The sequence below is a fragment of the Marmota monax genome, unplaced genomic scaffold (genome assembly GCF_021218885.2).
Source record: "Marmota monax isolate L192 unplaced genomic scaffold, Marmota_monax_Labrador192_F-V1.1 WCK01_AAM20220418_F8-fsc00005, whole genome shotgun sequence".
Taxonomy (NCBI): domain Eukaryota; kingdom Metazoa; phylum Chordata; class Mammalia; order Rodentia; family Sciuridae; genus Marmota; species Marmota monax.
Window position 1 is genome coordinate 8,584,531 of NW_026692254.1, and position 72,089 is coordinate 8,656,619.

The 72,089-nt window shown below is 42.1% G+C and overlaps 3 protein-coding genes across 3 annotated transcripts; 1 reads left to right on the plus strand and 2 right to left on the minus strand.

Moving 5' to 3' along the window:
- The first annotated feature begins 20,468 nt into the window (after positions 1–20,468).
- Positions 20,469–24,993, plus strand: Sstr4 (somatostatin receptor 4). Its single transcript, XM_046435197.2, has one exon. It carries the CDS (start codon positions 20,595–20,597, stop codon positions 21,756–21,758), a length of 1,164 nt encoding a protein of 387 aa, XP_046291153.1. The 5' UTR covers positions 20,469–20,594; the 3' UTR covers positions 21,759–24,993.
- A 5,326-nt stretch (positions 24,994–30,319) lies between these two features.
- Thbd (thrombomodulin) lies at positions 30,320–34,371 on the minus strand. The gene has a single exon (XM_046435207.2). The coding sequence runs from the start codon at positions 34,135–34,137 to the stop codon at positions 32,404–32,406; it is 1,734 nt and encodes a 577-aa protein (XP_046291163.1). The 5' UTR covers positions 34,138–34,371; the 3' UTR covers positions 30,320–32,403.
- A 30,242-nt stretch (positions 34,372–64,613) lies between these two features.
- Positions 64,614–71,861, minus strand: Cd93 (CD93 molecule). The gene is made up of 2 exons (XM_046435218.2): positions 69,586–71,861; positions 64,614–69,385 (listed from the first exon to the last, which is right to left on the minus strand). The coding sequence occupies exons 1-2, from the start codon at positions 71,502–71,504 to the stop codon at positions 69,361–69,363; spliced, it is 1,944 nt and encodes a 647-aa protein (XP_046291174.1). The 5' UTR covers positions 71,505–71,861; the 3' UTR covers positions 64,614–69,360.
- Between the last annotated feature and the right edge of the window lie 228 nt (positions 71,862–72,089).

The following is a 72,089-nucleotide window of genomic DNA, read 5'->3' on the forward strand; positions in this document are numbered from 1 at the left end:
TACCAAGACTTCAACACATGGACCTCTGTGGGACATTCAAGGTCTGAACTATTACATATCCCTTCCAGTTTATAAGCACTGGAGTGTTGTAAAATAAGTAGATTCTGGATCTCCACCTTCAGAGATTGTGGTTTCTCAAGAAAAATGGACCCCAAGAATGTGCACACTAGCAAGATAACCCAGGAGGCCCATTAGAGTTTACAAACCCCTGTTATAAGTGCTACGCATAGTCATCACATGGATTCACAATTGTTTTTAACAAGAGCCTCTTGCTTGTTTTCTAAGACAAATTTCTAAAATTTTGGTTTGTATAGGAATCAACTAGGGAGTATGTTCAAAGTGCAGACCACAGGCCATAACTCCCTGCCTCACCCCAGATATCTCAAGTCAACAGCAGGCCTTATATTTGACCAAGTACCCTAGGTGTTTCTGAACATTGTTGTTTCAAAGGAAAGTGATAGCTCTGATCTTGGGCCTTTGCAATATAAGTGTCAAATCAACCACTCAGCAAATATTTACTTTTAGCATTCATTTTGTTACTGAAACAAGAGTTGAAACCTGGTGGTATAATTGCTTTTAATTCTATGAAAACTCATCTCCCGAGGCTATTCCAGATGTTGTCTTTGAAAATGATCATCTTCTAGAGGGCTGCTGGAGAAGAAATCATATACATGCAAACCTTAAAATGACCTCTACTCCAAATGGGGCTCTGTGCACTCTTTTCCAATCATATTCAATTATTTAGATAGTGTGAACAAAGATTCCCCAGCCCAGGTCCCTTCCAGAATTTAACTCTTAATTGCCAAAATTAGAAGGAGAAATGTTTCCCTACAAGGCTCCACTGGGGACTAGAACAGGCGGAAAAAGGAGAGTGAAAGGATGGTGTGAGAAAGGACCCTGCTCTTCTAACTTTAAAGAGCTACTTGAATCTTTGGATTGCTTCCCTCCATTCACCCAATCATTCATGTAGTGCCATCTTGGTGCTCCTTTTCTGATCCTGGGAGAAGTCTAAGGAATTCTCCAAGTTCATCCCCATTGTGAAGTTTGCCCCAGTACACAAACTGAAGGAGAACCCTCTTCTTTCTTCCCTGATACCTGGAATCACTGATACAGGCTCTGATCTAGCTCTTGCTATATGGTAAGATCTTATTTACTTCTTTATCTGCCTGACCCATGCCCCCATAGTGGATTGTGAAGTCTCAGGAAAATAAGCCAGGTATATTGGTCAGCTTTCCATCACCATAATGAAATACCTAAGTCAACCAACATTATAAGGAGAAAAGGTTTATTTAGCTTATAGCCTTAGAGGATCTTAATCCAAAGTTGGAAAACCCCATATATTTGACCAGTGGCAATGGTGCAGAGCTCATGTTGGAGTAAGTGGTCACAACTTGAGCTGGGAAGGGGAGAAAGAGACTGAAAGAAAGAGAGACTGGGATTTCACAATCTCCTTCAAGGACACACTTCAAGCAACCTAAGGCCTCCCACCTTCTGAACATACACAATGTCTCCCAGTAACACCACTGTGGGGAACAAGCCTTTAACACAAGGATCTTTGGGGATACTACCCTTATCCAGACCACAGCTCTAGTATTTTGTTTTCATCCTTATTTCTTTCAAAATGCTTCATCCAATGTCTTGAGATTATAAAGCCCTAGAGGAAACAAAAATAAATGAATGAATATATGGATGAATGAACTGATAACAAAGAACCCAGCCCAAGAAAGATGATCAGAACAGAGGCAGAAAGCCACGATCAAGAGAGAGGGGAGGGCCTGAGGTTGTGGCTCAGTGGTAGAGCACTCGCCTAGCATGCACGATGCACTGGGTTCGATCCTCAGCACCACATAAATGTAAAAATAAAGATATAAAAAAAGAGAGAGAGAAAGGGGAAAGCTGAAGGCAGGGATATGGGATGGGGACTTGAGAGGAGGAAGAAGCCAAAAGTCACTCTGTAAGTGAAAGAGGAGGACCCCATTTCAGTGTGTGACATAATACTGTTTGAGGACAAGTAGTTTCAGGGCTAAGGAAGCAGATAACCTGGGCAGTGGTTACGAGATACATAACTCTCCAGGGACTGGCAGCAGACAAATGAGTCCAAATAACTCAAAGGGCAAAAAACACAGGACACTTTCCTTATATCCCCAAATATCCCCCATTAAATGCTGATTTTTTAATGGTTCTTTTTAAATATACATAACAGTAGAATATATTTTGACATATTACATATGCACGGAGTATAACTTTCCATTCTTGTGGTTGTACATGGAGTATAACTTTCCATTCTTGTGGTTGTACATGGTATGTAGTTTCACTGGTTGTGTTTTGATACATGAACATAGAAAAGTAATGACGGATTCATTCAACTGTCTTTCCTATTCCCAAATTCCCTCACTTCCTTTAATTCCCCTTTGTCTAATCCAATGTACTTCTATTTCTTCCCCACCCCATATTGTGTGTTAGCATCTACATATCAGAAAGAACTTTTGGCCTGTGGTTTTTGGGGGCATTGGTTTATATCACTAAGCATGATAGTTTCCAGTTTCATCCATTTACCCACAAATTCCATAATTTTATTTTTCTTTTAAGGCTGAGTAATATTCCATTGTGCACATATAATACTTTGTCTTTATCCATTCATCTGTTGAAGGGCATATAGGTTGCTTATATAGCTTAGCTATTGTGGAATGAGCTGCTATAAACATTGAGCCTCTAAGGCTATAAGCTAAATAAACCTTTTATCCTTATAATGTTGGTTGACTTGGGTATTTCATTATAGTGATCACTATAGAATGCTGATTTTAAGTCCTCTGGGTAAGTACTAAGGAATAGGATAACTGGGACAAATGATGGTTCTATTCCAAGTATTCTGAGGAATCTCCTTACTGCTATCCAGAGTGGTTGCTCCAACTTGCATTTCCACTCCCAACGTGTAAGTGTACCTTTTTCCCCACATCCTCGCCAACATTTATTATTACTTGTATTCTTGATAATTGCCATTCTGACTGGAGTGAGATGGAATCTCAGTGTATTTTTAATTTACATTTCTTTAATTGCTAGAGGTGTTAAACATTTTTTCACGTATTTGTTACCTGTTCATATTTCTTCTGTAAAATGCCTCTTCAGTTCTTTGCCCATTTATTTATTGAGATATTTGGGTTTTCGGTGTTTTTAAATTTTTTTATATATCCTCGAGATTAATGCTATATCTGAGGTACAGGTGGCAAAGATTTTCTCCCATTTGGTGGCTCTTTTCACTTTCTTGATTATTTCCTTTGCTGTGAAGAGCTTTTTAGTTTGATATCATCCCACCTACTGATTCTTAATTTTGCTTCTTGTGCTTTAGGAGTCTTGTTGAGGAATTCCGTTACTAAGTTGACATGATGGAGAGTGGAGCCTACATTTTTTTTCTAGTAGGTACAGGATCTCTGGTCTAATACCTAGATCTTAAACCACTGTGAGTTGATTTTTGTGCAGGGCAAGAGACAGGGGGGTTAATTTCATTTGCTACATATGGATTTCCAGTTTTCCTAGCACCATTTGCTGAAGAAGCTGTTTTTCTCTAATATATGTTCAAGGTTCCTTTGTTTAGCAGGAGATATCTGTACTTATGTGGGTTTGTCTCTGTGTCTCCTATTCTGTTCCATTGGTCTTCAGGTCTGTTTTGGGGGCCAATACCATGCCATTTTTGTTAGTATAGCTCTGTGGTATAATTTAATGTCTGGTATTGTGATGCCTCCTGCATCACTTTCCTTGCTAAGGATTGCTTTAGCTATTCTGGGCCTTTTATTTTTCCAAGTGGATTTCATGACACCTTTTTCTATTTCCATGAAGAATGTAATCAGAATTTTAATAGAATTGCATAAAGTCTATATAGTGCCTTTGGTCACATGGCCATTTTGACAATATTAATTCTGTCTAAGAACATGGGTGATCTTTCCATCTTCTAATGTCTTCTTCCATTTCTTTATTTTAGTGTTCTGTAATTTTTATTGTTGAAATTTTTCACTTTTTTGTTAGATTGATTCTCAAGTATTTTATTTTTTTGAGACTATTGTGCATGGAACAATTTTTCTAATTTTTCTTTCAGTTTATTCATCACTGCTGTATAGGAATACAATAGATTTATGGGTATTGATTTTGTATCTTGCTATATTTCTGAATTAATTATTAGTTCTACAAGTTTTCTGGTGGAGTTTTGGGGTCTTCTAAATATGTTGTCAGCAAATAGGGATAGTTAGAGTTCTTTCTTCTATTTGTATCCCTTTAATTTCCTTCTTTTGCCTAATTGCTCTGTCTGGAGTTTCTAAGCTGATGTTGAATAGAAATGGTGAAAGAAGGCATCCTTGTCTTGTTCCAGTTGTTAAAGGGAATGCTTTCAGTTTTTCTTCATTTAGAATGATGCTGAGTTGGCCTTGGGTTTAGCATATATAGTTTTTGTGATGTTGAGAAATGTTACTACTATCTCTAGTTTTTCTAGTGTTTTGAACATGAATGAATGCTGTATCTTGTCAAATGCTTTTTCTGCATCCATTGAGATAATCATGTGGTTCTTGTCTTTAAATCTATTGATGTGATGAATTACATTTATTGATTTCCATATGTTTAACCAACCTTGTGTCCCTGGGATGAACCCCACTTGATCATGGTACATGATCTTTTTAATATGTTTTTGTATGTGATTTTTCCAGTATTTCATTAATAATTTTTGTGTTTGTGTTAAACAGGAATACTGCTCTGAAGTTTTCTTTCCTTGGTGTGTCTTTGTCTGGTTTTGATATCAGAGAGATCCTAGCTTCATAGAATGAGTTTAGAAGGGTTCTCTCCTTTTATATTTCATAAAATACTTTGAGGAGGATTAGTGTTAGTTCTACTTTGAAGGTCTGGTAGAACTCCACTGAGCATCTGTCTGATCCTGGGCTATTTGTTTTTGGCAGGCTTGATGGCATCTTCAATTTCATTGCTTAAAATTGATATGTTTAAATTTTATATCTCTCCTGATTCAATTTGGGTAGGTAATATGTTAATGTCTTCAAGATTTTCTATATTATTCGAGTGCAAAATTCCAAAATAATTTCTGATTGTCATCTATTTCAGTATTAGCCATTGTTATATTTCCTTTTTCATCAGGAGTTTCAGTAATTTGAGTTTTCTTTCTCATTCTATCCATTAGCTTGACTAATGGTTTATCAATTTTATTTATTTTTTCAAAGACCCAACTTTTTGTTTCATCAATTTTTAAAATTGTTTTTTGTTTGTTTCAATTTTATTGATTTTGGCTCTGATTTTAGTTATTTCCTGTCTTCTAATGCTTTTGGTGTTGATTTGTTCTTTTTCTAGGGCTTTGAGATGTAATATTAGGTGATTTATTTGGGGATTTTCTGTCCTTTTAGTGAATGAGCTCAATGAAATAAATTTTCCTCTTAGAACCACCCTCATAGGGTCCCAGAGATTTTGATATATTGTGTCGCTATTCTCATCTACCTTTAAATATTTTTTTTTAATTTAGCCCTGATTTCTTCTGCTATCCACTGGTCATTCAATAGGATATTCCTTATACTCAAAGTGTTAGAGTAGCTTATTTTTTATTTTATTGTTGATTTCTAATTTCAGTCCATTAGAATCTGATAGAATTCAAGATATTATCTCTATTTTTTGTGTGTGTTTGTTAAGAGTAGCTTTGTGGTCTAAATTATGGTCTATTGTAGAGAAGGATCTGTGTTTTCCTGAGAAGAAAGTGTATTCAGTGTTTGATGGATGAAATATTCTATATATGTCTGTTAACTTTAAAATATTAATTGTATTTTTTATGTCTATAGCTTCCTTATTTAGCTTTTGTTTGGAGGATCATCCCAGTGGTGAGGAAGGCATGTTAAAGTCACCCAGTGTTATTTTGTTGTTGTCTACTTCATTCTTCAAATTGAGAAGGGTTTGTTTGATTTTCATAGATGCTTCATTGTTTCACGTGAATATTTATGATTGTTGTGTCTTGTTGATATACAATTCCCTTAAGCATGAAAATGTCCTTCATTGTCCCTTCTGATTAACTTGGGCTTGAAATCCACTTTATCCGATATGAAGATAGAAATGCATGCTTGTTTATGAGATCCAAATTAATGATGTTTTTCCCCGTTCTTTTACCATCAGTCTGTGGATGTCTTTGTCTATGAAGAGAGTCTCTTGGAGACAGCATACTGTTGGATCTTGTTTAATCTAAGCTTCCAGTCTATGTCTTTTGATTGATGAGTTTAGGCCATTTACATTTAATGTTATTATTGAAATGGATTTTATTTCCCATTGTTTTGATTTATTTCTGGTTTTTAATTTGAGTTAATTTCTCCTTTGATTGACTATTCTTCTAGTGTATTCTCCTTTTGCTATTTCTCACTCTTATTTTTCAATTCTTCATAATAACATAACTTGTTATGGATTTGTTGTAATTTTATATATTTGGGGTCCTGTAAACTTCTTGAATTTGATTTTCTATTTTATTCTCAAGGTTTGGAAATTTTCTGATATTATTTCATTGAAAAGAATGAGCATTACTTTGGTTTGTATCTTCAAGACTTCCTCTATCCCAATAAATCTTATATTTAGTCTTTTCATGTTATTTCATATTTCTTGGAAGTTATGTTAATGGTCTTTTAACGTCTTTTCTCCATGTCCCACTTTATTTTCAAGATTATATAGTTTAGCTTCATGTTTGAAACTCTATCTTCCAAGTGATCTAGACTGTTGGTGATGCTTTCCTTTGAATTTTTAATTTTGTTTATTGAATTCTTTATTTCAAGAATTGCTCCTTGATTATTTTTTCAGAATCCATATCTCTTTATTGAAGTGATCTTTCACTTCCTGTATTTCCTCTCTGATTTCATGCCTTACATCATACTTTATTTCACAGATCAGTTTAACTATTCTAAACTCCTTCTCTGACATTTATTCCACTGCCATGTCAATGGGTTCTGTTATTGAAGTATGTTGGTTTATTTAGGGAGATTTGTTCCCTAACTTTTTCATGTTCTTTGTGTGTCTTCCATTAGGTAGACCCACAATATGGATCTGAGGCAGTAGAGTTTCTACTCTGTGGACTTATAATGTCCCTGAAGTTTTCCAGTACCTCACTGTTTAGAGGGGAGACAAATAATAACAATGACCAATGCCAACAATATACAGTATTAACCAAATAATTCCTGCTATGACACCAACAATTTTAATTGTCACAATAAACAAAAATGATACAATCAGTTATTGCCTACAGTAATAACAGTAAGTTGGCAAAAGTGTTTACAATTTTGAATGGTAGGGAGAAAACAGAAGTGATGTAGGATGTGATGATTATGAAGGAGGATGAGAGAGGATAGAAGTAAAAAATTAAAAGAAGAGTGAAAGAAATAACAATGGAGATTGGCTGTTGGCAGAAGAAAAGAGAGAAAGAGAATCAAGGGAAACAAAATGAGAGAAAGCACACAGAAAGTAAAATTTTAATAAATCAAAAATAAAAATAAAAGAATACAAAATGAAACAGAAATATGCTAATCAAATATTTTAGTGTTCACAATACTGATCCATGAAACATAACTGGCTTTAAAAATGCTAGAAATGAGAAGAAACATATATGATTATGCATAAGTGTCCATGAACCATTAAGGTCACAATTAAAGAGAGAGAGAAAAAAAGATCTCAATGAAAAGTTAAAGAATTGCATCTGTTGGAGTTCAAAACATCTCTGAGGTGTGAAGTGGGATTGGCTGTAGTGGGATGCCAGCTCCACCTTCAGGGCGGGGCTACTGAAGTGTAAGAGGAAATCCCATAGGTAGACCTCCTGGAGGCAGGTTTAGGTGTAGATGGTCTCCAGGGTTTTTTGCTGAATGGCAGTTGGTCTGGAGATTTTAAATCAATGCACTTCCAGGACTTAGCAATTGCCAATCCACAATGGAAGACTGCACCCCAGGGATCTCCCCCAGGTTCTATTCAAGTGGTGGAAGAGTCCATTATTAGTCCCCTCCATCACCTGCAGACCCCACATTTCCTGGTCTTTGATTCAGTATCCAAATTCAATCTCTTCTGCTCCCACCCTTTTGCATTCCCATCCAGGCATATCTCTCTCAGAGGATCCTGCAAGCAACCAGGAGGAGAGGGAGAACTGAGTGTTTTTCCATAACCAATAGTCCCCTGTGTAAACCCCTCTCCACTTTTGATTTTCTCTTGGTCAATTAGGTACACTCTATGTCATGCAGAGTGATTTGCCAGGCCTGTATTTTGGGCCAAACATGGGTTTGACAGGAATCAGCTTCCCCAGTTGCTGGGCCCTGCACCTTGGCTGCAAAATGATTCCTTCCTCTGTCCTCCACAGGCAGTTGGGAGAGAAGTGGCTTCTTTCCCACACAAGTATATCATGGAGCATGCCTTTCAGTTTAGTCTGGCAGTTTCTTTGATCTCTAAACTCTCCACACCCAGACACACCTAAGACCTCTTAAAAATGTGGGTTTCTTTAATTCCCTTATCCCTCCACTTTGCTCTTGGAAGGACCACTCTGCTCTGGCTGGTGCTTCCAGAAGCAGCAGTGGAGGTAGTGCTGGCATTTCTCCCTTATTCTATTATATCCAACTTCCTGAATCCCCAACCTGCTTTGAATGTCCCCTGCTTTTTTTTTAACCCACCTTGATAAGAAACTGCCAATATGTTCCTATTTTCACATCACAAAACATCCAGGAAAATGATTGTCTCTATTCCACCATCTTGAAACCATTAATTGCTGGTTTTGACATATGCTAAACTAGAGACCAGCTTTACCTGACCATTGTCAGGTTCCTATCCTCTGCTTTGTCAGGAGCACACTTGAACCAGGAGACTCTCTTCATTTCATTATGAGAGAATAATTAAAATGCAAATAAATGCATGAAGTATCATGCAGGATAAAAAATCATTCAACACTGAATTCCTCTTCTTTCTGAGAAGTGGGCTATCTGGAATGATTTCATCGAACACATGAAAAGCAGAGAGGCCATGAAGAGGACCCCCACCTGCCAAATCTGACTCCTCCACTCAGCAGAACAAGACAGGCAGAAGCCCTTCAGGGCAACCTCAGATCTTATTGAGACAGAGTTATTTTTTTTAATAATGTCCCAATATTCTACCAAGTCTCATTACTTTCCCCTGTTGATCCCTTTTCATTGATCTGTCCTTTCTGTAGCTGCTGGGTTGGTTTTGCAATTGCTTTTCTGTTTTTCTAGTAGGATTTACATAAACAGCACATTTCCATGACAATATAAATGACTGTAGCACTTTCCAAAGACCATAAACCCAGCAAGCCATTAGCAATAAAAGGATCTGTCAAACATTGCTCTCAACACACTCAGCACCATGGCACAATTCATTATTTTTTTCAACTTTCAAAATACACATATGTATAATTAAGTGCCTTTATTACAAGACTGCTTTCTGTTAAAGTTATTTGAGTCATACTCAAATAACTTTGATGACTTTTTAAATATAGATGATTTATAAGATTTCTAAAGCGATTACTGCTACTAACAACAACAGTGCCAGTTAAGCAATAAATGTTTGTTGAATGAGTTTTTACTAAAACTATCTCTCTGTCCTCACCCTACCAAACTCTGCCTTCTGAAAATGCATAGAGAATAGGCTAAGTATTGGTGACACACACCCCAGGCACTTGCCACCGCTAATTGAAACAGGTCTGGATATTGGACCCAAGCCTGGCTAATGAGGTTCACTTCCCTGGTAATCTGAACTTGGACCACTGAGAATGAATTACTTAGAATGTGGAGGGCCATGGAAAAAGTAATGACTGGGGTTTGGAGCAGCTTGAAGCCAAATGATAAAACAGCAAGAGTTTCTACTGAAATGAGGACACATTATATATAAGAAGAATAGTGGAGGATTTCTCTCCTCCCTATTTCCATGGCCTCTCCCACTTCTGTACATCTGTGGAACAGCTTTTCCTTTGATCTATCTTTTCAGAGACATTTGTATAGCAACAGCCTTGAGAAAATAGAGATAATGTTTTCTTGGGAGCAGAGGGAGGATTTGTTGTCTGATAAGGATAATGAAGATAATATGTCCTCTGGGACAAAGGGCAGGCAGGTTCACTAACGGCCCCTGATAAGATGAAGATTTCTGAAACGTGATGATTTCTCAATGCTGATGAAAACTCACTGCCTGTGCAGTAACCTCCTAGGCCCACCTCCCTGTCACCTTCTTGAGCCATGGAGGGAGGGAGGGAGGGTGAGGGAAAGTGATGCTCATGTATCCTGCTGTACTCTGAATAATGAGTAATGAGGCCTTTGGTCTCTGAACCAGGAGTTTCCTGTCTTTTCCCAGCAACCATGAGATTGTGGTAAGCTAACTGGATAACTTTCAAGTAAGATATATGGTTGGTCTTTTGTAGCTCTTGACAGAGAGTTACCAAGTAGAATACTTATCAAGCTACTAACACTATTCAGGAAAGATTGACAGGGAGAAAGCATGGTGTAACAACAAAGAACAAATCTCATTTCTGAAGTGAAGAAAGGGGACTCCATCTCAAACCATTCTTACAATGAGCTCTTTTAATTTCCAAATAGGTTTGCAGGAACTTTTATTGAATCTATTTTTAAATATATTCATTATACTCTGAACACTGGTAAGGCTGTGTGTTCTCTGCATTGATTCCTGTTGTTATTCAATTTTGAGAGGTTTGAATTTCCCCAACTCATGCAGGGATAAAAACATTTCTCAAATGCTCCTATAATTTTCTTCCTTGGACACTGGAAGGAGGACAGGAAAGGCTACTTTCCCACTGTTAATAAAAGTCTAGGAACAGAATGTCTGAACACACAGCCCAGCTCCTATAATCACAATGACTATAATGATAAGTTTGAGAAGAGTATGAAGTTCTGAATTCTATGCTGAACATTTTGCATTAAATGAGTCAACTGTTTCAAATGGGGTGTAGCACATAATAATTGTGACATAAATGTCTGGTTTCTTTATTTCATGTTATCTTATTTAACAAGGTAAGAACTTTAGTGTACATCTCATAAAACGGAGGCCTAAAGAGGTCAGTGCCCAAGAACAAGGGATCATAGTGTTTTGTGTTCAGTAACAGAAAACACAACTAAACATAATAAAACCAGAATGTTGATCATCTTACATAAAACAAGGGTGGTCAAATTATGTTATGCGCTTATACATATATGTCATAATGAATCCTGCTATTATGTACAATACACTAAAAAGGAATTTTTTTAAGAAGTCAAGGATAGTGTCACCAGAGTTGTCTGCTTCATCGACTCTCACTAGTATCAAGTACTCAAGTTCCTTTCTGCCTGCCCTTCCATCCTCCACGAATTGACTGTAACACACTAAGAAAATCTTTTATTTTACCTGATAACCACAAGATGGTTGCATCTCCCCCAAGCATCTTATCTCCAGGATATAAGAGCCAAACCTTTCTTAGAAGTTGCCTTTACAGATCTCCCCACATGTCTTACTGACCAGAATTAGGCCACATCTCTATACCGAAAACAATCCCAGTTTACAGGGAAGAAATCAATTTTAGCCGTATGAGTACATTTAAAATGCAGTCCTAAACAAAACTAGAGTCTGCCAACGAGGATGAAGAGACGACGGGATTTGGGAAACCTGCAACAATGGCTAAAGTTTTGCCAAAGCCAGACTGGGGCCTCAGGCCCTAAAACTCTATTCTTAGGCTTTAGGGTATCACTTCCATTATGAAAGAAATGTTCTACATCCAGCATATTAGTCACAGGCACCTGTGACTATCCAGCATGTGGAACACGGTTAATTCTGAGGAACTGAATTTGAATATTTTAACTGTAACTTAAATTCAAAGATCTGCATGGCTGTATTGACTATCATACTGACAACATAGAAACACAATGTTAATAGTATTCATGAATCTGGTAACACTTCTGTAGAAGTAGAAATATCTTCTGAGCATATAATGCTATAAGAATACAATGGGATACACACATGCAATTTAAACTTTCTAGTAAGTCACATTAAAAAAAGGAAAGAGATGCAGGTAAAATTTATTTTATAATATAATTTATTTTACCTCCATACCCAAAAATTATTATTTGAACACATAACCAATGCCAAAAAACAAGAATATATTTGTGATATAACTCTCTCTTCTGTTCATCCTAAGTCCTTGAAATCCTATGTGTATCTGACACTTAAAAGCATCTCTGTACTTGAATTCCACATTTCAAGTGCTTCATGGCTTGTGTGGCCAGAACTGGTCTGGAGATTTCAGAGAGCATCCATCAAAATTTTCTTTCCTGATACACAACTCTGGGAAATGGACAGATGAGGAAAGCAAGGGTCAGAAGACATAAGCCAGTAGCTCTCAGATTCAAACATCATCAGAGGCCCCTGGTTAACATACAGTCCAAGCCAACCTTGGTGTGTGTGACTCATCAGGGCTGGAAAGACCGACCCCAGGATGCTTATTCTAACAGGTGATATTGATGGTCTGGCCCAGGGTCACACTTTAAAAACCATTTTCTAGAGGAGTTACACAAACTCACACCCCTGGGAAGCAGAAGGCCCAGAATTAAAACACTTGCTTTGTGTCTTTCAGCTCTTTCTCTTCATGTATACAAAGCTGTGAGGTCAGGTTGCTTGGTCTGAAAATGACTCACATGGAACACTCTGTAATGGCCCCCACATTCCCTCCAGTGGCCTGCAACCCACTCCCACAGAGTGGACAGCAGAGCCTGAGTAATGTGGACACTCCCTAACCATTTAACCAAGGTTGTCTATCTCAGACCTGTGGCTTTTACAAACAGACCTTTCCTCTATCTCATATGATTTTAGGTTCAGTTTCTTTAAAATAAACTTTAATAAGCATAGCTTCAGTATGTTTCATCTACAATGCTTGGGTCCAAAAGTGTTTTAGATTTGGATATATTTTTAAGACTTGGGAATATATGCACTTACATAATGAGATATGTAAAGCATGGGACCCATGTCTAAACAGAATTTCATGTATGGTTCATGTGTACTTAATACTCACACACTGAAAGTCATTTCATATGGTATTTTTAATAATTTTGAACATGAAATAAAGTTTCATGGTGGGGAATTTTCTACTTGCAGCATTATGTTGGTGCTCAAAAAGTTTCGGTTTTGGAGCATTTTGGAGGCCAGATTTTGGGTTGGGGATGCTCAACCCCCTGTAGTAAGGTTCTAAGGAAACCCTCATACTGGGTCTTCAGAGTAGAGCCAGGTGCTCTATTACCACACTGTCTAGGATGTCACTGCAGTTCAAGTGGGAATTAGAAGATGCTTTCTCCATCCAGAGGTAACTGTTTAAATCACTTCTGATGATGATGATCCACACTTAGCCCTGGGTAAGTTGTATTCTTCATATGAGCAATGGCAGAGCTGGTTGAAACCAAGCCAAGCTTCTGAAAACACTTGAGGGGATTAGGTACACCAGCAAGTAACAGAAGTGGCTCTCAAGACTGCTGTTGCCACAGCCAGGGGACAAGCCTCTCCTTGGCACTGCTTTTTTCAGGAGAAGCTTATATGTCCTGATCTGTGGGCCAGAGGCTTCCAAGGTAGCTCCAGCTTGCAGAGCCTCCAAACTTGAGGGGCACATTTGAAAGATGAAGATGAGGACTGAGGTACTCACAGATCTAACCAAGATGGAACAGTGTAGGGGTGGGGGAACTAAGGCCCCTGCTCCAGCTTCTCATTACTCTTCCTGGATAATTTCGTAGGGCTGTCTAGTAGCTGAAACTAGCTGTGCCTGTAGGCAGCCCTTTCACCACCTAAAGGTCCCTCAGACCCAGCTCAGTTCTGGCTCTTCACCACTCATAACCATGTGCAGGGGAACAATTTAGGTCTGATGCCAGACATGTGATCAGTGGACAAAAAATAGGACCCAGTATAGATATTATACAGCAAAAGGTTAGGGAGAGTACAGTGAACAGTGTTCTATCAACAGACTGTTTTCCCATATCTTCTACACAGCCTGGATGTTTCCCTAGGGCTTTTCTCTTGAAGAAATGAGGTAACTGATTTCAGGTGCATATTCAATGCCCTGGGAGAGAACAGTTCTGCAGACCCAATTGCCTCAGCCTCACTTGGGCCCCCAGGCTGCTCTTGCCCTTCTTGAGCTTTCTGCTTCTCTAAGCAAAGTGCTCTCTTGGATTTTCAGACATTTCTCTTGACCTCTCCTTCTAGCCCTCCCAGAGGCTCAGTGAAATCTGTACACTGTGGGTCCAGGCTGCCTGCCTCTCTGTGATTCCATCTAATTAAATGTTACATCCCTGCACTTTAGAATTACTTGGAAGCCTTGGAAATATATAGATGCTTGGACTGCCCTGCAGACCAATGAGCTCAGGGTGAGCTGGAGACAGGTCAGACATCAGTCTTTTTATACCACCCAGGAGCCTCAAACATGCAGCCTGCACTGTGGTTGAAGACCCCATGCTGCAGGGAGTGCTGGTGCTCAGGGAAGTGATTTCTGGGGTGGGGAAATAAGGCCCCTGCTCCAGCTTCTCATTACTATTCCTGGAGCTGTGGTCTCCAGGGTGGGTTCAGACCTCATCTATGGTCAGCCAAAGCAGGGACTGGTCCTGTCTTCTCACCTCCCAGCATCATATAGGAAAGATGCCTGTTGGCTCCAGCTCCCTGCCTCTGACAAGCCTTGGTGTAAAACCAACTTTTTTTCATTTTAGTCATTTTTTAAAGCTAAGATGCTGTTCAATGTTAACATATACTACTACATTTTGGATGTTGAATGTTCCCCAAAGGTCCATGTGTTAAAGGTGTGATTCCCAAGGTGGTGCTATTGGGAGGTGGTGGTACCTTTAAGAGGTGGAGCCTAGTGATAAGCACTGAAGTCATTGGGGATTGTGCCCAGCCCTTCTCCCCACCCCCCTCCCTTTTGCTCCCAGACCATTCTGTAAACAGCTTTGCACTGCCTTGTGCTCCCAAAAAGATGCCTTGACCTTACTCAGGCCCAAAGCAATAGGGCCAACTGATCTTGGATTGAAATCTCCAAAATTATGAGCCAATATAAACCTTTTCCCTTTATTAGTAGTTTATCTCAGGGTTTTTTTGTTTTGTTTTTTGGTTTTTGTGTTTTTGTAGTAATGGAAAGATGACTATATCACAGCATGCTTAGGGCACCCGGAGCTTTGAACTACCAACAACAGTGGATTCTGGTTTAGATACACTACTTCTAATAAATACATATAGAATTTCTTAGTGCTAGATACATCTAATTGTTTCACGTAATTCAACCTGTTTAGACCACATAGCAGCCCATCTAAGATAGGGTTAGGATTTATTCCATTTTACAGAGAAGGAAATGAAGGTCCAGAAAGGTTGAATGATTTGTCCAAAATCACACAGCTGGTGAAACTGGCATTCAGACCAGGGCAATTTCATTATGTTATACTGCCTCCAGAAATATCAAGCATTCAAATATCACTTTCACCCAACACTGCCAACTGAATTAAAATGTCTAGTACCTCAATTTCAGGCTTCCCCCCCCCCAGTTTTGGAGAAGAACCAACCTGACCTGAATTTTCCAATTTCCTATTCTTTACCTACATGAGAACTATTCATAACAATGATGCTCTGTCGAGGACAGGAAACCTTGGTATAAAACCAACTTTTTTTTCATTTCAGTAATTTTTTAAAGGTAAGATACCCTCCCCAACCCCTGAAACCCACTCCTAACCCTGTTCAGAGTTTGAGGCATGGTAGAACTTGAGGGAAACAGGATAGAAGGAAGAAAGTTGTATTCCTTAGAAGCTTGTGACCTTCAGGTCCATCTTGAGAGGGGGATCTCTCCATCTCTGGAAAATTCACTCTTGCTTGATTCACATCTCAACATTTTCCTTGGCTCCTTCTTGAACACTGAAGTCTTGGGCGAGTACTTTGAAACCAGGGGATTCCCCACTCTCAGCTTTGAATATTCAGTACGATCCCTAGCAGCTCCCGTGTTGTAGTGAAAGGCACATTCCATCTTTACCATTGTAAAACCCTTTGGAGATGATGTTTTGGAGAAAAGTATCAGTCCCTTGGAAGTTAACCTAGTATTTAAACAACTCCAAACTCTTCTTTTTCTGATTAAAAATTAAACTCATAAACAACTACTTAATGTGGAAATGAATAAAATGGAAGTAGAAAGTCCCCCATAATTAGAACATCCATATGTCTTGGTTTGGCTGAAATAGTCAAGATGTTGACTGTGTTGGTTCAGCATGATTGCTGGGATAAAGTTGGTGCTGGGGACTGGACCAAGGACTCTGGGCATGCTCTGGGCACCCTACCACTGAGCCACACCCTCAGCCTTTTAGCACAATTGCTAATAGAACCTACTTTCACTCCCCAAAGGATCAGGTTTGTGCATAACCCATCAGGATGGAATGTGTTAAGGAATAGAATCTGGCTGTGACAGCAAATTCTATTTTCACTATTTGGATGAAGTTGGAATACTATTAGTGCTTCTCCCCTGTGTCTCAGAATTATTTTAAATACAAGTTAGATTTAAGAAGTCTATAAATAGAAATCTATTGTACAACTAACAACAAAAACAATAATAGCAAAAGAAGATGTATTGTTAATGGTCCACCCCCTCCACTTCACCTTTTGCTCTATGAAAACAGCCAAACACTGAGACATTACAACAGTCTGAGAGACATGTGTGGGCAGGGGAAACCCCACCTTTACTCCTATCATTCATATTCTTCTTTTAAGGCTATTCACAGTAGGACAGAGAAGAAATACCAGGACAGTAGATGTTTAGTGGGTGCTGACCAGGGTCCAGGTGTTCTCCAATGTGGTGGATTCTCATAGGACCCAAACATGTAGCAACCATCATGCACACTTTTCAGGTACGAAAACTAAGGCATGAGGAGATTGAGGAACTTGCCCAAAGCTGCACTCTTGACAAGAAATGGAGCTGGGTTTGAAACCACTCGAAACAGCCTTCTTATGTATGATATGTACTCTCTGCCTACAGAATATGCACCAGGAATGCCCTGAGTGTGCCCTGGTCTAGCAGTCTAGGCACAAGCTTGTAGTTCTTGCCTGTGATATTGTGTTGGCCCCAAAAGACTCTTTGTGCATACTTCAAAAGACTCTCTGTCATCCAGTGCCAAAAGTCAGGGAGCCCATATCAGTCAGCTTTGTATCACTGTGACCAAAATACCTGACAAGAACAACCTAGAGGAACAAAAGTGTATTTTTGGTTCTCAGTTTGAGAGATTTAATCCATGGCTGATGAAATCCATTGCTTTGGGCCCAAAGTAAGGCAGAACATTATGGCAGAAGGGCATGGCAGAGAGAAGCTACTTGGCTCATGGCAGCCAGGAAGCAAAGAGAGCACAGGGAAGAAGACTTCCAGAGCATGTTCTAGGTGATCCACCTCCTCCAACCATGCCCCACCTGCCTACAGTTACAACCCAGTCAGTACATTCAGACTAGGATAGACTAATTAGGTTACAGCCTTCATAATCTAAACATTGCACCTCTGAATATTCCTGCATTAACATAGGGACTTTGGGGGGACATTGCCTATCCAAACCACATCAGAGCCAGATTCCATTTCTGACCCTGATACACAACTCATCCATACTCCCTACTTTTCCACAGTTTCAGAAGAGGGTACAAGGTACACAAGGCTCCTCCAGGCTCTGTAGCCTTGGCACCCTTCAGGTAGCTCATGTTGCAGATGCACCTCACCCTGTTCCTCATGCCCCAGCAGCATCTGCTATGAAGATTTCCTTTTCTTTTCTTCCTTCTTCTTCTTCTTTTTTTTTTTTTTGACTCATACCTAGGGACTCCTTTCTTCTTCTTTCTTTCTTTCTTTCTTTCTAATACAAGGTCTCACTAAATTGCTTAGGGTCTTGCTAAATTGAACCTGCAATTGAACCTGCCTTGAACCTGCAATTCTCCCTACCTCAGCACCCCGCCAAGATTACAGGCATGAGTCACTGTGCCCAGCCCAACTGCCCTTTTCAGAGTCCACCTTGCTCTCACTGCCATGGTCATCCTCTTTTGTCACATTATCTGAGAAACCTTCTGTGGCTCCCACATGCTCCCACCCTTCCTCTGTGATCCCAGACACTTGTATTTATTTTCCTATTGGGTTAGTGGTGACCTTCACTGGGTTTCAGCAGCACTGCATGCAAAAGATCATTTTCTCATACTGAGGCACCCTGTACAACATGTTCCCTTGGATGCTGTCTCATGGCAGTTCTTGGCATGGGATAGATACATCATTATTTATTGACTTTCTGAGTGCATAAATGAATGCTCAGCTTCCAGGCCCCCCCAGGACTCTAGAAATACTATGTTTGTAAATTCATGATATTCTATCCATCAAGTTCATTTACATGAATTGTTTACCCCACAGGTCCAATATTCATGTAAGATAGTAATGTATTTATCTTATTAAATGCTGCTTATTTTGCTCAAATTGTTTGCATATGTTGGGGAGGGAGCAGAATCAGGAAGCATTAGGAGGGAATCTCTGAAATAGAAATGGGAAAGATTCCCAGGATTCTCAGGTTAGACAGGACAACAGGAAAGACTTTCCCAGGCAAGGGAGAGGGCTAAATGGGCAGAGAGGACAGCAAAGGAGGAGAGTTGAGGATGATGGGACCCAGCATCTCTGCATTGGGTCCAGAGGTGTTATGCAGAGGGGCCAGTCTAGAGTCTCCCCTAGAGTCTAGCATTAAAGGGGAAAGTCTCTGTTCTCTTCCTTCTACCTTAATCTGAAGTTCCCCTTGTCCCATTCCCCTAAACACTAACACCACCTAGAATGATGCAAATGCTGTCTCCTTCCTGGTGGTGAGAGTATCTCCCCTAGGAGCCATGATGTAAATGGGACCAGAGGAAAGGAAAGACATACTTAAGGAGTGACTATAAAAGGGTGGAGCACTGCTAGACCACCTTTATTCAAAGGGTCCCTTGTATGGCAGAAACTTGAAAAGGGTTTGTCCTTAACTATTGTGTTGTACAGTGCTATCACACTAGTGCTCCCCAACCCAAGGCTCCATGAAGAGCAGTGGGCAGCTTCCAGTCCTTTTCTATGAAAGGCCACCTCCATGTCCAAAACATCTGACCCTGTTCCCTCCATTGCTGCCCCAGCTACCCAGGGAGGAAGCTGGGGCCCCCTACCCAGGAAATTACTTCTAAACCTGTCAAAGTCTTGGTGGGGCTGTGCTGGGGCTCAAGGAGGCCACAGCCTCAGAGGTGCGGTTAACAAAAGCCAGGTTCCTTAATACCAGCTCTACCTTGAAAACAATTTTCCATGGCAAACTTCTCATTTTCAGCAATTCTGCACCTGTGTCAAGCAGCAGAGCTTCGGTAGGGGGCTCTGCCTGTCCCTGTCTAACAGGAAGTGTCAGTGAGCTCAAACTGGAGTTTGGGGGCAGAGGAAAACCAATGCTGGTCTTCATGCCCTTCCTGACCACCCTCCTCCTCAGGCACATTCAGAGACCTGGTTTGAAGACCCTCAGATGATCCAACGCTGGTGCAAGGTGGGGATTCTCAGGCTCTGGTACCTGCTGCCTCTACTGTGTACAGAAGACCTGAGGAGGTAGGGTTTGCTTTCTTTGAGGGCACCTGTGTTTCTGCATGTGCATCTCCATTTCCTGTGGTCACCCTACTTCAACTCCACCGAGTTCACAATGAAAAGGTCAGAGCCCCCTACCGCAGGGACCCACAGTTGTCTGGTCAGCAGGAAAGGGGAAATTGGAACACCTCTGCCCACCTGGAACAGACCACCATGTCGGACCTGGAACAGACCACCATGTCGGTAGGGGCCTCCGGTTTTGCCTATATGAAATGGTTTTGACCATGGGACAGTTCTTCCAGAAAATTAAAGGGGCAGGGAGAGAGGATCTCAAATTCAGGGCAAATAACTGCATTTTCAGGCCCATCCTGGACGCCTCGTTAGCCAAATGGAGATCTGCACTAGACATCCATCCCTTTTCACTCTCGTGAAGACCTGTCCCATGGTTAAACCCATTTCATAGAGCAGGAACCTGAGGCTCCTACAGGCTTGGTGGTGAATTACAGGTTTGTCCAGGACGGAGCATCGCGGTCCTAATTTCATCTTTTCCCATTCAGCTGCAGGTCCTAGAGAGTAATGAAAGGGTTGGGGAGCACACAACCTGAGATCACGATGGTGGCAGAGGGAAAACCAAAGGAGGATTTGGGGATTGGGCTAGAGATCCGAGGGTTGGGGGTGGAGCTGGAAACCTAGAGAGGGCAAACGAGGTGGGAAAACGGGGCGGGGCCCAGAAAGGGCTACGGGGCGGAACGTGGGGCACGCAGGACCGGTGGGTTGAGAGGGGCACCAGCCGAGAGGTGGTGGAACTGGCGGAGGCAGTGGGACCAGCCCGGCTCCCGCAATCCTGGGGCGCGGTGCGGGGATGGGCGGGCGCTCAGCGCTGTGCTTCTCGCCTGCTGGTTAGGCGGAGCAGGCTGAGAGCCGCGCGTCTGCGCGCGAGACCCCCGGGTCCCGCCGCCTGCGGTTTCTCGCGCTGCGCTCGCTCCACCACGCTCCGCCGCTGGGGTGGGCATCCCCAGACATGAGCGCCCCCGCGACGCTGCCCCCCGGGGGCGAAGAAGGGCTCGAGACCACCTGGCCCCCGGCGGCTAACGCTAGTCGCGTCCCGGCAGAGGAGGAGGAGGATACGCGGTCCGACGGCACCGGGACGGCTGGCATGGTCACCATCCAGAGCATCTACGCGCTAGTGTGCTTGGTGGGTCTGGTGGGCAACGCCTTGGTTATCTTCGTGATCCTTCGCTACGCCAAAATGAAGACGGCCACCAACATCTACCTGCTCAACCTTGCCATCGCCGATGAGCTCTTCATGCTGAGCGTGCCTTTTGTGGCCTCATCAGCCGCCCTGCGCCACTGGCCCTTCGGGTCGGTGTTGTGCCGCGCGGTGCTCAGTGTGGACGGCCTCAACATGTTTACTAGTGTTTTCTGTCTGACCGTGCTCAGTGTGGACCGTTACGTCGCGGTGGTGCACCCTTTGCGAGCCGCCACCTATCGGCGTCCCAGCGTGGCCAAGCTGATTAACTTGGGCGTGTGGTTAGCATCCTTGCTGGTCACCCTGCCCATCGCGGTCTTCGCAGACACCAGGCCGGCTCGGGGCGGCCAGGCAGTGGCTTGCAACCTGCACTGGCCTCACCCGGCCTGGTCGGCAGTCTTCGTGGTCTACACCTTTTTGCTGGGCTTCCTGCTACCGGTTCTGGCCATTGGCCTGTGCTATCTGCTCATTGTGGGCAAAATGAGAGCTGTGGCACTGAGGGCTGGCTGGCAGCAGCGGAGGCGCTCGGAAAAGAAGATCACTAGATTAGTGCTGATGGTAGTGGCAGTCTTTGTGCTCTGCTGGATGCCTTTCTATGTGGTACAGCTCCTGAACCTGTTTGTCACCAGCCTTGATTCCACTGTCAACCATGTGTCCCTCATCCTCAGCTATGCCAACAGCTGTGCCAACCCCATTCTCTATGGCTTCCTCTCTGACAACTTCCGTCGCTCCTTCCAGAGGGTTCTCTGCCTGCGCTGCTGCCTCCTGGATGCTGCTGGGGGCGCTGAGGAAGAGCCCCTGGACTACTATGCCACTGCTCTCAAGAGTAGAGGTGCGGCAGGATGCATATGCCCCCCACTCCCCTGCCAGCAGGAGCCTGTTCAAGCAGAACCCAGCCGCAAGCACGCCGCCCTCACTGGGACCACCACTTTCTGAAGACCCTTTTCACCTTCCACCCAGCCTGGCCACCTCTTTCAGGGGCTGAACCACCTGTACAGCCCAGCAACTGCACCTCCTGGATGCTCACCTAAAGAACAACCACCTCTTCCCACTTAAGCCCTCTCCTCCCAGCAGTGTGTGACATCCACAAGAGCACTGAACTCCTCTACTGTTCCCCTCTCCCCAGGACTCTTGCTTTCAGGAGAACGCCGTAATGGGGGTAGGACTTCTCTGGGAACTGGGCTAGGGTGTTGACCATTTTGGAGCCTCTGTCTATTTTTGGAGGGGTGGGAAGCAGGAGGTGGCTATAGGGGAATAGCCACCTGTGTGTGACTTATTGCAGTGACTGCTTGGAAGACGACTCAGAAAAGTAGAGGCAGGCAGTAGCCCTTGCTTTTAGCAGGCTTTTTGCCTTGTGATGGGAATCTAGCATGTGCAGAGAGAGAAGCAAGGAAGAACACTTCCAAGCATATTCCCTTTGCCTGTTCCTGGGCTCCCGTTGCTAAGTGAGATTTCTGTGCAACAGCCTGAGGCACTTGTTCTGTGCACCACCTCCCCACCATCCCCTGACCTGACACCTGCTTGTAATCATAAGTGTCCAGATTGGTATCCAGGGCTAGTAGCAGGTTTCCTGTGAGTGAAAAAGGTTTGTAAAGACATGCTGCAGGGTTTGCTACAAGGCATAAAGCCAGGTCAGTAATAAAAAAGCAGAGGATAAAATCACATCTAGCTCCTATGATGTGTTTTTTCCCCCCCTGATCCTTGGGTGTGGGAATGTGAGACCTCATTATATCCCCAATTTATACCATGGTGGAAAATGGGAGGGGACAGGAAAAGAACAGAGTGAAGGGAAGTCAGCCCACATTTTGAAAGAGGAGCAGCTCTGTCACTCACTATTTGAAAATATCAACATTCAGTAAAACATCAGCAGGATGTAGCTATTAAATGCAGACTGAACACAGTAAAAGGCTGTGACTTTGTGTCTGGTAGGTTAACCAAAGCGTGGGTTATTTTTTGCTAAAATGAAAAGGCTGCTTGTAAGCAGCTTTCCCTCTGATAAAAGCAGAGCAAGGGGCTGAGAAAATACTTGTAACACTTAGGTTGGTATCTGGAGTGAGAATATGTGATTACACAGGGTCTGAAGTGCTTTTTGGGAGACCCCCCACCTGGCTTAACCTAGCAAAAGATACTTTTAGGTTTGTTTGGGACTGTCCTGATGAGCCAGAAAGATATGTCAGGTGGGAGGGGGAAGAACAGTCCAAGGGTGAGCCCCTTTGTATTTCACAGTATCCTTGCAGCAAGTGCCCACAGCTTCCTGGCAGAGGTCTTTAAGAGAAAACACCCTGGTCCTCTCAGCCTCACAGCCTTAAAGTCATGACTGTGTGTCTTCTAGGGCAGCTAGCACATGTTCCAGAAATGGGTACAGTGGAGCTGCTTGGAGACTAATGAGGGTCCACGCAGGGCCAGGAGGCAGGGCAAGAAGCCCAGATCCGGGTGCCTACTGCCACCTGGATCTTGGCTTCTCTTTAAGAGCCTGTAAAAGCAGGTGATGGCACTCTCCTGAGGATTCTGCACAGGAGCCAGAGTTTTATGTGATATGAGCAGCTGGCTGGTATGCAGAATCACGTAAGAGAGCCGAGTTCTGGTCTCAAGCAAAAATGTCATAAAACTCAGGCAGGGAACTCAACCCCTGATCCTCAGAGTTCCCACCTGGAAAATCAGCAGATCTTTCTAGTACTGGCACAGGATGACTCCTGGGGATTTCACCTTACACTTTTTTTTAATCTATGAGACTATAGATTCCACTTCTTTCTTTTAAAATTAAAAATAAAAGGTTTAGGTCAACTGTCTTTGGACATGTAACCTCTGGATACTTATCCCCTCCAAATGGTCAGCCAGCAGAATGCTCAAAGAGTGTCAATCAGCATTGGCTGATGTGGAGGGCTAGGTAGTCAAGGAGGGCTGGAGGGTCATTAAGGTCTGCACATTCTGGTGATCTTCATCTACTCCAGATATGAACAAGTCTCCACTGTATTCTAGAGCTTTTTGATCCCACACATATTTATAGGCACATGCATACATGCAGCACACACATATATGCACAGACACAAGCAGCTATCTCTAACCTGTCTGTACCCTCCAGAATCACTCTGGGCATCCAGAATCAGTCAGTTCCCAAGTCTGTGCCTCATGTAACCATAATTTCTTGAACATCTTTAAAACTGAACTATTTCTTTGTTCTCCAGTGCCTGGTGGGGACACTTTATAAATGTGCTTAGATCACACTGCAAGAACCACAGAGATTGATGGCAATGAAGTGTATGGCTCCTGGTACTGGCAACAATCCCAGTAGGTGGGGGTTCTGGGCCTTTGCCACAACTTGGGTGGGTCAGCCTTCCAGTGACAGAGAGGAGCACAGACCAAGAGTCTTAGTAATACTCATACATAGCTGCCCAGGTTACAACAGAATTGGACACATTCAATATTTAAAACACAGCCTTTTAACTTAGGTGATGATGGTTGACGGAGAGGCAGCTTCCAGAGATGGGGAGGAAAGTCACCAACAATAGGGACCTCGGCTACCGCCTGGACCCATGAGCAGGGATTTAAGCTCACTAAGCCTCCGCTGTTCCTGCTTGAAATATGCACAAAGTGATGTTTTGAGTTTTGAGCTCTTCCCAGACATGAACTCTTTTTCTTATACACTGGAGAGATGGAGAGAGTGGTAGGCAGCATTCTTTCATACTTAACTCTCTTTCCATCACTTGTGAAACGTGTATTCACACTGCCCTCCACACTTTAGTAATAAATCATGCAGGGGCAGAAGGAGATTCCTACTGACTATTCTCTTCACTAGCTGAAGAGCCTTTTTTCAATTCTCAGGGATGAACAACTGAACAGCACCAAGACATCCTGAGCATGGGTTTGGAGTCCTGCCACTTTGTGCTAGTGGCCATCAATCCCAAGATCCTTGTAACAACTGGTTGTACAACCTTGTCCCCCTTCTTTATGTGCAAACCTGAAGTGAATTAAAGGCAGTGAGCTATATGGCCAGGGTCCTGAAAGCCACTTACTTTTTTTATATTCCACAGCCTTGGAGGTAGCAATGGAGGTGCACTTTGATGATGGTCTCCCTCTGCTTGCTAGGACTAGAAGTCACAGTTTAAGATTTCAACATGAATAGGAATATTTTCTACCTCAGGTACAAACAGTCTTTGACCCACCCTTCAATACATCAGAGAATTTGCTTTGCCTTTAAATTGCTTTTAATTTATTGTACTATTGCAAGCCAGATGTTCAGCTATCCCAGATAGCAGAGAAAATGGTATTTGAACTTGACAGATGAATTTCATCAGAGCTCTTGCCCAGTTAGTTGGCACTCTATCTTTGAGCAAAGAGGGATAGCATTTAACTCTCATCTTGAAATTTATGGATGCACATCCATTAAAAAATATCATACCTGGCATTCCTCAGGTCCCAAAGGCTGATACAAAGAAAAAAAAAAAAACAAATGTGACATATTTTTGCTATGTTGCCTCAGAAACCTAATGTGAATCCTAGCAAATTTCAGCACTGAAACTCTTCTCTGATGAGTTATAGGTTATGAATCACCCCCATTTTTCACTTTATCATTCCTAAGGATGTGACAGCATAGTTTCAGATTTCTTAAGCTCAAATGTCAGAATCTTAAGGCAGTGTTGGCTGTGACACCTCTATATGGTAGTCAAGATTACACCTTGAATCTGAAAACTTTGCTCTATGTGCAGATCGGGGTGCCCTTGGACAGTGAGCCAAGTACTTCTCTCAGGCAAGGCAATCAACTTCAAGATAACACAATGAATCTACAGAGGCAGGAGCCCAGACATTATGGAGTGTGGAGATTAGTGTAAAAGGTAGGCATTCATCAAATGACCACAGAAGTGAAGGTACAATTCCATTCTTAGCTGAAGTAAAACATATACAGGAAAGGAATCTGGCTTTTATGAAATGATATAATAAAGACTTCCCTGGTATCAGAGCAGGTATCCCTGGAGAAGGTCGCTGGAAACACCCTCCTTCAAAGAACGTGGGAATTAACAAGGAGAGGAAGGATGTGCAGTGCAAGATTCTAAGCAGAGGGAGCAGGATATGCAAAGGACCTGCAGTGGGAACTATTAAAATGTCTTCATGTAACTGAAACAGACTCAACAGTAGCTGGCGATGCTGGTTCATCTGGAGGTGCTGGCAGATACAAAGGGGGAAAAGTCTGTCCAGCAGCATCTTAAGGATTTAGTACTTTGTCCCAAGATCCAAGGAACAGCAGTGACAAATTCTAGTGAGAGGGCTGGGGATATAGTTCAGTTGGTAGAGTGCTTGCCTCATATGCACAAGGATCTCAGTTCAATCCCAGCACCACACACATTTAAAAAAAAAAAAAAAACTCAAGTGAGAGATTTGGGTCTATGTGGCAAGAGAAGTCCCTCATGGGGTCTCGTATCCTTGCACAATTGGGGCACAGGTGTCTCCACGTTTCTGGAAGGGATTAGCAGGATGATGTCATTTTTTAAAAACTTCATTAACTTTGAATCCACTGAAAATCAGAGTTCCCAGCCGAATGGGATTGACTTAATGTCTAACAGCAGAAGGCTGCCCCAGGTCATTGCTGTCACAGAATGGACATGCACCAGAGAAGGTGAGAGAATAGACCAGGGACAAGTCCCAGCTCTCCCACTTGGCAGCTTTGCATGACTCCTGGAAAGCATCATGGCTCTCTGGAGAGGGCAGAACAATAATATTCAACAGTGGTGCTCAATGACACCCAAAGGGCCTTCTGCCTGGCTTAGAGGAGCAAAGCTCACCAAACCACAGATGAAGAGGAACCTGGAGTGTTACCGAGATTGTGTGTGGTGTGTGTGTGTGTGTGTATGTGTGTGTGAGAGAGAGAGAGAGAGAGAGAGAGAGTGATCATTTAAACTAGTCTTTCTATAGCCATTCTGAACAGACTGTGATTCCTTTTAAATCTATTTTTATTCAAATCTAATTTGCATATGGTAAAATTTGCTGTTTTTAGGTGTACAGTTCTATGAATTTTGACATATAGTTATGATTTTGTAGCTGCCACCCCAATCAAGAGAGGGACTATTTCTGTCACCAGCTACTTCCTACTCAGTGACTTTCAGTTGCAGTCTGAGGAGGCGGGGCACAGATCGAATTGGGAGAACCGGAGGAGTATAGAATTGGGATGATGCTTTCCCAATGTCCAGCAAATTTCCCTCATTATACCATTCCTTGAACTCCTACCACCAGCCTGAGGAGTCTCAACCCTTTGACTCAGGAAGATGCTGCTTTCATTTCCTAAATTAGATTTTTGTTTTTGGTTTAAGCACTGAGCTACATCCTCAAACCTTATTTTGAAACAGGGTCTCACTAAGTTGCTTAGGGCTGGCCTTGAACTTGGGATCCTCTTGCCTCAGCCTCTCAAGTGGCTGGTATTACAAACATGTGACACAATGCCCTGCCACCTCCTGCACATATTCGGGCAAGGACTTGCTTCTGGGTTTGTGTCCCCTCCCGTTTTACCTTTGTTTTCTATGGTTGCTTACCGTGCTCTGGAGAGTTGCTGACAAACTGAAAAAAGAAGCCAGGACTCACCCCAGGCCTTTCCTAGGGTTTCCTTTCTTCTAGAATTACATGTTAATTTCCACAGGACCACCTCTTAGGTGAAAATATGAGAAGAAAGATGGGAGTCACATCTTGGCAAAGAAACACACACACACACACAAATGGTGTTTTGGGTTTATATCATGATTTCCAAACAAATGCATTAAAAAGAGGATTCTTATTATAAGGGTGATGGTGCCCGAGGATTCAGATGTCCAGTATCTTTGTGGAAGGTGAATTCCCTCTTCTCAGGGCAGGAGACTGGAGGAAGAAGGGAGAATTATGGAGGCTGTTGAAAAGCCCATCTCTTCCTTACTGAGTGGGATGAACGATTCCCAAGGCAGGGTAAATTAGTAGTTGGGGATGACCCCAGAGGGGGATATGAAGAGAATGATATTAGAGATGCTGCCATGGTTGGAAAATATAAAAAAGAAGATTTCTATAGCAGAATAATAATGGCTGTGAAATGTCTTGTGTGTGTGTGTGTGTGTGTGTGTGTGTGTATGATGGTGGTGGTGGGGATAGAACCCAGGGCCTTGTGCATGCAAGGCAAGTACTCTACCAACTAAGCTATCTCCCCAGCCCTGAAATTTCCTATTTTAACAGGAAATCTCTGAATCCTTGCACACCATCACCCTTATAATAACAGGTTGCAGGCAGAGGTTCAAGGAAACTCTGGACTATAGCCTAATTGGCATGATGGATACAGACCCCAACTTTGAATCCTAGTGCTTTTCATTAGATCACTGAAGCCCTCTGCTGTCTGCTCCCCCACCCTAATTCACTTTGAGTGATCAGATCCCCAGGGTTCTTTTGTCTTTTGCAATCACACTTTCAAAACAGGCTGAAAAGGATATTGATTCATTTAGAATCTGATGTTAAAACAATGTTTAGTTTTTCCTGGGAGAGGAAATGGACTGTTTGCCTACATTAGAACCTGCTGACCATGAATAAATGAAGGAAGGACTCACTTGATACAAAAAGATAGTCCAGAAACCAGGCATTCATTCTGGAATAGGAAGAAAGAAGAACTGGGTGTTGCCTGTATTACTTTATGTAGAAATGCCTGCATGCATCCAGGATATATTTTGGGAACTCCCCACCAAGTCAAGACCATGATGAAAATGTGCTTTTATATTCTTTGCAATCTTGGTCTTCCTTGATGATATAATGCACCCTTACTTAGCACAATAATAATGGGAGGCCCCAAAAGTTAAAAGTTGGAGACTTCTATCACTTGGCCCTATCCATACCTTAATGTCACACACTAGGGCCCCCTTTCACAGCTCCAGACAAGAGACCTGAGTTCTGTCTGGGCTGGCACCAGTCTCTCCTTTGGTCCTTGAGCAAGTGGGAAGAACACTTTGGAGGTGTTCTGCCCTTCTCTCTGATCTCCTTGGGAGGACAATGGAGGAAACTCTCCATCCCTGTTTTTGACTGGTCATATTAACAGAGAGTACAGACTAGAGCCTTCTACGCTAGATTTTACAGCTACTTCTCACCCAACACAAATATCTCCCTCCTTAAGTTGTGATTGATACCCCAAATCCCACCATTACTATTTCTCTAGGATGACAGCATCCCTTGTAAGTGACTGCATCTTGCCTTGAAAGAACACTTTATGCTTTCTACACAACCTTGGATTTGACACTTGAGATTCCAACACCACTTTATTTCTTTATTCACTTGCCCACCTACTAATTCTTTGAGCATGGATAATAGTTATGGGGTACCCTTTATGTCCCAGAAACTGTGCTCACTTGCCCTGTCTACTCTTCATAGAAACCTCTACCACCCCATTCATAGCCTTAGAGGGGTTAGGTGGTACCCATAGCCATGTGACCACTAGATGTCAGGCTTAGATCAAATCCCCACTGTCATCCTCCCCTCAATTGTTAGACCTACTGAGTGCTTACAGGAGGAACTCCAGGTTTCTTATTATCATTGGATACATGTTTATAAGTCTAGAAGCAGCTGTTATCTTTGCAAATAATTGTGGACCCCAAGATGCTCTTGTTAAAACTCCTTCAACAGCCCATTTTTACTAAGGGCACCATTTATCTGCACTGCTTTGCCCCATTCATTGAGACTTATTAAACTCCTGAATAGAAGCATTGCTTAACTTGCTACCTTCACAGGGCACTGTATGTAGTAGCTGCCCCCCTAGCACATGGCATAATAAAGCTGAATCTTAAATGGATACTGAGATCTCCAACTATCTTCCCACAATGACTCAGATTAACCCTGAGCAATTCAGCATGATCTAGATGTATAAAAACATTTGAATAATTGACTGAACTCAATTTTTCTCATTTCTGCTTTATAAAAACCTTCATGTCTATGCACGTAAAATTCAGTCAGCTCTGTCATTCTAGGAAAAGGGTCCAAGAGATCTGTATCATAAAGACAGTGTTTTTAATATCCAACATAAATGGGGAAGAATTAATAATGGCTGAGACCTTGGTAATAAGGAATGGTTATTTGAATTTGAGCCAAACACCCTTTCTGACTACTTTGGGTTTGAATACCTCAGAGATCAGATAATGCCAACCTTATTGCAGAATGACACACCCCTAGGATTCTGGAGATGCCAAAGGAAGAATTTTCCTTTAATTCATCCCAACATATGATCCTATAATGTATTTGAAAACATATTAACATAAGTCATTGTGTATGAAGTTGTTATGGTTACAGAAAAACTGTGCACATAAGATAACATGAACTCTTACATTGAAAATAACCTCCTCTGGAAAGATATTTGAAAGTCAGAAATGGTACTTTGACTTGGCAGCATGGATGGTAGGGTGTAGACCATTCTTTAATGTATTTCATGGCATTTACATTGTTTGTGAGCCCCATTTAATGACATAAAACAAGGAGATGGGGGAAGAAAGGTGAAGAGAGAAACAACCCAAGAGTACACTGTAATTTCTTTAATTTGTTTATTTTGTACAAGTATGATCATAAGCAAGGGTTTTGCCTGTGTTCTAGTTTAACTCCAATAAATAAATAACTATGTACAAATGTGCTGAGTTCACAAAACAGTAGAGAAAAACCTTTGCCTTACATATGATACACTCACACATGATACATTTTTGTCCCCAACCATTGAACCATGATTCCATGCCTAGCTTAGTTCAACCAAAGACCTTCTTGACCCTGTGTGGCAATGTATAGAGGTTGTACCTAGTCTTTTCTACCAGAAAGCAAAGCTATACAATGAAAATTCCTCAGTTTCTTAAAAATAAAGGGCCTGACTTGGCCTGCTACTTATTACTGACCCATATTTAATTTTCTAGAACTATTTTCCTCAAGTGACTGAGCAGATAACCCCTTGCAGATATTGTTAAAATGCATTTCTCATGAACTAGGTGGGGTGGAGCCTAGAACTGTCACTATCTAAGGAGCTTCCATGGGAGGCCCAATTCTTGTCCCAAGACCATATTCCAATGACTAGGGTTAGGAGGTCCCTCTGAAATGGGAGACATTTTCCAAGTGCCTCATAAGGTGAGACCCTAACTGGACATTGTTATGGTTTGGATATGAGGTGTCTTCACAATGCAGCGTTCATAGGTGAAATGATTGGATTGTGAGAGTTGTACTCTAATCAGTCCCTACTAGTTTGAAAGGACTGGGTGGTAACTGGAGTCAGTTGAGTCCTGGCTGAAGGAGATGGGTGACTAGGAGTATGCCCTGGAATGATGTGTCTTTCTGTGGCCCCTTCCATTTTTCTCTCTGCTTCCTGACCCCTCCAGAAGCTAAGCTGCTTTCCTCCACTGGACTTTCCCCCACCATGATGTTCTACCTCATCTTGAGCCCAGAGCAATGAAGTCAGCCATCTATGAACTTAGACCTCCAAATACAGAGCCCCAAATAAAATTCCCCTCCTCTAATTTGTTCTTATCAGGTATCTTGGTCACAAGAACACAAAGTTGACTAAAACGGCATCACGCAGGCTCCATTTCCAAGCACCCAATCTCCCTAAAACCAGTACAGCTGCTTTTATTTTTTACTACAAGTAACAAGAGAAATTGAGAGTCAAATTAGCATGAAGCATGAGTTTTCTTAAACTATCCCTTGGGAGGTATTTCTCTCAATTTAAGGCAAGCATCTGAATTTTTTCCACACTGTCAAAAATTAATAACAATTATGATGATAACAACTACAGTTCTGAAGAAAAGTGCCTAATTATCTTAACAACAATTACTATTTTTCAGTCCAAGTCAAATCAACAACAACAATGAAACTCAGGCTCACTTTTTAAAAATGAAGATAAAAACTCCTTGGGTTGAATTTCTATGATAGTCCCATGATATTAATTTGATTATCGCCTCTCACTCTTTAACCTTTGTTAAAATTATTGTGCTCTGGAAGCCTAAAATTCTGGGATAATTATCAAAGCTGATGAAAAAGAAAATACTGCACCGTTTTGGGCTTTGTGTTTTTGTTTCTGTTTCATGTAGAATGTCTGCCTCGATGAACAGCTAACAGCAAAGAAGTAAGGCCAGAGAGAGGTAGGGAGGAAGAGAGAGAGGGGGAAAAAAAGAAGGGAGGAGAAAAAGTAAGTGGGAAAGTCACATACACATAAAGTTTGTATTGGAGAAATACAGGTAGGGGCGGGGAAGCAAAGGAATGGGGGAAAGCCTAAATATTTTAAAATAATAATAAATATACTGGTCCTCACTATCTCACAAGTCAGCCCCCAAGGCTACAGACCAATAAGGCTCACCCTTCCTGTCCCCCCATGGTAAGGTCCTGGGACACTTTGCAGTCTGTGTCTTGATGTAAATTTGACATCTCTGCCCAGTTTTCCTGTGGTGTTCTTGGAAGAGACTGGGGCTCCCCTCCTTCCAATCCTTTCCTGCCCAACTACAGTATGGGAGGATGGGGGAGGATCTTCTCCAGGTGTCAAGCAAGCTAGGGTGCTTCTGGGTAGCCAAGGAGAAAGGCACAGGAAGGAGAAATAGGCACGCTAACACCCAGGTCCCTGGAGGGAGGGCCCTCAGAGTTTCTGCAGTGTCCGATCAGTTCTCACGTGCTGCAGCACCACCTCCTTGGCAGGTGAGCCGCACTTATACTGCAGTTCTGCTGGCGCAGCACCCTGCTTTTTGCGCAGGTGGCATAGGAGTGCCAAAAGCGCCACCACCAGAGACAGGCTTGCAATGGATATGCCAATGAGCACGCCCGAATGCACAGGCCCCGCGGTTGGAGAACTTGAGGTGGAGTCCGGCGTCGGGCTGATTGGGAGCTCTCCAGAGCCATCTTCCTTGTCGTCAATGCTGGGCACCCTGGTAGCGTCACAGTCTGTGCCAACCGAGACGGCAAGATCGGAGTTGGGCCCACAGATGCACTCATAGCTGCCCGGGAGGTTGCGGCATTCATAAGGACAATATTCATTGTCGCACTCATCTATGTCAGTGCACATGAAACCGTCGTCCAGGATGTAGCCTTCTGGACACTGGCAACTGTCTGGGGTGTTGGGGTCACAGTCTGCGGGGCATGCAGTCTCATTGCAGAACATCTGGCACCTGTGCGTATCTTGGGGGTTGGGTGCGAAGCCCTCAGCACAAATGCAACGGTACTCTGTTTGACTCACCGGCTGACACTGGTACTCGCAGTTAGCGGCGAAACAGGGATCTAGCAGCTCCACGCATTCGCCGTCTACCAGTTCATAGCCAGGATAGCATTGGCACTCAAAGCCACCCTTCGTGTTGACACACCGTTGCGGGCACAGATTTGGGACCATCATACAATCGTCCACGTCCTCGCACCGGTGCTGGTCCGCGGCCAGTTGGTAGCCAGTCTCGCACATACACACATAGGAGCCCGGCACTTCGGAGTTGTTAACGCAGAAGTGCTCACATAGATGGTTGCACGACTGCACTGTGGGTGCTGCGCAGGAGCGCTCGTCTGCCTGCAGAACGGCGTCACCTGGGCAGAGGCAGCTGGGCGTCACAACGCTCCGGTTGCACGCGTGCTCACAGCCCCCATTCTCCACGTTGCAGTCCCAGGCACCGGGCGCCTCCCGACCCCAGCGCGCCTCTATAGCTCCAGGAGGCACCATGCACATTAGCTCCAAGCCTAGTTTCTCCACCACAGCGGAGGTGCCCACTGGCAGTGCCTGAAAGTCCCTGCCGTGGGCCCCAAACGGGGTGCTGTAGGTGCTTGGGACATGAACAGCAACAGCGGCGCTGGGGTCCACCGCCACGGGTCTGCAGGACGCTGCAAAGGGGAACTCACAGAGGAAGCCGTCGGCCTCCTGGTTGCATTGTTGCTCCTCCCAGACCGGTTCTCCAGGAGCTGAGGCTGCCACTGCCGTGACAGTGACGCACAGCTGGCCGCAGAGGGGCGCCCCAACACGGTCAAGCCGCGCCCACCTGCTATAGCTGGTGCGATTGTCTCCTGTAACCCACTGGAAGCCGCGTAGGGGCCCAAGTTGCTCCGGGTCGACGCAGCCCTGATGGAGCACCAAACCGATCCAAATACGCGGGCCGACGCTCTCATCGTCACTCAGTAGCAGGGAGATGACATCGGCAGCCACAGAGGAGCGCACGGTCATCAGATGTCCTCGCAGGCGTTCGCAGGCCTGTTTGGCAGCAAAGAAGGTCACGGGGCCCGGGAAAATCGCGAAACAATCGTGCTCGACGCACTGACTGCTACTGAGCAGCGGCTCTGCTGGTGTGGGAAGCCCCAGGCCCGCCGGGGCCAACACACTCAGAAGGAAGACCCCTAGCATGCTGTCCAAGGGTGTTGCGTGCAGGCGCCGGGAAAAGTGCGGACGTTGGGAACGGGCTAGGACCTGGCGGTGGGTGGGGAGAGGCACCGGGCACTGCTGGCGACGGCCGCTAGCTTGGGTCTCAGCTCAGACGCTTCTCACAGCGGCGCTCAGCCCCGGCGTGGCAGTCTCTGACATACTGGTCGGCTGAGGCCCGAGTTTATAAATGCGCGGCCCTCCCTCCCTGGACGTTCGGGAAAAGGAAGGAAGTGCTTGGTGGGAAGGGCTGGTTTGCATTCTCGGATTACTGGGTTCTCCGGACGCCTTGCGCCCGCCCTCGCGCCTGGGATCACCTCGCTGGGATGAGTAAACCCGGCCGCCGGCTTAGGGAAGTCCTCGGGCGGGGCTGGCAGGGGCGGGCGCCTAGGAAGAACAGCACTCCTGTCCGCAAGACAACAGGTCCCGCCCCGACCACTCGCCACCGCACTCTCCTCCCGCCCGGTGCACTCCCTCCTTAAACTCTTGATCTTGATCCTCTTTTCTAAGCCCCCCTCCCCAAATGTTAATACCGATTTCAAGGAAATCCTGGATTGCGGGGGGCTCTGGGAACAAGAAATGAGGGAAAAGAGAGTTTTGAAAGGAGTGTAGAGTGTGGATGGTGCCTAACACCTGCAGAATTCTTGGCAGAGTGCCAGGCATAAAGAGGACATTTGACCGAGGGTGAGGAGCATGGATTTCCACAAAGATTTGATTGCTAGAAAGGACAACTATACCCAACACCAGGGCGCCTGGTCCCAGAGGACAGTAGATTTGGCTGGGGGCTACTACGGGGCGAAGCGGAGTGGAGTGACTTAACACCAGCACCCCCAACGGCCCACTTCTCCTAGCTCACAACTAGCCAGGGACTCGCTAGTTCCTGGGTATGTGTTGCCAAGGTCTGACCCTATCTCTTACTGTGGGAAAGTCACACGAACACTGTCAGGGCTCTGAAATTCTATCAGAAGTGGTGCAGGCGAATTCCCAAAGAGTCCTGAGGGGGCGGGCTTGTAGGGAAACGCGTTAGTCTGGTCTGTTTTCCTCCAGCTTCACCGGGTAGGGAGGTGGCGGAGGGGGGAGTCCATCTCACACCCTAACGAAGTTGGCAGGAAGCCCCCGAAAGGAGGCGCTGTGGACTCCAATTGGATACCATTTGGCTCTCTTTAGGAGCTTTCAATTTCTTCAAGAAGCCCAGCTGATGAGTCTCTTGTAAATACCACTTGTTCTGCAAAGGGCATCATAGAGGGGCTGGCCTGTGGATGGGCAGGGTACGGAGAGTTGGGAGGAGGGAATGGGACTCCGTCACTTTCGACCTTATCCGCTTATTCACTTAGGAAGAATGCGGAGGGGTGGGTCCAAAACCCAGCAGAGAGTTGCAAACTTTTTAAAACACACCCTACGCCAACTCTTCTCAATGGCACTCCCAACCAAGCACCAGAAGGCGGCGCTGTTGAACTCTGAACAAAGCCAAAGAAGTTGGAGGGCCCCACAGTTGCCCAGCTAAAAAATAGTTAAGAGTGTGAGGAACTCGAAGGCCTTGCCCTGGAGTAAGAAACTCGGCTTCGGGAGACTCTTTGTGGATTCTGTGGCTTACTTGTGGGTCTTCCTTCCCTGGTCAAGTACAGACTGGACTTTAAAAGGGAACCGGAGCCTGTGGCATCCTCAGACTACTTACCCACAGTGACCAGCGGGAGTGCACACTATAAAAAATGAAAGGAAGCAGGTGTGCTGGTCCCTCCCTCCCTTCTCCATTGCCATGGGAATTTAGATCTGGGACTTGCAGAGCCTTTTAATATCCCACTGAGGGGTGTCCTGTCAAAACTGCCCCTGCTCATCAGTAAGGAAACCAGAGAAGTACCCATGAGTTCTGAGATCTGAAGCTCAGCTGCACCCCCCCCCCAGGTGTGCTCCAAGAAGAGGGGGGGAAAAAGACTCTGAAATGAAGAGTAGGGCAGTCCCCTGTGGGATATGGGAGCATTGTGATATGGGTTGGAACCCCCTAGAGGCACTGTTGAAAGTTCTCCAAAAATGAGAAGAATTCCTTGTGTGGATGAGGGACAGGATCAGCTACGAAATCTACAGAGCACAGGGCAGGTTATAAATGCGGGAGCCCTTATGCTGTTCTCAAGAATTTCAAGAACACAATAATATAGCACTAAACCAAGATGGTGTCGTTCTGAGAGAGACATTCCTCCTTGAATGGGAATCTTTCTGAGCCTGTCAGCACCAAAAGGAGCTAAGGAACATTTGAAGATCAGGTCTCATGCCACACCTGACTGGTTTGAATCTTGGAGGGGTCTTTGCTGATTTACCAACACCATCTTTGATTTGGCATCCTTTTAAGGTCTCCTTGATCCCATTATTAATTCTTGAAATGGTAAAGAAAAAAAAATGGGAAGTGCATGAATAGCCCCAGTTACTGAGTCCATGAAGACCTCAATGATGCTTTCATATTACAAAGAAACAAGACCAACAATGGAAGTAGAGAAATGTAACATAGAGGTACAGACAGTCTCTAGGCCACCCTGCAGAACATGGATGGACAAAACCCATTTGGCTTTCCAATCCCTTAGGGTTTTGAGATACACCACCTTTGCCTCCCAGGGCTTCCCTCTACAATTTCATTTTTCCTCCCCAGTATTGCATTTCAGACTATTCTGCAAGTTCTATAACACCTTTCAGATTGAAGGTCCCAGTCCTCTATTCTTCTGGGACCCCATCTTCCTATGAATATCTCTTACATTTAGGAATGAGCCATTCCTTCTTGTCTCTATGAGGATGGTTTATCCATTTCCCTCCCCATCAACTGGCTCCTGACCTCACTGTTCTCATTGTGTGCTCCCCAGCCAAGACCTCTGTTATTGCTAAAACAGTCCACTGAAAGAACACCATCATATCCTACATACTGATTCCAAGAACTTGTTTTCAGTCTTCACCCTCCCAGATATCTCTGTGTCGTTTACACTGTCAACCTCTCGCTATTCTCAAAGCATTTCCTTTCCTGACTTTCAAAGTACATTTGTTCTTGTCCCACCTCTCCTCTGAGCTGTACGTGTGGTCCCCCTGCCTCACTAGGATGGATGCTTCCCAAGGTTCTGCCTAGAGTTATCACCTGTCTTTTACATCCCAGTCTTTGGTGCACTCATCAACTCCCCTTGCAGAACACAAGATGTCTTACAAGGGGTTCCCAACCTAATCTTACTCTGTATCAATATTTGAGCCACCCAGTTTGAAACCATACATTTGTCTCTGACTTCATGTTCTTCATCTTCTCTCTCCAACTTCATCAGAGTTTCTGTCTCATCCTTTCCTTTTTCACTGATCCTGCCTTATCAATTTATGCTGAAACAATACTTCAACTCTATTCCTTTCTTCTTTTCTCTTCCACTCTTCATCCCCTACCAAACCACTACCAAACCGTAGATAGCACTTCCTCAGTGCTATCTACCCCCCTCCTTCCGCTGGGAGAGGTCTGAACTCCTATCCTCTCTCCTTGCTGAAGATGCTCATCATTGCGTCTCTGTTACAAATGAGGGAATTTACACTCAAGGGGTTGCACTGGGATTTGCTCCCAAAGCCTGCACTCCACCATGTCAAACAACTTTGTTGACCAATGACCTACCAATCCCTGTAGATGAAAAAAAAAAAAATCACAGGAAGGGAAACTTCTGCTCACTTTCAGATAAATATCTCATCTTTATTCTATGGTCATGTCTCTTTCTCTGGCTGGAAAATTTTTGTCTTTGTCCCCATATTAACCATCTTTCAACTTCCAGTTGACAAGTTGCCCCATTATCAAGGGAACCCAACCAGAACTGACTCTCTGTGAACTTTCATAACAAGTAACCCAGCCTCTTTGTGTGTCAGTTTCCTCAGCTGCATGACAGGAACTATAAGGGTTCCCCTTTCGAAGCATTATTATGAGGACTAAATGGGTTACATATGTAAGGTGTTTAGAACAGTTGAGCCACAATAAGCTCTCAACAAGCTTTATCTAAAAAGAAGCATATACTTCCCAGAATTTGGATTCAGACACTGATTGTTTTCAGCACCCAGCATGGTTCCTGATCCCTACTAGAGACTCACTAGATATAAGTTGGATTGAATTTAGTCCAGCCAAATATTTTTACTAATTATAAAAATAAAAAATTCTGGAAAAATTCAAGAACCAAAGGAGGCATAGGGGAAAAAATTGAAGATATTCAGAAAAGTTTGTCCTGACTCAGGTTCCCAGTCTGCCGCAGAGGCATCCATTGTCAATTCCCTCATTTCCCTGACGTGAGAGCTGAAAATCAGAGAGAACAAGATACTTTCCAAGGTCACGTGGCCAGTATGTACTGAGACTAAGATCCATGAGCCGAGGTTAGAATGAAAAAAACTCCAATGTGGAGTATGCCTGAGCACCAGTTTTGCCACATACATATTAATTTGGCTCTTTCTTAAATCTCCAGTGCCCCTGCCAAATAAAACCCCAAGACACAATACCTAATGTAGAAGGTTGTAAAAATTAAACAGAAGATTTAAAAACAATGACTATTCCCTTTCGCAGAACACAATGGTTACAAATATAGTCTTTAGTAGTGGTGAAAAGCTTTATCAAAGGCTCCTGTGGTCTCTCGTATCATCCAGGATGCCCGGCTTTTTAGTTGGGGGTTCTATTTAATGTCAGAGGCCAGACTAACTACCTGGGCTATGAAAGACTTCAGCCATTTGTATTGAAGGCAAACATATGAGCATTGTTAAAACAGACATGAAGAGGAATCCAGAAACAAGATTAATTCAAGGCATTGCGATAACCCATTTATACCTTCACCACATTTATTAGCCAAAATAGTATTAAAATGAAGACATAAAAATTAAGTGTCTGTGGCTATACAGCAATGCATAAATCCAGAGTTGGAAAATGCATGCCAATTGATCAAGTATTACAATAAACAACAGCATGTCTGTATAGCAAAGAAAATATTTTACTAAGCTTTAATTTTTAACGCAGGAGTTTTCTTTAAGAAATGAGGTAAAGATGGACAATTCTTTATGGTCAGTCCTTTGCAAGAAAAAAAAGTTGCAAACAAAACATATTTTCCTTTACAACCTTTGTAATAAGCAACCTTTTACAGCAGAGATTGTGAAAACAAATATGCTGTAAATTGACCAAATCATGTTATGTGCATATGTGAATATGTACAAATCCCACTATTATGTATAATTATTATGTACCAATAAAGCATTTTTTAAACAAGTTGCATCTACAAAATAACCATAGTTAATATCACATTTAATAAAAAACACTGAAATTCTTTCCCCAAAGATCATGAATAAAAAAGGCATATCTGCTCTTGACATTTCTATTCAATATTGTACTGGAGAAACTATAAGAAACTAATAATTGGTTGTAGTACACTAGATCAATATATAAATACCAATTGTATTTCTATGTAATAACAATGTGCAAACAGAGAATTAAGAAAATATTCCATTTAGATAGTCTCAAACAGAATAAAATGCTGGAAATAAATTTAACTAAAGAAGTGTAAAACATATACTCTGAAAAATATAGAACATTATTGAGAGAAATTGTAGAAGATGTACAGAAATCCTATGTTCATGGATGGACCAGAAAATGCTATAGTTAAGGTGGCAAAATTTCCATTATTGATGCACAGATTCAGTGCAACTCCTTTTAAAATCTCAAGTAATTTTTTTTCTGTGTAAATTTACATATTGATTCCAAAATTTACTTGGGAGTTCAGAAGACTCTGAAAATTCAAAACATTCTTTGATGGGAGGGTAAGAGGATTCATACTTTCTGATTTCAAAACTTACTTATAAAAACTATAGTAAGCAAAAAAGGATGTTACTATGATAAAGATAGATGTAAGACAGTGGAATACAATTGAGAATCTAAAAGTAACTCTCACCTTTATAGTCAATTTGTTTCCAAAGAGTGCCAAAATATTTAAATGGAAAAAAAAACAATATTTTAAACAAATGTTTCTGGAGCAACTGAATTGAGATAGTTTTGGACCCCTATCTCACATCATATGCAAAAATTAATGCAAAATAGTTATAAAAAGATAAATAGAATAGAAAAAAAAACAAGAGAAAACTTAGAAGAAGATATAAGTGTTAATCTTTGTGGTACTAAACTTGAAAATGATTTCTTAGATGTAACACCAAAAGCACAAACAAAAACTACAACAAAAAAATTGGACATCAAGGAGGCAAAAAAAAAATTGTGCTTCAAAGAAAGCAGAGACCCTCACAAAAGGGAAATGGCAGAAAATATTTACAAATCATGTATCTGATAGGAATTTATCTCTGGAATAGTTAAAGAGCTATTCAAAATCAATAATAAGCCAGATTTGGTGGCACATGCCTGTAATCCCAGCAGCTCGGGAGGCTGAGGCAGGAGGATCTCAAATTCAAAGCCAGCCTCAGCAACAGAGAGGCACAAAGCAACCCTGTCTCCAAATAAAATACAAAATTGGGCTGGGGATGTGGCTCAGTGGTCGAGTGCCCCTGAATTCAATCCCTAGCACCCCATCCCCCCAAAAAGAAAGAATAATAAAAAAGACAGTTATTCTTAATAGTCAAACAGTAGAAAGAGCCACAATGAATGCATGGACAAAATGCGGTGTGTTCATACAATGGAATGTTATCAGCAATAAAAAGATATGAAGTACCGATTCATGTACAACATGGAAAAACTTTGAAAATAGCATGCTAAATAAATAAAGCTAGTCACATAAGGCCACAGATTATATGATTTGATTTCCATTAAATGTCCAGAAAAGACAACTCTCAAGAGACAGTATATTACTCGTTTCCTGGATATTATATGTGAGGGTTGGGGCATAACTGCTATTAGTATGGAAATGGGGTTTATTTGAGGTATGTGTGAGATATGGGGTTTGGGCGAGATGATAAAAGTGGTGTAAAATTGATTGTGGTGATGATTGTGCAACTCTATGAATATGCTAAAAGCTATTGAATTGTACTTTTTAAATGGGTGAATTGTAAAATATGTGGATTATATCTCAGAAAAAAAATCTGTTTAAAATAAAAAGGAAACATTACCACCAATTAAGGAAGCATTAGAACTGGGATGATAGAAACAGAACCACTGAGTACACCTCTCAGTCTTTTTCCTACTGCTGGGGGTTTATGGTAATAGGCAGGAAAGGAGGCCAAAAACTGCTTGCCATTCCATAGAACTTACATTGATCACCTCAGTGGATCTCTGAAAAAGCCAAATGAAGCTCATGGATGCCCAGTGACCCACTTGGAGTTGACTGTCCAGTGGGGTTCATGTAGGGAGTAGAGAAAACTTAGTCTGATAGATTCATAGACCACCACCTTGGTCTTCTCAGTTTTCTGGATGCATCCCTTCCTCCCAAGAGATGTTTTCCAAAAAGGAAGGAACACTGAGAAAAATAGCAAGAGCCTCAGACTGCCAGGAAGTGCCCCTTCCTAAAACATTCATCTGCCTGGATGTGACAATCTCTGCTCAGGCCAATAGGTGGTGAGCAAGAGGTGAGCAGGTGTCTGTGCCCGGGACCTTATAGCAATTTGCTGAAGACTGTGGGCTCCTTTTCAGAACAATATTTTAAATAAATACATCCAATAAAATACACAGAATTACAAAGGAAAGCATTCATACTGGAATGTTATCAAAATGTCAGAAAAAAGCAAATATATCATGTCAAACAAATGTTTCTTTGTGGAGGTCCTTAATCACAATTCTGGGGATACAGCACTTAAACACTGTCATCATCAAAGTAATGATCAAAGACCATGTCGAAGACCTGCCATAACCACAAAGTGGTATGAAATATCTGTAATGTCTAAGGAGGAAAATGCTAAGTTTAAGGTGGAGATTAGTAAAAATAAATATGTAACAGTTCTCTCCATTCAAATTCATGGAACCCCTGATTTAAGGACCACAAAATTAAAAGAACAGAGATCTAGCTCTGTTAGCCAAATAGAGGCCTTTAGAATAGCATTTTATTAACATGCATTTATGCTATATTAGACTCCTTTTTTATTTTTTACGTAGTGTTTATTCACACCAGATCATGTTTTAATTAAAACCATAATGCGCATTTGAAAGGAATGCTCTTATGTTTAGAAATACTGTCCTTGGAGATAATCCTTACAAGAAAGTCAAGAATCCAAAAAGTGTCATTTGAGAAACATCAAATGTGCTTTGACTCCTGGCAAACACTTCCTGTTGGATAAACTCATGGCTCAAATGCATGCAGGACAGTAGTCTTAAAATAAGTAAAGCATGTGTCAAGAATATAACTTATCTAGCTAGGAGGGTAAGAAAAGGGAACTATAACCAGGTTTGGTGGTGCACGCCTGCTAAGCAACTCAGGGAGAATCTGTCTCTAAATAAAATATAAAATAGGGCTGTGGATGTATCTTAGTGGTTCAGGGCCTCTGAGATCAATCCCCGATACTCCCCAAAGCCCCCCAAAAAAGAAAAGAAAGGGAGCTATATATTTTAGTATTATCTTACAAAAATATATTTTGACACACACTTTAAATGTACTAAATGTAAGAAATTCAACAATGAAAATATATATCATAAAAACCATTCATATTTAGTACTTGCTTTTAATCTTTTTTTTAATTACAAAGCTGAAAACTTTGTTAGCCCAATAAGTATGCTGAATGGTTATTCTTGATGTATCTATTGGAAATGGATAGGTAAAGTGATGGAAATAGATTCACCCAATTTAGACCAACAAAAAAAAATCTACACATGTATATATAATCTCTGTCTACTTTCAGAAAGTAGACAATTTCTATTTTCCTCTGTATTTCTTATATTTCCTACAAATATTCATAGTAAGTAAAAGATTACAATCCCTTTTCAAGAAGATAAAATTACTTCTGGGCAGTTGCAAATTACCGGGTTCAAAGAAATGTTTTTAGTAATATACCCTCTAATGTTCACAATTTCATGTGGAGCCAGAAACTATTTTGCCTCACTCCTAGTTCTCTGTTTTCCAAGTGATAAGCTTCGTTGGAAAACTGCTTCTGTTAGCTTAGGAAGCCCTGGGTCCTTGCATTCTCTGAACTCAGTGTGTCTCCTTTCCCAAACACATTTCATAAGAGGACAAATGTTTATCCCATGCATTCAACCAGGACATGAAGTAGAGAACTGCCCCAACTCATTCTATATTACCAATTTACTATTTGGTTGCTACATCTTGCAGGGGTTTTGGTTTTTGTTTTTGTTTTGTTGTTTTTGTTGTTTGGTTTGAGTTTTGGAAGACAAGGCAATAAAAGAACCCCTTAGAACCTGGATATTTGGAGGAATTCTGTGGCTGTCCTACAGCAGAGGCTGGTATATTTTTTTTTCTGTAAATTGCCAGAGAGTCAACATTTCATATTTTGCAGGTGCTTCTGTCTGTTGTAATTACTCAGCTCTCTGTAGTGTAAAAGCAGTAGTACTGGCAAAGTTCAATACATTTGATTGTCTACTGCCATGTAACAAATCTCCCCATAACTTATTGATGAGAACCATCAATATCTGAAATTCCTTTTATCTAACCAAATTATATTGAATAGATTTGAACAGAGCTAGCATTTGCAAATACTTATGCAGCAGACAATGTATTTTCATCAATATCTGGCTATCAGGACTGAGGATGGTAGACCTGCACCTTCAGACCTTCCTTAGATGCATAAAGGCCTACAAGATGGTTGATGGCTCTGGGTGCACTGGCTGGGGACATCTTGGTCAGAAGAGCCCCCCAGAAGTAAAGCTATTATGGACAGCAGCTATAAAGGAGAGGGATTTACTCTAGGGTCAGTGGTGGTCAACATTTGAGTCCATCACTAAAAAATCCCACTGCCACCCACAGGCCTTGGGGTGACTAAGACTCCATATCACTCTGTGGGAAAGGAAAGGGAGTGGTTCCCCATTGGGAAAGCTTCAGACCCAACTCACTTCCATCCATCCATCCAGAGTCAGCCCACCCACCACGGGGGCTCCAAGGTGGAAAGAAGGATAGGGAAATATTCAGTCCACATCCAAATCATTGGGAATACTTCTCAGTCTGGGAGTGATTCTGGAGCCAGATCCCAGAGACGCACTGGCAAAGGCTCCTCTTTGGGATTTATTCTCCTTTGGAAGGAAATTTGGGGCATATAGCAAGATGCAGCTTTCCAAAGTCCCTTAAAGGGCCCTTCAGATAAAGGGGACCCTGGGACACATACTGACCTGCAAGTCACAGACAATGGGCCTGGATATTGATAGTCACTCTTCTGTTTTTGATGATCAGCTTTACCACCAAAGGATCCATGGAGCCAGCAGCTGCAAAGGATAATTTTGGCAGCATCGTCCAGGGTGCAAATTTAAAATTCCAGCTGTTTCCACTATGAGTAAGATAAACACAAACAGCTGAAAATTAGTAAGTTCAGAACTTTAAATATGCCAAACATACTTTGCAATGCTCTGTTTTCTCATAGTGTGTACACTCTGCTGCTGCTGTCCTGTGGTTTCAAGCACATTTTAATATTTTATTTTGCTATCGAAAAGTTTTATGCCATTGGGAATTAATTAGTCCCTGAATCTGGGAAAAGTAATCATTGAAAACAAAATATTTGGCTTTCTGTTTCTCAGAAAGTGTTTGCTGTAGCTTCCATTTCTGGCCCAGCATCTTTCTAAAGAGTTTAGCATTTCATTCAAATGGGTCAGTGACCCTGTGCTCAGTAAATATAATAAAGATGGGGACACCCTGCTCCAGAATACCAGTGATCTCTGTCCATTGTGGCTGAGAGGCAGCTCAACTGACCATGAAGAGGATGGCCCTGCTTACGTGAAGATGGAGGAAGAGGAGGAGGTCTACAGACCAAGACATCCCTGGCAATCTTGCCCCTCAATATGTGTTCCAAGACCAGCAGTTTCCACCTCATCTGGAAGCTTGTTAGAAATGCAGAATCTCTGGCTTCACCCCATTCCTTCTGCATCAGAGCCTGCTGGTTGAAGAAATTTTGGTGGAGAGAGCCTTGGGAGATTTCATACACACAGTCTCTATAATGTCTGTATTGGAAAAAGAAACAACTGGTCAACCCAATTGCCTCAGAGCACGTCCTTCAGAGGAACTAGCTCCTTTCATTGACTTCCTCTAGACATTTGGTGATCCTCTCCAGTAGTATGACAAAGAAGTTCTCAAGATTATCAGCATCAGCTTTCTATCTTCTCTATTTCATGTTCCCAGGCGATGAATGAGACCATTCATCTTCTGGGAACCTGACAGAAAGGCAGATGCTTGAGCCCCAACCCAGAACTTTATAATGAAAAATTCTGGAGGGCTGGGCCCAGCCATTTGGATTGTAGCAAACACTCCAGGGGATTCTGTCACACAGGTTTGAGACCCACTGGTTCACTGTGCACCAATGAAGTGGCCTCCAAGGCTCTAACACGTCCTTTCCACCCCATCTCTGCCTCCTGGGCTTTCTATTTGGGGTCTTGAGTCCACTCTTCCTTGGACCCAGTAATCACAGTTTCTAGTCTCAGGAACATAGGTGTCCCAAGCCTTGTCCTGACAGGGTAGTAGAAATTCACATAAAAGCCAAGATAAATGGAATTTGTAAAATTTTGGTGCAAAGACAGTAGGTACAACAGGCATCAATATCATGAAACTGAAAGATACCATAGGATGAAAGAAAGGAAAATAAAGGAATCCCACATACTGAAAGAAATAAGAGTTCTTAACTCTAACCATTGACTGTCGACCTCTGGACTTCTTGTTAGGGAAGGTAAGTAAATTTCCCATTTGATTCTGTCACTACAATCAGATTACTGTTCATGCAGTCAAGTGTCAGCCTAGTTGATATAAACTTGAACAACGTTCAAGTGTGCCTTTTGGGTTGCCTTTCATTCATCAAAATCCTTTCAATTTCAAGTCCTGGCTACTATTTTTAGTAAATATCATCATTAAAATAGGATATTTCTGTAAGTTCATTAGGTCACATTCCTTAAAACAGAGGTAAACAAACTATTTCTGTAAAATTACCAGGTACTAAATATTTTAGGCTTTGCAGGTCATGGGATCTCTGCCATTCTAGCCTGAAATCTGCCATGTAAATGAACAAATGTGCCAAGTTCCAATGAAATTTTGTTTATGCACGGTGACATTTTTTTATCATTTTTCACTTACCCTGAAATATTTTTGTTCCTTTCATTTTTTTCCAACTATTAAAAAATGTAAAAAAATTATTTTTATTGGCTCATGGGCCATAGAAAAACAGGCAGTGTGACAGATTGGGCCTGCAGGCCACAGTTTTCCAATCCCTGCCTCATATATATTCTAAAAAGAAACAATCCCATAGGACACAGCCCTTGTTTATGAAAGCCTTCTCAAAAGAAGATAGGGAGACAAAATGGGAATATCCAATAACGACTCAGTTTATTATTCAAATATAAGAAGAGCCCTCCACCTCTTAGTTTTGCCCACTAAGGATGTATTTATCACTGTTGAAAAATTCTGGTGGGTGAAAGAAAGGTTGTTGACTAAGAAGGAAGAGGGGTGACAAATAAGCAAAAATATTTGGGAAGTTGTTGAAGGGAAGAAAGGATTAAGGCCAACAGGCTTTGTACTGAAATAAGAGAAATACTGTTCTATTCTTTCAGTTAAACGGGGAAAGCTTCCATGTGGCTCCCAATAGAACCTGAGATATCAAGAAGCACAAATCTTGACTGAGATCCCCTGCATTGCGTACTTGGAATTCTTCATCATGCAGCTTCCAGAAGGTTGTGAGACTGTGCTTGGCATCCCTCTACCCTCTGAACACACCACCTCCAAGGTAGGAAGATCCATTTCACTTTGGGATAGTTAACCAGCTTAGTCTTTTCTGTTGTCAAATATATCTCCATCTCACAAATCAGTACATAGGAGGCTGGTGAACGGGAGCTGTGTTTGCTGTTCCTGCAAACACTGCACTAATGCACACAGCATTGGGCTTATGATCGCTCTAACTGCTCTTTAGTGAACACTTCATTACTCTTAAATTACAAAATTAAGCTGTATTTTTTAAAAAAACTTTAAAAATAATCTATCATTTACAGTGACAGGATACTATTTTCTGTGGTAGAGTATGTCCAAGTTTCCTTTCTGATAGATTACTGGTTTTAAAACAGCAAAAATTTCTTATCTTACAGTTCTGGCAGTTACTGGTTTTAAAATAGCAAAAATTTCTTATCTTACTGTGTTTAAAACAGCAAAAATTTCTTATCTTACAGTTCTGGCAGTGAGGAATACAAAATTGAGGTGTTGACAGGGATTCATTGCTTCCAAGGAATCTAGGGGAGAATCCTTTTCCTTATCTTTATCCAAAGTTGTACCTATTTCTTTGCTTGAGAGTCCTATTCCTCCTTCAAAACCAATAGCATGCATAGCAAATTCAAATCTCTCTTTCCCTTCTACTCCCACTATGTCTTCTCCTCCTCTGATTTGTCTACCTACCTGTTCCATCATCCCAGAACTCTGTGATTGCATTGAGCCCCTAGATGAAGACCCTGGAACCAAAGGACAAAAAAAATTAATAACAAAATCAAGGCAAAAGATCCTTTTTTGTTCAAATGACATAATTGCCCTGATATTTCTGGTGTAGCCCATTAACGCATGTAGTATTTGGATTCCATTTTGTAAAACTTTAAAAGGCTTGTAAATGAATCACATTAAAACTAGCATCCATCTCTTTCTGAACCAAATCTACCGTTTCCACTCAAAAGCTCCATTTCTGAATTTCAAGAAATTCCTTAAATCTCACACTTAAAACTCTAATGCTATCTTCTGATTGCCGGGGACGAAGGCATTGATGATGTAATAAATCCTCTTTATCAGGGAATATCTGGGTCAGTTGTATTTCTGGTATCCCTCTCACCATGGCAGAGCATCTATTTATTCTGTGTAATCTAAAAACAATCACCTAGATTTAGCAGCAAGTATTATAAGAACTCTGATTCTTTTGAGTTGATTGGTGGTGATGAAAAGTTGAGTTTGAAAGGATCAATTTTCTTAGACTATCTTATAGTGTTTTTCCCCCATAATGAGTAGAATGAGGTAGAAGTAAGAACATAGAAAAAAAATTATTGTGTGTGTATGTACATGAGTGTCTGATTGTGCATTGACCCTTTCAGAGTTAGTTTACAATGTCCCTCCTCCACAAGTCACAGAGCAACCCCTTGGACATATCAGGATGGGTGGTCTGATCCCAGCTGTTCATGGCCCACACAGTGACTGGGAGTTTTTTAATTGGTCACTTTCAGTTCCATCCCCCTAGTAATTAGTGTTCCTTGTAAGAGAGCCACCTCTTCTAGCCAAACACCATTGAAAAGATGAAAACATCATCTTCCACGAAAGCACACATCTTAAACTCTCTTAAAATTTGGAACAGAAATGTAAAAAAAAAAAAAAACTGTTGTCAGTGTCTCCTTCAATTTCAGAATGGGCAGGGGAGCAGTATTGCCAAATATAACACAATGTTTATGGTGAAAAGAAATGATTAGAAGCAGGAAAACACCACAGGGAATAACAACCCTTCATTTTTTTGGAGGGATTGTATTTACTTTAGAAATCTAATGGAAGGAAAAGAAAATTTCTGTTATCAGGATTATCACCTAGCAGGGCTTCTGGGAATAAAAGTGTCGAAATCAAATATTATTCAAAGGAAATGTGTTTTCTAGATTTTTTGCCACTCAGATTTTGCATCCCTTTAAAATAATGTGCTATATGCAGCACAATGCCTACAGAACCTGAGCCAGACAGGGATTTATGTTACCCTCAAATTTTTATATCAGCAGTGTGGGTATCTAAGCATTGAACTTTCTGATAAAATGGGTGTGTGCATGGACTACATTGGCAGTAGGGGCTCATTCTTCCTCAAATTCTTCATTTTAGCAATGTCTACAATGGCATTTCTTTTTCCAGGAATGGTGACACTCAGCCTAGCCAAAATTTTGTTAGTATGCCGTTTTGCTCCAAGGCAAATAGCAAAGGTCCCTTTGAAGACAATTAAAAAAAAACAGTCCATATGCCTAACAACTGGACATATTTTAGAAAGCAACATATGGAAACCCTTTTCTTGGATAAGTTATAAAATATAAAAATGCAAGCAATTATTCTGTAGATGTCTCTAATGGAAAGTTCTAAAATTCCTGCCATATTTCCTGGTGCCAACATTTACACTTTTTGGTTAACACTTATTGGACCTTTGTTATATATCAGTGTTTATTTATTCATTCCATTTTCTGACTACTTGCTTTGTGCCCAGTGTCGTGTACAGCACATTACATGAATCATCTCATTGAATCCTCATAACTAAAAACTATCCAAATCGTTTTTATTATTCCTATTTTATAGAAGAGGAAACCAAACTTAGGCAGGTCAACCTGGCTGAGGTAACCAGGTATCTATGAAACCAGGATTTAATTGAAAGTCTTACAACCCTAACATCCAGCATGTAACCATATGTCCACAGCTCAAATGACTTAAGCAAAAGGAAATAAATAAAAAGAAATATGTTCTTGTTCTATTTTATATACAATGTGCATTTTTCTCTGAATCCTATCAAGCCTTTATTAAGACAGTCTTGTGAATAGTGGTTTTAGATAGACATGGAGGCATAGTTAATGTATTCATCATAGTCCCAAGATGGAAACACCCAGGTGTCTTGGTTGATTTTATGTTTCTGTAACAAAAGACTTGAGATTGGATAAATTATAAAGAAAAGAAGTTTATTTTGGGGCTGGGCCTGAGGCTGGGGCTCAGCAGTAGAGCACTCACATAGCATGTGCGAGACGCTGGGTTTGATCCTTAGCACTACATAAAAATAAATAAAATAAAGGTATTGTGTCCAAATACAATATATATATATATATATATATATATATATATATATATATATAACAATTCTGCAGATTGAAGATCATGATACAAGAATGTACATGGCTTCTGGTGAGGGACTCATGGCATGTGACAACACTTAGCAAGAGTATGTGTGAAGGCATACATGCAAAAGACCAAAGCATACAAGGTAATCTTGGTTTGTTGTAACTGAATTCATTATGCCATATAAAAATTCACATGCATGATCAATCTCATTCCCCAGCATCTTCCATTTCCCTCCCTTCCTCCATCCCTATGACTTACTTGCTTCACTGCATTTATCTCCTTTCTATTATTATGATTATTATTTTAAATAGTACACTACAATCATATATAAAACACTGTGGTGTGTTTATACATGAACGCAACATAATTTCATAGGTTTTCTTTCTCAGTGCTTCCTTATACCTTTCTCTCCTCCCTCCCTCTCCACCCGCTTCCTCTACTCTACTGGTTTCCCTTCTACTTTCATGAGATATATTTTTATTTCTTTTTTTTTCCTCTTTCTAGTTCTCATATGTGGCATGAAAGAAAACATTTGACCCTTGACTCTCTGAATCTGACTTATTTCACTTGGCTTGATGTTCTCTGGTTCCATTCACATACCAGAAAAATACCGTAATTTCATTCTTGTTCATGGTGAGTAAAACTCCATTGTGTATATATAGCACACTTTCTTTATCTGTTCATCTGTTGATGGGCACCTTGGCTGGTTCCACAACTTGGCTATTGTGAATTGCACTGCTGTAAACACTGGTATGCAAATATCACTAGCATATGTTGATTTTAGCTTTTTTTGACTAAATATGAAGGAGTTAACAAGCTAGTGGCTCCATGCCTAGCCTTTTTATGAATCTCCACTTTCCAAAGTGGTTGTACTAATTTGTAGTACCATGAACAATTTGTAAGGGTACCTTTTCCCTACATTCTCACCAGAAATCCTTTTGTTGTTGTTTACATTTTGTTTTTGGTACTGGGGATTGAACTCAGGGCACTCGACCATGGAGCCCTATTTTGTATTTTATTTAAAGACAGGTCTCACTGAGTTGCTCAGCACCTCACTTATGCTGAAGCTGGCTTTGAACTCACTATCCTTCTGCCTCAGCCTCCTGAGCCCCTGGGATTACAGGCATGTGCCACCATGGCCAGCTGTTTTTTTGTATTATTTTTTTTCTTTCTTTTTAAAATTCATTTCTTACATATGTTATTTGTATTCTTGATTGCCATTCTGACTGGAGTGAAATGAAAATCTCAGTGTAGTTTTGATTTGCATTTCCCTGATTGCTAAAGCTGTTGAACTTTTTTTAAATATATTTGTTGGCCACTTGTATTTCTTCTTTTGAGAAATATCTGTCTTAAAATCATTGCCCATTTATTGATTGGATCATTTGTTTCTCTGTTGTGAAGCTTGTTTAGTTCTTTATATATCCTAGATATTGTTTTCCTGTCAAAAGTGTAGCTGGAAAAAATTTTCTCCCATTCTGTAGGCTCTCTCTTTATGTTCTTAATTATTTCCTTTAGTATGCAGGCCCTTTTAAATTAAGTGTGGCCCACAGTCCTTCTCCACCCATTCTTTCCCTTAATAATTCAGGCATGGACAGATACTTCCCACTCATTTCCTGGTCTCCACCACCCACCCATCTCTGCCCCACTTCAGATTGATTTGCCTGCCCTTCCTGCTCAAAGGGATGCTCATTCATCTCATGCTTTGAATACCTGTCTTCTCATCCCTCCCAGCACTGAGTCCAAATCGCCCACCCCTTCACCCCAATCTATGTCCTTGTCCTTTTCCTTCATTGTCCCCATGCCCTGTATTTATTTCATTGTTTATTATTAGAAATCACACACACATATATTTACATATACACACACACACATTCACATATGTATGTATATACTCATATATATAGGTATGTATATGTGCATATAATCTGTAATAACCATTTACAGATAATAACCATTTACAGATTCTCCTTGACTTATGATGGGGTTATATCCTGATAAACCCATCATAAGCTGAAAACACTTTAAGTCAAAAATGCATTTAATACCTATAACCTACTCAACATCATATCTCAGCCTGTCCTACCTTAGACATGCTTAAGACTCTCAGGTCAGCCTAGTGTTGGGCAAGTCATCTAACACAAACTCTAATTATTAATAAAGTACTGAATACCTCATGCACACAACAGATAGGTGTTCTATAGACATGACAGGATGGAAAAACCTGAAATATAATATCCAAAATGTGCAACACAGTGCTGTGAAGTGTAAAATTTGGGTGATTTCCCCTTGTGACAGGGGTCTCACTGCCACAGCCCAGCATCATAAAAAAAATGGCTGGTGAGACTGCAAATTGGTGCAACCACTCTGGAAAGCAGTATGAAGTTTTCTTAGAAAACTTGGAATGGAACCACCATTTGACCCAGTTATCTCACTCCTCCTGTATATACCCAAAGGACTTAAAATCATTTTACTATGGTGACAAGACCACATCAATGTTTATAGCAGCTCAATTCACAATACTAAACTATGAAACCAACCTAGGTGTTCTTCAGTAGATGAATAGATAAAGAAAAAATATATATATATACACACACACACACAATGTAATATTACTCAGCTTTAAAGAAGAATGAAATTATGGTATTTGCTGGTAAATTAATGAAACTAGACATTATCATGCTCAGTGAAATAAGTCAATCCCAAAAGACCAAAGATTGAATGTCCTCTCTGATGTACAGATACTAACACACAGTAAGAGGGTAGAGAGAGAAGAATAGAAGTTTATTGGATTAGACAAAGGGGAATGAAGGGAAGGAAGAGGATGGGAATAGGAAAGACAGTAGAATGAATTGGACATTACTTTTCTATGTTCCTACATGAATACACTACCAGTGTAACTCCACATCATGTACAACCACAAGAATGGGAAGTTACAATCCATGTATGTATGATATATCAAAATAAATGCTATTGTCATGTATGACTAAAAAGAACAAATAACAAAATTTTTAAAATCCTCATTATAGTTTTTGCTGACAGTGTATCTCTTTTGTGTTATCGCTAAGTCCAAAATTATAGATGGAACCACCATCTGTAATTATTTTCTTTATTTATTTCACCTTCTTTCAGCTCCAGAGGGTGGATGTCAGGTCTATTTTTTTATCACTTATGTTTAGACTTAGCACAAAGGCCAGCACGTATTTTGGGCTCACAATAAATATCACTTGTCTGAATGAATGAACAATTGTTTCATTTTTCGTATTAATTTATTTGTTATATTCATTATGCCAACAGTCTTGCTATCTGATCCAAGAATCTATATACAATAGCTTCAATTTGCTCTAATGGGTAATTGTTTCTGTTGAGATTAGTTTGTTCTGCATCTTACTATTTAAAACTTAAGCTTAACAGTGAAGCCCAAGTTTCAACATCGTTTTTAAAAGTAATTCTATTCTTTGTTACTTTTCTTTGAACATCTTTTTCGTTTTAACAGATCTGTAAGCTGTCTGAAGGCTTCCCTTTTGCAATATTTATACACAGCAGGAAATTAATAAACAACTGTTGAGTGATTAATATCTGTTTAGAGGAGAATTTTTTTTAGTTGTAGATGGAAACAAACTACCTTTACTTTTATTTATTTTTATGTGGTGCTGAGGATCAAACCCAGTGACTCATACATCTTAGGCGAGCACTCTACCACTAAGCTACAATCCCAGCCCTAGGGTAAATTCTTGATGGTTTAGGCAGTTACAATGTCCAAAATGTCTATGAGCTGCTAACCCTTGCATTCTTTGGTACCCAATAACCAATTTTCCAAGTTGTAAGGCCCTTTTAGTAATGAGGAAGGTGCTGAGGTCTTGGACACTTACAGAAAGAAGAGGCTCACAGAGATCAAAGTGGCAGAAGATGGCAGGTGCTGAGAGTGCAGAAGGTGAGTAGTAAGATATGCAAAGAAAGAAGTGCAGTGTGGGAAGTCCCATTCAGTCAGGGTCAGGTGACCAGGTTGCTAGAGGAGGACCTTGGGCTGAGTTCTTACCAGCTAACTTGAATATAAAATTGCATTTCTTTTAGCAACTGGCATGCAGTTAAAAGTCTCTAGATGGGACAGGGGATGTAGATCAGCCATAGAGTGCTTGCCTGACATGCACAAGGCTCTGGGTTGCCCTCTCACCCAACCCCAAACCCCTGACCCAGTCTTATGTCAATAGTTATTATTCTCTGTACTAAAGTGGCTCTTAACAGATTTCACTCAGTATAATGAAACTCTTAAAAGGTCATAACTTTCTCTGCCTTCAATTTTTATGATTTGGGGTAAAGAACGGTCATATCATTGAGTATACAGTTTTGTTGCTATATATTGTAAATTATTATACTATATTACATATATATAATATAAATATATATATTTGCAATATATGCTATATATTGCAAAATAAGCAGAAGGAGTTGTATTTCCTTATGTCATTCTTGCATTGACATTTAGGGAGCGGCAAACTTTGAATTAGAACAAGTTTCTGTGGAGCCAGATGGACTTCCGTTTCCATCTTGGTTCTGACACTAGTTTGCTGTGGGATCTTTGACAAATTACTGAAATATCTTTAAGCCCCAATTTCTCCAGCTGTAAAATGGGTATAAAATATAGTGCCTCACATACAATGAAGAAAGATTTAGCACAATTCCAGGCCTGGAGAATGTGTGTAAGTGATCATTGCTATTCCTAGCCCTGCTTCTGCAATAGTAAAGCACCGGAGTTCAGCTTCTCCTTTCAAGACGAGGATAAAATCTACATGAAGTAAGAGTTGTCTTCTTCCATCCCCTCTGCCAGGGGCTCCTTATAGCAATGCAGGGATGAGGGAGTACTCTCAGTCCTCTCTGGCCCTTTCCCCTTTGCCCTCCTTCCAACCTGGGTCCAGAAAGTGCTGGAGCCTTTCGTTTGGGGGTCCTTCAATAGTTGAGACAACCTCCAACTTGACCTTTAATTGATGTACTGCTGCTTCGTGGAGGAAAGAAACAGGAGTCAGCATTTTTTCTGGTTCAGACTCTTGTCTGTAGCAACAGAGTAAGTGATTAAAGACTTCACTGTTGTTTTAATTTGGCTCCTTGTTGCTTCAGTCAGCTGCTCCAATACCTGAGAGCTCAGCCCTCTCTCTTTTTCTAGCTCCCCTGTACTCCTAACACTCAATTTAGAAATAAAAATTCAAGAATAAGATACACTTACAATTAAAAACAGCTGTTTCATGAAAAGACAAGCCACTGACTGGGAGGAAATATTTGCAAAATACCAATCTGATAAAAGACTGGTGTCCAAAATTCACAAAGAACTCCTAAAACTCAACAATAAGAAAACAAACAACCCAATGAAAGACTGGGCCAAGGATCTTAACAGACATCTGACCACAGAGCATACGCAGACGGTAAAGAATTGTATAAGCATCATATGTCATTACGGAATTACAAATTAAAATTGAAATGTCCCTACTCACCTATTAGAATGACAAAAACTGAAAATATTGATGACCCCAAATGCTGGTGAGGATGTGGAACCATGAGAGCTCTCATTTCCTGCCCGTAGGCATGCACAATGATACCAATACTTTGAAAGACAGTGTAGGATTTCCTTATAAAGCTAAACATACTTTTACCACATGCCATGGTTTTGGGTGTGAAAACTACCCCCTAAAGAGCTCATGTGTGAGCCAATTCAGGAATGTTTAGCAGTGATGTAATTAGATTATGAGAGATATAACCTCATCAAAATACATTTTATGGAACAATAATTTGAATGGACTACTGGTAACTGAAGGCAGACAGGGAGTAGCTTCAGGAAGTAGGTCACTGGGGTGTGCCCTTGGGGATTATATTTTGTCCCTGGTTTCTGGTTTCTCATTCTCTCTCTCTCTCTCTCTCTCTCTCTCTCTCTCTCTCTCTTTCTATCTCTATCTCTATTTCTATCTCTCTCTCCTTCCTGGTTGCCATCGGATGAGTAGTTTTCTCTTTTATGCTCTCTCACCATGATGTTCTTATCTCAGGCCCAGAGCGATGGAGTCAACTGTTCATGGGCTGAACCTCTGAAACTGTGAGGCAAAATAAACTTTCTGCCCTCTAATTTGTTCTTATCAGGTATTTTGGTCTCTGTGATGAAAAGCTGACTAACACACCATTTCATCCCACAATCGCACCCCTAGGTATTTATCTAAATAAGCTAAAAACGTATGCCCACACAAAACATCTGCACAAAAATAGGCAGTAGTTTTATTCATAAATGCCAAAACTTGGAACAATTGTGGTATTGTTTAGTAGGTGAATGGATAAATGGGCAATAGAATACTATTCATCGATTAAAATAAATAAAGTACCAAGTCATGAAAATGATTGGAAGAACCTTAAATATCATGGTAGTTTGGGTCCCAAGGGGAAGGACAGATGAGCAAGAAGAGCAAAGAGGATTTTTAGGGCAGTGCAATTATTCTTTAAGACACTCTAGTAGTGAAACACATCATTGTCATTATATATTTGTCAAAACCCATAGAATGCACAACACCAAGAGAGAACCCTAAAGTCAACTATGGGCTTTAGTTAGCAATAATGTGGCAGTATTGGCTTCTTCGTTATAACAAGGGTGCTACACCTATGTAAGATGTTAAACAAGAGAAATTGTCGGGAAGAATTTGAGGAAGTTTTACATGGGAAATCTCTGTAGTCTCTGCTGAGTTCTTCAGTCAACCTAAAACTTCTCAAAAAGTGAAGTCTAATAATTTAAAAGGGAATACTTGATTAGTTCAAAAGAAAGCAGGAAGAGATTGGAAGAAGGAGCAAACATTGTGGAAAAGGAAGAAAAGAAATAACCAAATGACAGGCCTTAACCCAGTAATTCTGACTATGATTCTGTTGATAAGAAGTTCTAAAACAGGCAAAAGAGATCTGTGGAGGTGGACAGTGGAGTGGAGCTGGTCTGTAGAGTGGGAATTGACCAGAAGGGAATCTGGGAAGCTTGCTAGTAGTGATGGAAAATTCCATGTCTTCACTGGAATGATGGTTATAGCAGTGGGTACATTGATTAAAACTCAACAAATTGTACAGTTGGGATTAGTGTCTTTCTCTGCACATAAATCTTATTTTGTTTATTTTTTTAAAAAGCAAAGAAAGGGAAAAAAAGAAAAGCCTGGATCGGTGAGTGGGACTTTTGCATGATGCCTAGACGTGTAGCCCCCAGAGTGAACGTGAAGATAAAATCCACACATTGGTGATGGAAAATCACAAAGGAAAAGGACAACCGAGAGCAATGGTAGCAACCCCAGCTTTGACACTTCAGAACATCTTGTCATGTGAGAAAAATAAGCATATGTTAAGCAGACCTTGTTATACACATTATAAATATTAAAAGTTTATTTAACTTATGTTGGCATAGAGAAATAAAATAACTAAACTGACTGATTCTCTTGCATTCATATAATAATCTTTTATAATGCATACCTTTTTTACACAGCTTAGCCAAACCTTCTTATGAACCTCATTTCCCCAACAAACATTTTTTTTTATTACCCGTGTAACCAACACCCAGTCACCCACCATCCCATGAAGTTTCTTCAAATTCCTTTCCATGCAACTCAATCATGATAGGCTGGTTTTACCTGTTCTAGAATTTCATAGAAATTGGTTTGTTTTATTTTGGTTTGTTTTCTTATTTGTGAAGCTAATGCATCAGTTGATTCCAGCTCAATCTGACTCCAAATTTTAAAATAATAAGGCCCCAATGATTCATCCTTTCCTTTGCTCAAAAAGAATAAATAACTCATGCTGAAGACCATTCAACATGTAATTAAAGTTAATAAACAGCATTTAATTTCAGCCACAAACCCATTAAGCATCCAATCCAGTCCCTGCAAGCATCCAAGAAAGAGAACCAGCATCTGGTCTCCTTTGTGCAATGGGGGAAAAAAAATCTCTTAATGAAAAGGTCATGACTTTATTGCTGATACTGGTTCCACTTCAAAATTGGCATCCACAGTCTCTGCCAGAAGCTTTCCCAAGGTTGTTTTTTGTTTATAAAGCTTAATAATAAGAAAGGTTGTCTCCATAGTGAACCATGTTTCCCTAAAGGTGCCGGGCCTAGAGCCAAAGAGCAGGGCTTGACTGTGGCTGTCTCTACAAAGACAATGTGAAAGAGGCATGAGAGAAGAATCCAACAGAGCACATTTTAAAAGTTAATACTCAGAATGCAGGAAAGACAGTGGCAATGGAGCAGATGGGGGAGACCCTTTGTGGTGTGTTTGATCATTTTGATAGAGTTCAACAAAATTAAAGGGCTCCATGATTCCTGTTTTGCTTTGGTGGGAGGTGCAGGGGAATTGACCATGGAATCTCCATAATCACTAATGCTGAGCAGTGGACTTAGGCAAGAAAAAGCAGATAGTATAAGCAGATATATATATATATATATATATATATATATATATATATATATATATATATATATATATATACATTTACTTCTTATGACCTCTGAAATAATAATGTCCAACCCAATCATGTTCCAACTCTTCCAGAAAAAAAATCAGGCCACACCTTGTATACCTTTATTTTATTCACAATATTGATCAATCAACTTTATTGAAGTATAATTTACATAGAATAATATGTTCCCATTTTGCATGTATGTTTTCATGAGTTTTGGCAAATGCAAATACCCATGTAACGAACACCCAGCCACCCACCATCCCATGAAGTTTCTTCAAGGTCCTTTGCATGCAAGTGTAATCATATAGGCTGGTTTTACTTGTTCTGAATTTCATAGAAATTGGTTTGTATAGTGTCTGGCTTATTCTGTCTCTTTGTGTCTATCTTAACTTTGCTCATGGTATATGAACTATTTCCTGATGAGTGTCTATTTACCTGTTTATGGATATCTGGATCGTTTTCAGGCAGTCTCTATAAATCAACTTAGTGTGAATATTTGTGGTCAAGACTACAAACATGTTTTCACACATGTTAAATAACTATCTAAATAACTAAGAGCTGAATCAGTGGATTCAGGAGCCTGAAGGTGTAACTCAGTGGTAGAGTGCATGCTTAGCATGAGTGAGGCCTTGATTCAATCCCTACCAGCACCAAAAAGAAAAAGAATTGCTGTGTTGCATGGGAGTATGCATTTAATTTTCTAAGTAACCAGTCACCTGTTTCTGAAGAGGTTGCATTGTTGACTTTTCCTATCAGTATGAGAAGCAGCTTTGATGGCCAGGCATGACCACAAGGCAATTTGCACATACCAGTCTTCCTCCACTATACACAAGCATCATCTAAGGCAGAGTGGGGATGGACACACTGGGGTCAGTGTGATGCATTCATTTGGTGGGATCTGCTCTCAGACCAGTCAGATCAGGCAAGTACTGTCTCAAGGTTCATAATGTTTCTGGGGATGGCAGGGAGTTTCTGAGAGTTCTACCCCATGTTATATGTATGTGTATGTTTAGGGGACATAAGTATTTGAACATAAGACATTGTTACCAAATTGTGCTATGTACATATATGAATACACCACAGTGAATTTCACCTTTATGTATATCTAAAAGCACAAATTAATAAAAACTATAAACAAATAGAAGGAAGACCAGTAGAGCAGAGGAAGGGGAACAGGAGGAGGGAGGAAGGGAGGGAAAGAAGAAGTACTTGGAACTGAAGTGGAGTGAATTATATTCCATGCTTGTTTGATTATGTCAAAATGAACCCCAATATCATGTATAAATATAGTGCACTAAAAAAAATTGAAAAAGACATTGTTGAAAATACACATATTGCTTAACACTCCACTTTTCCTGTTTTGAATAGACCGAGAGGCCAGTTTGTCCCCTAGCTCGGCTGACACTTTTTTTTATTGCCATTCTCAGTTGTAGTTCCTATTTATGTTTCACAGGAGACAGTGAAACCTAGTGATTCATATCTCTACACCAGCACCTGTCATCTGTGGCCCATTTCTTAAATTCTCTATGCCTTAATTTCCTTATCTATAAGTAATGTTGCTTATTGTTCAAGGATAAAAACTACTTGCATATCTGATGAATCATAAAAGTTCAATGATTTTTCCCTAGATTGTTTTAATAACATATACAGTAGTAAATAATATTTCCTTCTAGTCTTCTATTTCAAAATATTTAAGACTTGTCTGTGAACAAGAAACACTGAGAACACACTCATTGCCCTTGAACACCTTAAAGGGTTTCAGGAAGACATAGGACAATTAGCCTCCTCCTCAGGAGTTTAGCTTCCTTCAAGCAAGTAGAGCTAGGAATGGGTAGTTGAGCTGGGTATAGAAGGCAGGTGTGTAGAGGATGCTGTTTGTGCACAACCAGTATCCCTTTGACCTTTTGCTGTGCTCATATCAAATTCTACCTGCTAGTGTCTTCATCTGCACCTGAAGGCTTCCCCCATCCCATGTGTGGAAGGTCACCCTGACCGCATGCTTGGTTATCTGGAAGTGCTAGGACTTAACCACTAACAGCAGCCAAGAGCAGCCCTCTACCTGTTATGGATGGGAGCTGGGATACTGATGTGAGCTGGTCCTCACGTGGGATACCTCTGATGTGTCGGCATTACCAACATACATTTTTGTAGTTATGACAGTTACCACCTCTCTATCACTATTCCCTGTATTTCCAAATCAGTTGAATGCACCTGAATCCTGGTCTAAGGGTCTGCGTCCAGGCACTGCAGTGGAAAGGGCTGGAAATCAGATGGCTATTATGGCCACAATTCAGGTGAGCAACAGTGAAGGCTCTAATGTGAACAGCACCCTGTACCCTAAGCCTAAGACAGAGAACAGGTAAGCAGCCTATGTAGCTGGAGTTGATAAGCATCAGGGTGGCAGTGAGGGAAGGAGGTCATGGACCACATTGGGGTTTCAAATAGGAACCCCACCCTGCCCCAGGCAGGTTGGCTCACTCTGCCTGCTACAATAGTCTAACCCTTGAGGACAGTTATTTGACATGGATTTATTGAGTGTCACTGTGTGCCAGTCCCTGTCTAGATGCCTGGGGCATGTCAGAGACCATTAACAGAAACACTCTCTGGTGGACCTGACATCTTAGTGGATAAATAGAGATAATAAATAATAAATCACTATGAATGGAATATACAAATAAGCTATCTCAAATGTATTAGTAATTTTAATGACTTTGAATAAGTTGACTTCTTCCATTTTTGATTGGGGAAAAAAGTTAAATCTAGCATTGTTATTGACAAAAGATGTAAATTGATATCAGGAAGATGAGGATTTTTTTTTAAATCTGGTAAACTTGATATTCCTCAAATGCCATAGAATGAAACATGACTATCAGTTTCAAAGTCAGACAAATTATAAATTGGAGTGAAAAGATTCAGTTATATTTCTAACTGGTAAAGGAAGTAATCTTATGTAAACAACACAGCTTTAAAAGGAAGACAAAACTGACAGAAACACTAGGAGCTGACAAAGTCCAACCACCCAAGAAACTTGTTAGCCAAGCCCAGAGGCCTGAGCCACACAGGGGGCAGGCCTGGGACCAGCCTAGTGCAGGGCCCCCGCAGAGACTGCACAGAAGACCCTGCCCAGAGTGGGATAGGAGATGGTGATTTCTATAGCGATATAAAATACTTTGCTTGGGACATAATCTTTTGGGGGAAAGGGAGATCCTAGAGAAAGAGGATACAAGTTACTTATTCAGACTGACTTTATTTTCTCTAGTATCTCTTTCTCTTTTATCTACCATTTCACAGCTAGGTGTGATAGAACATGCCCAGCAACTAGGAAGGTTGAGCAAGGCCCTAAGCAACTTAAATAATGACAGTCTCAAAATAAAATAATAATAATAAAGTAAAAAGGACTGGGAATGAGTGGCTAAATGCTAAAGTATCCCTGGGTTCAATCCCTGGTTCAAAAAAATAATAACAATTCAAAAACAGAGGTTTTTTTCAATATTTTCCTAGGATATTTGTATATGAAGGAGTGCAACAGGGCTGAAAACATGGGTTCAGCTTAAGGCTTTTTGTCACACAGGACAAGGACAGGACTGAAGTAGAAGAGAGAAGCAAAGCTCTGCAGGAAGTGGGGACAGGAGCACTAGGCAGAGGGTATTAGCCCTCAGCCAGGATCCATAGAAAGAGCACAGCTCTTCTCCAAGTGTGGCCAGGATGCTACATGTGGCCATGAGGAAAGATGTCCCTTCATTAGTTCATGCTAAAAGCTGAGGTGTGACCCAAGGACCTTCACCACACCATTCATTCTTTCTCTTCTCTTCCTCCTTCCATTTTTTTCTTTCATTCTCTTTCTCTTTCTTTCCTATTTATTCTCTTTCCTCCCTCCCTCCCTCCCTCGATCCCTCCCTTCCTTCCTTCCTCCCTTCCTTTCTTCTTCCCTTCCTTCCTTCCTTTCTTCCTTCCATTTCTTCTTTCAACTCAGTTGAAGGCTATGGACCAATTCCAACCATAGGAGAAATATAAACATCCAAGTCAATGATGATAAACCTCAACAAAATGTAACAAAACCTCAACAACTAGGGTCCCCAGCTTGTAGTGAATTGCAAATGTGAATAACCTGGAGACTCAAAAAGGGACAGCACTGTGCTGAGCAGCCCTGCTAGGTCCTCTGTCCATTCTAACTTCCTAGGAATGATTGCTGGTCTTGAGGGTTATCAGAATTTCCCTCTTTTTGCCTCTTTCTTCACTTTTTTACCGGTGACCATTGTTTCCTCTGAAAAGGATCAGCCCGAGAACATAAAGAGGCTATGAAGGGTGAACCCATTCGTTCTCTTTTTAAGCACCTGTAAATCAAAATAAAATTCAGGAAAGGCTGAACTGGGACTTTTTTTGTACTATGTTTACTTTCTGTGCTACCTCTTTCTCTTTTTGCTGAATAAATTTAAAAATTGGCCAAACACTCAATATGTTCATTGGATGCCTGTCAAATGCCATGGAATGCACAAAATACTCGAGTCCCATAATCTAATCTACATGTCATCTGATGACAATACAGATGTGCTTTACATTGTGCAGTGGACATAACTGTGTAAGTTGATCTTTTTTGAAAAATGCATCAAGTTTGAAAGGTATATCTACCATTTGAATGGTTTTGCTTAGAAGATACATACCATACTCACCAAGAAGTCGCCATGAAAAGATGACATTTTTGTCAGATCAGGCGAGGTGGGATCAAAGGAGGCAGATTTAAAAGGGCCGCTGAACAGGTTTATTGGGATCTCACTCCCAGGCGGAACTCGATCAGACCCACAGAGAGGACAGGGGAAGGGTCTGAGGAGAAACCACGTGGAAGCTCGACAGACTGGACTTTTATGGGGCTTACTGCAGGAAGGGAAGGACTTGGGACAGGAAAAGGTGTTTTTAGGGTCCCTTATCCTGCTGGAGTTGGTCAGGGGAGTTGGCTGAACTCCAGGATTAGCCAGGGGGTCCTGCTGATTGACAGGCGTTAGTTAGGAGATCTGGCTGATTGACAGGCGTTTCCGCTGGCACCTGATTGATGTTCTTTTCCCGAGTGGGCTGCTTTGTTCTAAGTTGTCACTAAGTTGCCACCAAGTCGCCACCACCGACCTAACAATTTTTGCTCATGGGCTTTTCCTAAACCAAGAAACAGTGCCTTCAGGTTTTTCATATGTAACAGGTGGTGTAACTGTATGTCTTTCCATGCCTGTGTGCTTCTGTGTATCTTGTGTTGTGTGTGTGTGTGTGTGTGTGTGTGTACACGCGCGCGCGCGCGCGCGCGCGCGCGCATGCGCGCATGCTGGGGGAGCAGCCATAGTTGATAAAGAAAGGTATAATTTTCCACTGTATTTTGTTAGTCACTAAAATGCTGGAAGGATCAGCTTTATTTAACCCTAAATAATGAATGTTTATTGCAAGTGTCCTGTGCCATTAGCATAACAAAGCCGAGTACTTTATCCTACTTAAGCCCTGATCTTTACCAAGTGCACAATCTGAAAAGCAGGCAGGCTCAAAATCGACCACCATCTGCTGTCCCCAACTTGGAATCACAGTGAGATTTATGCAGCCAAACAACCAAAGATCTGGTCTGCCTGCCTGTCCAATTAGTTAAATAAACTGAAAAGGCTTTGCTGACAAAGAGGCGATAAATGCTCCTATGATAATTATAGAATGGTGTTTTCACTTCACACCAATTGGATGTATTTAATCCTGCACCCAGGCGTCACTCATGCAATTAATAAGATGCAGGGAATTAAGGATGATGAAGGGGACCAGGATGTGTGGACGCCAGATCAGAATGCTAAATCTGGAAGCACCAAGTCAGTCCTGGTCTCAGCTGCTGGGGACATGGGTCACACTGCACTGCTGCCCACTCTGCGTCTCATGTCCCTGAAGGCTGCCCATTGTGGGATAGTTCCAGCATTCACTGATGTTATCATGCAAAGGCAGAGTCTTGTACTTTGTGTCACCTCTCACAAATGAAGGTGTGTGACTCTTTGAAATGGGAGATGGATAAATTGAATGATCACAAAAAGCAAGTTCTGCCATGTATTTTGATTTGTAATGAAATTACATAAAACTAACTTCATAACAAATGCATTTCAGAGTTTATTAGCATTAGTGCATAACAAAAAGCCCCAAATTTGACAAAGCAGCTACTTCTTAAAGGCTACCCTGAATGGCACTCAGGATGCCGTGTTTTTTGGTTTTTTTTTTTTTTTTTGGAACTCAATGGAGAAGCTCACTTTTCAGAGCTCCCCTTCCCACAGTCTGGGAAATATTTATACACAGGATGAAAATCTATCTTGCAGAGAAACCCCATAATTCCACAATTAGTCAAACAAATTTCAAATACTCAGCTTTAAAAATATTTACATTCTCATTTAGGGTCCAGGAAATGATTACTAACATTTACAAACACATGTGACATCACAAAACAGGATCTTGACCATGATGTAAATTAATTCAATCTTAAGTTCAATCTGTAAAAGAACTTCAGCCCTGGGAAACAGCAAGCAAAATCTGCTAGAAGGAACCTGTTGTCATATAACAGATAAGAATAACAGCTTGAGATAGGAATTCCAGAGTTTCTACCTAAGTAACAGACGGGGATTATCCCCAAGAATGGATCAAAATACAATTCACTTTTCAACATGCACTTGGTAAAAATTTGCCCTAGGGATCTGGTGTGAAATTGGATATTTAATTATTGCATGTGTGGAGAATTTCAATTATTGTCCTTTTTCTTTCTTCCTTTTTTTGTTGTTTTTGTCTTTATTTTTGTTGATAAGTCATGGTTTTTGGAGCCAGATATTTTCAGATCTCATATCTGGGATTCTCATGCTCAAGCTATTGTTTAAGGTGATGGAAATATGTAGGGAACATTAAACTATTTAGCAGGTGCTAGAATGAAATGCTTTCCTGTTTTCCTGATTTTTTGACAATGGAGAAGCTAAAAAGAAAAATAATAGGAAAAGGCTTTCCTATATTCCTTTTGGTCTGGGGGGGGTCTTGTTATTTTGAATTTAGTGAATTCATTCAGTGCAGTCCTCCATGAACAATGTACATAAGCAAAGAGAGGAACGTTCAACTGCTTACTACATAGCTGACCCAGGCAAGAAGATGTCGGGATAGGCCTTCCAGGAGATTTGCTACTCTGTCACTGAATAAAAGGACCACACAAGGTCAGCAGTGAGCAAGACCTGCTTCCCTTCTGGCCCCAGAGCCCAGTGAATTATCACTTTTCTCAGTGACATAGGGATGTGGAGCACAGCAATGTGACGTGACGATGATGATGATGATGATAATGATTTGGTGTGTGGGCAGCCAATTCTTGCCTCCAAGGCAGTCTTAATTCCCATAAAAGCAGATCTAGATTCCCACTACAAAGAGGGTTCACTGAGTCCCTCCCAAGGCATTTTTTGGACAATTGTCTTACACTTGGTTTTCTACACTACTCAGTCACCTTGGGGGACTGTCCTTCTGCATCACACTTGTCTAATAGTGAACAAGAAAAAAGAGCTACGGTGGTCATCTGAAATTCGGAAATGGGTAGCCATAGGAAGCTGCATGTTCAAGGGGGATCTTCTCCCCTTTAAATAATCTTCTTTAGAAGGTGAAGGATGGGAAGGGGTGAGCTGGTCCTGGATATTGCTTTTTTCATGAGTATCCTAGAATTACTGAGTTTATGAAAATTTGAATAAAACACAAACAGAAAATACCCTTCAGGGCTGAGTTGTAGCTCAGTGGTAGATTTGCCTGCCGAGCCTATGTGAGACCCTGGGTTTGACCTAGCACCACACACTACACACCACACACAAAAAAAAAGAGAGAGAGAGAGAGAGAGAGAGAAGAAGAAGAAGAAGAAGAAGAAGAAGAGGAGGAGGAGGAGGAGGAGGAGGAGGAGGAGGAGGAGGAGGAGGAGGAGGAGGAAACAAAAAATTAAAAGCAAAAAAAAAAAAGGCCATTGCCTTGAAGCCCTTTTCCCAGTGGGCTTGGCTTATTTGGTCACTGTCTCATTGGATCTCTGGCTGGGCATGACTAAGTAACCTTGGTCCCTCTGGTTAAGTGACAGTAGTTTGTCAATGGCTAGCACTTGGGTGATCAGCATCAATTTATTCAGAGCTAAGAGCCTCTGACTCCCCCAAGCAAGGATTTATATACCTTTCCCGGTGTGGTGGTGCACTCCTGTAATCCTAGTGGCTCAGGAGGCTGAGGCAGGAGGATTCCAAGTTCAAAGCCAGCCTCAGCAACTTGACAAAGCCCTAAGTAACTTAACAAGACCCTTTCTTAAAATAAAATATAAAAAAGGCTGGGGATGTGGCTCAGTGGTAAAGCACCCCTGTTTTCAATCCCCTGTACCAAAAATAATTTGTATACCTCAAACAAGTTGACAGAGAAATAAACGGAGGTCACTGGTCCAGGGATGTTGGCTATTCCTGGGTAGTGGGCAGACAGAGTAGATAAAAGAGCGCTGCTTGCCAAAAAAAAGAGCTGACGCTGTCAGAGGGTTGAGTAACTGTGTTCCTTATCAAGCCATCTCCCCACTTGTGGGCCCCTCAGAAGTGATCCATGATTTCTCGGGCGTTGAGGATGGAACTGTATGCTGCCACCTACAGAAGCATTTGAACACAGACGTCAGAAAATGGGGCTATGCTGTGTGAAAAGTCAGAATGCCGTGGAAACAAGATCCCCAGGTGACCTCGGAGAATTCAAGGCTCGCAAGGTCTGTACAAAAATGGTGCAGGGACTGTGGAAAGCTAGAACAGGAATGTCTCCCTCACCCCAAATGAGAAGGGCAAGAATTTTAAAGTCCTAGAGAAAAAAGGTGTTGCATTTTCGTTTACTTCACTTAAGTGCCATGCCTTTAAAAATCATAGAATGGCTGATGTTGGTTCCCATGCAATGGACTATGGTTTCCATACATTGCCAAAAGTCCTTGCCAAATGGACACAACCTTGATCTCCTTTAAGTATGAGACACCCGAATTCCAACTGAAAACTGGAGATCATGAGATAACTTTAAAAAGCAGAAGTTTCAGAGACCCTATCAAGCCCTTAAATGCCTCCATCTTTCACGTATCCCCTCCCTCTTTTGGGTGTTCTATTTTCTTAAGAAAAAAAATATAAATATATATATATATGCATACATGTATATATATAACATATGGATATATGTATAAACCATAACACTTACATTTCAAGATTGACTAAAGAATATTTATGTAACTCTGAAGGCCACACACCTGTCAGCTGTTCACATCCAATCCACAGGGTGTCAACCTCCAGGATGGATGATGTCTAAGGGAAAACCAGAAACAATCTGGCGTCCTGTTCTGAGAGAAAAAGACTTTGGAATCCTTGGAAGGAGATATGTTCCCTCCTGTCTGCTCTCCTGCCCAGAGGTAGAAAAAAGCCTCCAGGAGACCTGAGGTTTCCCAGCAATCTCAGGCAACGTCCCAACTTCCAGTGACTCTAGCAGAGCTATTCAAAGAGCACTGTCACCATGAGATGGAGAGTGGAAATCTTTGCTAACATACATTTGAAATGAAGCTGAAATAAAAATGTTTTTGAGCACTTTTTGCTGTTGCAAAACCTTAGTTATTATCTCTTTTCCTCCCCCACCCTTTTTTTAAGGAAAAGAGAAAGGTAGGGCAGGGACAAAAGCCCCTTAAGAATCCTGTGTGACTGATTGCTAATTTGGTTGTGTGCCACACCCACAAATCAGGAGTCAAGTTCTCCCAATGCACTATAGACTATGAACTACAAACTGAGCTAAAATGCTTTCAAACAACAACTTTCCAAAAACACAGCCTAACATCTCACTTCTACATCCTTCAGACACAGTCAGAATTCTGAGGGTTCTTCCATCTACAATCAAAGCATCAGAACACAGAGTACTGTGAGTGGAGGCAGGACTGCCTATGGGGTGACTCTGGGCCTGGAGTTGTCCTTGAACTTTTTTTTTTCCTGCCTTAATCGTATTCATACCATCAGCAGTCCAGTATGTGTTAACATCAGTCCATTCTGATGATCTGGGTCAACTATTTGTGAATCAGATCCCTGGCGTCACTCTAACCAGTTAGGCTATACTTTCACCAATGCTTTTAGCAACTTCTCTCATATTTTTCCACTCACAGATAAATTCAAGACTATCCGAAACTTAACAACTAGGGGATGCAATGTCTAAAATTCCTACTTCCTTACAAACTAAGCAGTGAGTTGTACTTCCTGTCATTCTAAAGGATTTCAACAATACCAACCTCAGCAGGACTTGTGATGGGGAAGTGCATGAATGCAAATGTAGAAAAGGGTTTACAACACTGAATATATTGCCTTTGGCGAAAAAGAAAAAAGTAAGCATCTCATATAATTAAATAATTAACAGACTTAGTTTCTATCATGTGAAGAGGGACAAATCATTTCAGTCTTAATTAGCATCAATAGTTTACTTTTTCTCTTAGATGAATGAAGAGATCAGAAAAAGCCATTCTAAGGGAGCCCCATTAGCACCTGATCTCTCCAACCTGGATCCACAACCAGGGGAGAGAAAGGAAATCATCCATGATTGAATTTAAAAAGGGAGAACAAGTGAGAAACATTAATAAATACTGGCAATATTGCCACAATGGCAGGCCAACACACAGCTGGCACATCAGGAATATCACATGCAGGTAGAAAATACTTGCATACTCCAGGTGGCCAGGCTGTTAAGTTGTATGACTGTTTGCTAAGATTCCAGTCCTGTCTTTCCAAAGATCTCCCCTTCAGAGGAGAAGTTTAAAGCTCCAAGGATGGTGGCAGCTGATTGTATCTCTGAGGCCATCTCAACTTCAGCAGTCTGTCCCAGGTGTTGGACTATGAAAGACAAAAGATGACCAGGTTGGAAGCTACAGTGCCCCTGCCACACGCACCACCCCCACCCCCGCCTTGTACCCATGCCACAAGGACTGCTGGGGTTGAGTGTAACATCTACACAGTCTTGTGTCTCTCTCTGCCTCTCTGCACCGTGGACAGTGCCTCCCACCTCCCTGAGTGACCTCGGGTCTTCCATTTACCTGTACTGATTCTCCATGGCCCGGCTCTCTGCTCGCTCTGGTACCCAGGAGTAACTATCAGCTGCACTCTGGGGCTTCTTCTCCTTTATCTCTTCCTTCTTGGCTCTCCGCTTGCGGTAGACCAGAAGCCCCAAAGCCAGAGCCAGCAAGAGTGAGATGGCCACCACTGTGCCCAGGATATAGAACAGAAGCAGCTTTTGACCGTCAGTGCCATAGTCGCTCTGGGTAGCCACAGAATTCTCACCTGTAGCCTTACCATGACCAGCTACAGCTATAGGGAGGTGGGTGTTTGGCTCTGTCCAGATGCCAGGGGCCCCACTGGGGGCTGACATGTCCAGAAGGGCGGAGGTAGTGGGGGCATTAGATGAGAGGGACGGTATCCTTGTGGTGGGTGTGCCCTTGGAGGTGTTCTCAGAGTCCTTGGGGAAGCTGGATGTTGTGGTAGGAGGCAAAGTGCTCCCCTCTGTGTCTGCCATGTCTTCCTCTTGGGGAGGCCCAGATGGTGATCCTGAGGGGACAGAATTCTTGATGCAAGAGACCCCATTGGGGGCCAGCTCCCAGCCCCGCAGGCAGCCACAGTGGAAGGACCCCTCTGTGTTGAAGCACAAGCTGTCACAAGGGTTGCCCCTGGGGTCGGAACACTCGTCCACATCCTCACATTGGGTGCTGTCCTCCCCGGACAAGACATAGCCCTCCTCACAGGAGCAATGGAAGGAGCCATCAGTGTTGATACAGCGCTGGGCGCAGGGTGAGTGGCCAAGGGCACACTCGTCCACATCCCAACAGGTCTCCTCTTCAGGGCCACCAGGCGTGTAGCCCACCCAGCATTTACAATGGAATCCCCCAGGGGTGTTGACACACTCTTGAGCACAGGGGGCATCCTGACATTCGTCCACATCCACACAGTCCAGCTGACTGGAGTCTAGACGGAAGCCCTGAGGGCAGCGGCATGTATAGTCTTTCTCGTGGGGTCCGGGGACACATGTGGCCTTCCCTTTGCACGGGCTGGAGCTGCAAGGATTCCGAGAGGCACAGGTCACTAGGTCGTCCAGCAGCCGGAACCCTGGCCGGCAGCCGCAGCGGAAGGAGCCATCCCCACCTTCGAAACAGTCTTGCTGGCAGCCCCCGTTGTTGAAGTTGCAGCCATACTTGGGGCTCACACAGAGGGGACCTGTGTTGCCCCAGTTAAACACTTCAGGGGCCTTCTCCTTGCACAGGAAATAATGACTTTTACTTTCGGCCCCATCCTCACAGGCGACATTGGCCACAGAGGCAAAGGGCACCACCTCCAGGGAGGAGGTGGTGGCCTGGAAGGGGGTGCTATAGGTCACCTGGCCTGGACCCCCCAAGGCCAGGGGCCGGCACATGCCTTTGAAGCTGAACTTGCATACAAAGCCCTCGATATTGCTTCCTGGAAAGCCAGGGGTCCCACAGGGGCCATCAGACCACTTGGGGAGGCGGCTGGGGAGAGGTGTTAGGGACAGGTCCAGCAGCAGGGACACACAGCGGTTGGAGATGCACGAGTTCTTGACTTCTTTGTGCCAATTTGTATACAGGGAGTCCTCCCCTCCACCCACCCAGCTGAAGCCCTTCAGCGTCTTGTTAGGATCCAAGCACTTGCCCTTCTCCCGCTGGAGCCCAATCCAGAACTTGCCCATCCTTGCTTCACGGCTCTTCTGTGACTCCAGGAGCTGGGCCAGGGCTCGCTGGACATGCTGGGCCTCCTCCTCACTCTTCACCGTGGCCAGGTTGCCTCCGTTCACACTGCAGTGGTGCTGGGCCTCCGTGGCAGTCAACTTGTCCCAGTGGGCCGTGTAGCAGGCAGTCCCCGCGCACACCACAGCCTCTGGGTCAGCTCCAGTCCCCGCCCAGGCCTGGCCTAGGAGCAGCAGCAGGAGCAGGTCCCTGGAGGTGGCCATTCTGTCCTCTGGGTCCCCCTCGATGAGAGGCTAGAAGCCCCACAGGGACCGCAGTCACTGGAGCTTAGACTCCGGCGCCCAGCTGTGCTCGGAGGGGAGCTGGGAGCTGAGCTGCAGCAGGAGCTCCAGCCCAGAGAAGGACACAAAGACCGCAGGCTCTTCACATCCCCCTGACCCAAGGCGCATCCTGTGCTCTTGTACTTCTTATTTCTCACCGGATACTGGGGCTTCCTGCAGTGAATAGATTTCTGACTCCTGTTGCCTTCATCACGGTTTTGTTGTTCATAAAAGGAACCCGGCGGCTTTGCTGGGTCCCTGGCTCAGAGCTGTGGAAAAGCGACGCGGGGGGATGACTGTGCGGCTCAGAGATACTGGCTGCTTTATTTTGGCTCAGTTCTCTTTCCCATCCACATGAGGAACCTAAATGGTATGCTACAGAGCAAGCAAAGACTTTGGGGTCTCAGAACTTGAAAAGGATCACTCCATAACCCATAATAAAATTCCACTTTGGTTTGCAAACAACCAGAAGAAGAAGGAAAAAAAAAAAAAAACAAGACTTGAAACACAAGGCCGTGGATGGTTATA

Bases quoted from the DNA above. Each gene is read 5' to 3' on its own strand.
- Thbd (XM_046435207.2), bottom strand. From the start codon at position 34,137: ATGCTAGGGGTCTTCCTTCTGAGTGTGTTGGCCCCGGCGGGCCTGGGG.
- Sstr4 (XM_046435197.2), top strand. From the start codon at position 20,595: ATGAGCGCCCCCGCGACGCTGCCCCCCGGGGGCGAAGAAGGGCTCGAG.
- Cd93 (XM_046435218.2), bottom strand. From the start codon at position 71,504: ATGGCCACCTCCAGGGACCTGCTCCTGCTGCTGCTCCTAGGCCAGGCC. The intron at 69,386-69,585 runs GTAAATGGAAGA...TGTCTTTCATAG, and splicing joins GCCATGGAGAATCAGTACAG to TCCAACACCTGGGACAGACT.